This window comes from Fonsecaea monophora (assembly GCF_001642475.1).
Source record: "Fonsecaea monophora strain CBS 269.37 chromosome Unknown Scaff161, whole genome shotgun sequence".
Taxonomy (NCBI): domain Eukaryota; kingdom Fungi; phylum Ascomycota; class Eurotiomycetes; order Chaetothyriales; family Herpotrichiellaceae; genus Fonsecaea; species Fonsecaea monophora.
Window position 1 is genome coordinate 1 of NW_019174092.1, and position 52007 is coordinate 52007.

Below are 52007 nucleotides of genomic sequence, written 5' to 3' on the forward strand. Positions count from 1 at the left end.
CCCTCCTTCGCGGTATTCCTCTTCTCTCTTCTCTCACCACAGGGTGGGACTTGGTGAAAGGAACAATGGCAGAGCAAGTCTTGTGAACGATTCTTCAGTTCTGAACTGCTGCAGCCAGACAAAGTGGGTATCTTTGGAAGACCCGCCAGTCGAGTGTTCATTCACAGTGATAGGTGAACACCGGCAAAACATCCTGGATTGGGGGGAAAGGCTAAAAAGGGACCCTGATGCCCTATGCTGATCCCGAGCAGAACACCACAGCGTAGGGTGCGTATGTAGAGCGCGCGAAGGTGTCGGCCACTGCCACCCGAAAGGCTGCCGGTGACTAGACCACCTATCATGCAAAGGTCACTTGGGATCTCCCTCCGCGTAGGAGAGTTCCGATACATCCAAGGCTAGCAGTAGCCGCGCTGATTCCAGCTCCAATAGCGTATATTAAAGTTATTGCCGTTGAAAAGCTCGTAGTGGAACCTTAGACCTGGCCGATCTATCCTCCTCATCGAGCGTACGGATTCGGTCGGGTCTTGCCTTCTGGGGAGCCCCGAGTGAACTCTCAGAGTGTGAATTAAGTCTTCCTTGGTTGATACCCTCATGACCGATAGATAACCCAATGCCATCGCCGATAGCCCTGATGGTGGTGTCTGTAACTTTGCTGGTGTCAGGGTGCAATCTCAGGCTCGTACGGGTTTGAGTCTCCTTTGGCCATGCCATGGCCGATACTTGATACTCTGACGGATAGCCCATGGCTGATATCTCATGGCCAACACTTGATGCTTGATAGAGAGCCCCGTGCGGATCGCGCTCTCATCAAAGATGTTGGTCATGGAATTCTTCTCTTGCTCGTGACAGTCAGACACATCGCAGAGATTGTGACCTTTTTCTTTGAGCCTTCTATCCTAACGTACACAACCCAACGGTCCTGCTCAGAGCGAAAGGGTATCTCACAATGGAGCCGGAGTAGCCGTTGGGGTAGACAATGATTCTCCATCCGTGTGTCTCGAAAATGAGGGTAGTCACTCTTCTCCTGGTTGCTGTCAGGCGATGGGATGAATTTGATCAGTGAGCACGGTCTTCGCATCCGACGTGTTGTACAAGGCCCATACTTGATTGCGGAGACCATCGTAGCCGCCTTTGACTTGGAAGTATACTCCCATACAAGTAATTGCCCGGTTTTAGAGGAGCCAAAGGCCAACCATTGCGATCCTGGTGGATTGACAAGGGGTGCTCGCGCCGCCTCAGCCAGCTTTAGCTTGCGAATGGCATAGCCTCTAGGTTGAGCTTGCATTGCTTCTTTCCTCATCTCTCTCGACTATGTCCTTGTTGCCCTCAATCTTCGCCTGATCCCTTATACCATTGCTCTACTACGCGCAATGCCTTGATCTCATGCTCTGCGGCTTTTCGAGTTTGTGCAATGCTCGCTTGACTAAGACGAGATTGGATACCAGTATCATAGATGTGACGAATGCTAACTCTACTTCCAGCTCCAGCTTAAGAGAGCTCCTAATGGCAGGACTTAATTCCTGGAGGCTAAGCGGACAGGACTATTCGCAGAACAGTGCGCCGTCGGTTGCATCGGGCGTCTCAGGGCTGATCAGATAGCCCGTGGCCCGATGGCTGATACCTGATGGCTTACAATGGATAGCCCATGGCCGATACTTGATACCTGACAGCCCATAGCCCAAGACCCATTACTCGCTGGTGCTGTGATGCTGCTGTAATGCATTGAGCTCGCTCTGCAGCCCAGCAAACCTTTCCTGAAGTGCTTCCTTCTCTTTCTTTTCGACTGCAAGGCTTTCTATAAGGAACTCGACTTTCCTGTTGATACCGGCAACGATCTCTTCGGGCTTCAACGCTTTCATCGACATAGCTGGACTAGCGGAGGTGAGAGTGAGGGCGGCGGCGGGAGTCTACGACTCCTCGGCGGTAGAGGCGTTGAGGGAGGAGGGACGCCTCTGGGATGGAAAAATAGCAGCGGCCTGTGTCACTGCTGGTAGTAAGAGTAAAGTAGGTGTTGATTTCTTGAAGCGTGTAGTACACTAGTGAAGCGTAGTGGTCGTAGATAGGCGAAGGGAGTATCGTATTTGTGTTCTTCGTGGGTGCAAGGTCCAGCTTCTTATGGCGGGAAGTCTTGCCCGCGAAACAAAAGGCGTCCATTTGGATCCCTGGAAACAAGGCATCTACTGTGATGCTGCTGTGTTGGTGGTGTTGGTGGTTGTCTGCAAGCCTTGATTCCTTGCAATGCAGACATTGTGCTTGTTCCTCAACCCAGCGAACTACCTAGAGATCCATTGAACTGCTCCAGGTGGAAAAAGGACCTTCTCTCGCTCGTCATTAGCATCGACACGGCGTTGTTGGTGCTTGGGGCCTCGTAATCTCTTCCTGGGTTTGCGGAAATGGCCGAGGAGTGGCACATGTCCTGCAACACGCTCAACGGCGGACCTGGGAACGACGGGGGGGCGAAGGGGGATCGGTCCAGCGGAGTCGGGACTCGGGGTTAGGGAACAGACATGATTCGACCATCGCCGACGTTTTTGTTGCATGCATAGGCTACCTGATCAGCCATGGGCTATTAGAGCCTGGCCGTAGGTGGGAGGAAGAGTAGGATTGCAACCTGTAAACAACGCAAAGAGGCCTCCTCAGTAGGTCCGCCACAAGAAGAGAGAATGATGGTCACATGATGTATATCTCAGTCAAGGACTTGCCAAGGGGCGCTAATGCAAGAGGAGGTGCACGGACCACAAGATATCGTGAGTGACAGTTGTGGCCCGTACACCAGCTTCGTGCATTAGCGCCCCTTGCACCACGATCACTTTGTGGTCCGTGCACCTCCTCTTGCATTAGCGCTCCTTGCTTCGCCAATGGCATCTCGTGCTTCCTCACCCTGACCGAAAGGACGGTCGTCGACCGGTCATCCCAGGGTACTTCTCGCGAGATGCGATGGGGATCGCCGAGACCCGATAGTCCGCTGGCGAATACCTCGTCCTCAATCGCTCACGGCGTATTACTCGCTGCTGGTGGCGTTGTAGTATTGTGCTGCGGAGTCATGGTGAACCGAAACCAGTGGCTTGTATTGAGTCGCCCGTTTGACCACCTGGCGAAGCTGCCGGACTTTCCGTGGGCGGGAAAGGTCACAGAACGTCCGCTCTAGGTGCCATCAAGAAACACCCATGATCAAGAAACAACCAAACAATTCGCCAATGATGATGACGCGGATCGCATCGGACTGTTGGTAATTTATTCGCGGCCGTACTGAGAAGGCTCTTTGACACTAGAATGATGTTAATTCTGCGACGGATAGATCTTCGGAAGAAAGGCCTTCAAAGCGAGGACAGGCTCTGCAGTTTAGTTAGTGATGCACTCTCTGAACCTAGCTGGAGAGATATATATGAATATCAAAGACAAGGAACTATGTCCACCCTAAATTCTCTCAAGTGCATCCCTGAGCTGACGCGGTTCTCGGTGATAATGGCTCGATTATTAGCGAAGAAGGCTGCGTGTGTAACGCGAGGAAGACGGTGCCAAGGAAGAGAGAAGGCGTAGACGCCACGAAGAAACGGAAAGGCGAAGATCGGAGGCTGAAGGAGCATACGCCGCCATGAAGAGGAGGAGCAAACACTTACAGAAAGCACCGGAGTCACATTGGTCGGCCTTCAAGAGCCACCAGGCATGCTCCTATCATCCTTTACCGCACCATGACCGATAATCACAGAGGATGGGACTCGTGGGAGGCAGAGGGCGGGCGTGTGTGTTGAGACGGGGGGGCGTCGACAGGCATGACTTTTGCCGAAGATGAAGTGTTTACGGCCGGTCAGCCCATCGGCATGATCCTCGCAAACACTGCCCAACAAGCCGCTGTTGGTGCGCGGGCTGTGCTGATCCAGTATGAGGAAACGGAGTACCCGTACACACCATTGCTGTGCCGCGACCGGGATCACGAGATGAGGAGTTGTGCCTTCAAGGTCTTCAGAACGACATGTCTGAAAGGATGTGGTTGATCTGAGAAAGGTCCGCAGGGAGCTATAAGCCTAGTATAGAGGTTTGGCAAGAGTCTTGTGCGTATTTCAATTGCAGGGACCTCCGGTAGTGTATTGCCTTCGCCATGGCAGCGACCTCCTGTTGCGGCCAAAGGCAGTACAGAAATTTCGCCTCGGGGAAGAGCACTAGCAGGATTGATATCACTCAGATCCTATCCGGTAGTTCCATTCCTCGTTGCAGAAGTGACGATGTCTGCCAAAGTTCCAAATCCATTCGTGGCTTTGTATGCATCCTGGTAGAGACTGTTCATTCCCGGTCGGCGATCGGCAAGGTACTTTGGTTGTGGCATCCTCTCGGCCACGGCAACAGGCAGCTGAACCCATTTCTTGACTTGAAAATATCGTCCGTTGGAGCCAGAGATAGCTTTGCGGCGTTTGGGATCTGATGCTCGACCTCGGACGTCCATGAGATCGTCATTCATTGTCTTGGTCATTCTTGTCTTCACATCTCCAAAGCGACAGCTCCTTGTTTTTCGATTACTCTCTCGGTACCGAGTACTTGGCTTGGACATATCGATAGGGCATTGGATTGTGAAGTGCCGATATCATGGCAAACCTCCGAGATCAATCAATGACTGACAAGTCTTGGATTTCAAAAGTATGATCTGCTTTTCTCTGATGGAAGGCAATCTGCGACAGTTTCTTGAAGGCTTTGCGTTCTTGAGGAGCCATCGAGTCGGAATCCTTGCGGACCTCGATTTTATCGCAAGTAGAAGAAAAAGAAAAACAGACACTGCCGCTCCTGCCCCTTCTGTTGCTTCCGCTATCGCTTCTTCCTCATGAAGAGGCAGCAAAGAGCACAGTGATTCGGATCCCAATGATGATGGTTGGAAGGAGATCTATCCCGAACGGTTATCAAGAGGGTCAATGAAACGGTGGTTATCCCAAAGTCGGAGTATGAACTGGAAGACCTGCAGCTCGTCACCGTGTTTAGACTTTCTGGAGCTCGTCGACGAGAATTTCATGCGACGCCTTTGTCGATCACGTTCCTTGAAGAAGTTGTTGTCGTAAGGCTTGCTCATCCTTTTATCTTCTTGATTCCATGGTGCAAGTCTGACCCTGACGAGACGTAAAGGGACAAGCAGACAAGACACAACAGTAACCCAAAAGTTTGCTCCAAAACCGAGGCAAGTCATTCCCGCTGCTACTGATACCCATTTTCCGTTCACCGCAATGAGGCGAGGGCCGGATCTCAATCCGCCTACGTCACCATCTTCCTCATCGGCGTGGACAGATGCATCAGGTAGCCGCCGCTGGCGTCGTCTTCCTCGTCGTTGAATTTGTCGCTGAAGCCTTTGAAGACGGAGCATTCAAGTCCGTTTTGCTGAACCCGTCTGGTGAATCTCAAGTTCCGTTTGGATTCAAGCTCTTTCTTTGCGTTTCCGGTCGCCACATTCACTGGAATTTTCATCATCCAAGTCATAGAGGTAAAAGATCTAAATAGGGATTGTAATGGAGATTTTCCCCCCCTTGTCACTCGATCCCATGAGTATCCTGCCAGGACGCGCAGACAGAGTATGATCGGGATTCATGTCTGTCTGATACTCGAAAAACGACTGGATCAAGTGATTTCTACACATTCTACGCAGGACGTGACGCCGCCGACGAGGAAGAGGATTGACCCATCATTGACTGGGGAGCAGGAGGTCCTTGCGTGCGTGTTAATGGACGCTTGACTAACCTCGGCGCCGTTGAGGCACCTCAATTTTCGATTGTTGGATCGAGACAGCCTTCTCGAAGGCTTTCCCGGCTTCCAGATCTGTATAGAGGACATGAGGAGAGGACGGAGAGAATGTCTTTGCTGCCTTGCTTATTCTGCTTCTGTACCCGGAAGGCATTTGCGGCTTGTGTATGAGATCGGCAGCCGCGGGGTCAGTTAGATGGCAATTCGAAAGCTCCTTCTCCTCCGCGTTAAGGGATTGAATCGTGTATGCAAGCGAAAGGAGAGAGGGAGAAGATTCCTTTCCGGAATATGTGCGTGTGCGCCCCGATCCGGTAGTGGTGAGGTCGGGTCACAGAATTGAAAAAGGGCGCTGAGCAAACCTCACGTCTCAATTTGGGTCAGAGGGCAGAGAGAGGATAGAGGCTCGACGATGCTGCTCTCGAAAGAAGGGAGGTTCACCGCGATGGCCTCGCCGTCACTCCTCGTCGACCGATTCCTCATTGCCATCTCCCAGATGCTCTGCGGAGGCAACTCGGATGTGTTCGATTTGTGATACTACAAATATCCATTGTAACAGTCTTTGTAACAGTCTTTGTAACAGTCTTTGTAACAGTCTTTGTAACAGTCTTTCAGCTTCGAGAAATTATGGTCGGTGCCAGGAAAGACACTCGAGAGTAGTAAACTAGAACGCTTAGTTAGTACCTCCTTCGATATCGAATCGTTGTCTGCTCATCACCTACTCTAGAACCATTTGAAAGACCGAACCCCCAGAGACGAGGCATTGGGACCCGCGGACAATTAGCGCATATCCAGGCAAATACGTGTCGGCCTGGTGTGGAATTCGGTGAGATTGTGAAAGACAAAGCAACCGCCGCCGATCTCTTGAGGAGGTAGGGGTAGAGACTGGGATACGGTCCCTTGGTTGTCCAAGGCAGAGGCACCAAGCCCGTCTGGGATAGGGAAGGTGGTGGTCGTGGGCATGGTGACTGCTGTCATGGTCGGAACAAGAAGGGTGGGAAAGGCTGAGGGTCGGGTATAGTGGAGGTGGCGAGGGGACGGAGTTGGGTCAGGGTGTGTCTAAGCACATGAAGAGAGTTGCAACGACGCCCGTCGCGGACTCTAACCACGAGCTTTGGACCGAGGCCATCTGGGTCTTGATTCAACGGCCATGAGGCTCTGGTATAAGAAGTCAGATCAGTCTTGACAACGAGGATGGCTTCACTAGCCGACTTGTCGGCCTCCGCTGACTGGCTGCAGAGGAATGGCTGGTTGACATCCTCTTCCTCGGCGGAGGCGGTAACTTTGTGTCGTTCCGTCGGCCGTCATTGGAGACGAACCATGTTTGAGATGAGACCGATTATTGACTCTGCTTATGTTGAACCAGATGGGCCGTCTGCATGGACAAACGGAGCAGCTGTTACGAACAGGCCTTTGAGGCGGCCACCCCAGACCAAGAGGAAGGAAGGACAGCCGGGACGGTGACATAAGAGAGCTCACGTGTGGTGATCTGCTGTGCTCGGTCCTGCTCTGGATACAATAGAGCACAAGAGAGCGACACCAAAGTCTTTTCTCTATATAGTCATCCTTCGTAGTTAACTTCGTTTAAAGATAATCGACTTCCTTCGGTTATACGCTTTACGTATAGTCCCGTACACTATACTCTTGGTCTCGTCTCTGCTATACAGCTCCACTACTCTATTACCAAGTGAACCACCTCGGGTTCGCTGCTGGCACCTCACATGTAAAGCGACTCGTAACAGCAGCATCTATTCGAACCGCGCGGACAATGACTTGCGCAACTTCCGGTACAGAGGATGTAATCAGACGAGCCAACGCATAGAGACGACGGATTGCAATGTCTCAAAATCTTAACGAAGAGGTCCATGTCGAAAGAGGTCCGACTCGTGTTTCTTTCAGGTGGCCGCGAACCTGGACCCAGTCGAGTCGGTGGCAATTGTCCGGTTTTGCCATGCGCCAGACTCGGCGAGACTCGAGTAACTGGGAACTTGTCTTCTCCCGTGTAGGATACCTACGGGACTCCCTCGTTTGGATCTGACGGTTTTCAATCACGGGGACTGGAGGACAACCACCCAGATATTCCCGTCCTCTGTCTCCTGGTTTTCATGTCGGGAAGCTCACTTTCTTCCATCAAGCGTGAATAGTGCTCTGGTCATGGAAGCTCAACCAGTGATCCTCGGATTTGGGGATGCAAGAACTGTATCAAATCGAAACGCGAAGACGTAGTCGCGTATGTTAACCCGGTGCCCCGTGCGCGGCTGAGCGAGCGAGCGAGGGAGGGACGGGGATTTTTGGTCGAACAACTTCCCGAAGAGACTCAGATTCTGGCAACATAGTTTTGGGGATATGGAGGTGAGTCGCGTTGATATTTCCTTGTTCAGAAGAACGATGGCCACCTCGTCGTCGACGCAGGGAAGGGGGTGAAAGACCCCGCCCACCAACCCGAGCGAAGGGCGCGAGGGCACGATGCATGCTTTCCGTAGCAGATATCGACAATCTCGACGATTCTCAGCCTCTGGCCAGCGTGGATGGCAAGCATGTAATCACAAGGCCAATGCTCGTGGTCTGAGAGGTTTTCAGGCGCAGGTTGCGTATCACTCTCCCAAACCCCGCCCTTACCCGGTGCGATGTCTCTGGGGCTTCTCAGATAGGACTTTCAGCTTTGACAGCTGCGTTTCGAGTCGTGCGTGGCCCGGATTTCGGGGAGTTGTCAGTGGTCTTGAGATGACCATTCGCAAACAGCGCAACAACGGCAGGTCAACGCGCGTCTCACAGCTCTTCGTCTCCCTCATTGGCGCAGCGTGCTCTTCACATAGACTGCCCGCATTGGTGACCTTTCATCTAACCCGCATCCATGTTGGAAAGGGGCGCAGGTCGCCAACGCGGAAGCGGCATCGACGTCCTCGTCGTCGTACGAGGGGATATACCGAATATGTAGGATGTTATCTTCTTACATGGCTTCACAGCGCTTTTCTTTTGCTTCTGCTGGTGATGGGGCCGAAGATGGAGTATTGAGGCTCTTGGGAAGCTCCCCCTCGCCTTCTAGAAGACAACGGTTGCTTTGCTTTTCGCTTTCCCTCGTCCTCCTTCCCCCAGAAGATCGCGAGTCATCGTGGTATATAGCTCTGAGCAGCATTGATTGTTGTTTGCACCCGTAGGACAAGATGCTACTGCTGCACAGCTCTCAAACCTCTTGCCGACAAGACTTCCAGCCAACAGGGAAAAAGGCCTGCGTCCGGTAAAGATGGCGGAGCTGACAGCCAAGAGGGGAGGCGATTTGTCATTTCGTCAAAGTAGGAGACTATGTACGCCCTGGAAAAGGGCCGGCGCCAGCGGGGAATGGAACATCGGCATGTTGCAGCGGTCAATATCGGCCACTGTCTTCGCTCTTGTGGGGGGAAGTCCCATCCCGTCCCCGTGAGATGGATGAGGGCCGACTGAAGTCCATATGTGCATCGCTAGCCTGGCCGCCAAATGCTCGATATGATTGTGGCGACGAATCGGAAACTTTTCTAGCGCATGCACAGCGTTTCCGCCTGCGCCTCGCCGCGTCACAGCCCATCATGATGCACATCCCAGGTGCCCAAATATCGCCTCTTCCTGCGTTTTGCTCTCGAGGTTCTTGTCGACATACGGTTCCTCGGCGGCCTTTGGAGAGAGACTGGTCAGAAATTGATGGTAGATATTGCCCTGGTCAGAAAATTCGAGGAAACCGATTCACAAAGTCGACCAAAGCAACGTGAGACCCGGTTTTCAATTATGGAACATCAGCATGCATTGCTACTCGCCATCTGCTCGGGGGGTTTACTGCGTTAAAATTGGGACGCGTCGCGGCACCGCGCGGGCTCGTATCTGGAAAGTATTTTCTCGTCCAGACCACAGTCTCTGACCAAGTGATGGCGCCATTTTTCTACCTTGGAGGTCGTCAGACTCAGCGGGCGGAACGAGACGAGTCGGTCACTCAAGATGGGAAGACCGCTCCAGTCAGGGGTGTGGCGTTTTTCTGGACGTGGGACAATGAGAGTCGGCGAGTGCAGGGACAAGAAGCGCAGGCTAACGCGGCTGCTGCCGCTCGTCGAGGAAAAGGCGGAGGTGGACGAGGAGGACGTGGACGAGGGAGACATCGTTGGGGGGGACGTGTTAGAGGGAGCCGTAGTCAAGGGGGACATTGTCGAGGGGGACATCGTCGAGGGGACATCGTCGAGGGAGACATCATCGAGGGAGACATCATCGAGGGAGACACAGGGCCATGAGCATACCGTGAGTCGACCGTGAGTCCATGAAGCTATGGTCCGCAGCCGCGCATGCATACATAGCTCGTCAGCTCGTCAGCTCCAGCACTCGTTAGACACATGCTCGAACCGAGAGCATACCGACAGATACACGTACCGAGTCCACACCTCGCGTGTCTGTGTCTTTGTGTCTGTCTAGCGTATCTGCCAACCATGGCTCGTTCTTGCGCGCGGGCCCGCGGAAACCCCCGGCGGGTGATTCCCTCTCTGCGTCGATTTCCTCTCTGCGTCGATTTCCTCTCTGCGTCGATTTCCTCTCTGCGTCTGGTCTGGTCTGGGCTGGTCTGGTCTTGGGGGAGAAAATCGCCAAATCTCAAGTTGATCTCGACGACCGGTCTGAATAAGTTGAGGTTAGCATGCGCTCCCTTGGCACATATCTGCATGGTCCTTACCCAGTGATATCGACCTTTTCGGCTCCCAGCAGGTAGTCGCCTCTGCAGCCCTCGCCGTGACGAGGCCATTATGCTGTCCAGTTATTCAGCCTGTCCCTGGGCATTGGTAGGAAACAAACTCAGCTTTTGAGACGGGCTGTGAGCAACGAAGCCCAACCACAGAAGGGTCGCCGTAAGAACAACACAGAGCAAGCGTAGATATGGGGCTAGCGCTCTCCGTTCCATTTTCGTCTTACCTTGGATTGCGGATATCTGTGCAATTTACGACGGGAATTTGAGCCGGGCGGACGGGGAGTGATAACACGCTCTCGCCGATACATCGGCGCCCTTTTTCACTCAGTGCCACGTAGGACCACCCCATTGACTACCTCATCCGCCCATTTTTACCAACTTGCATTCCGGTGATGCTCTGCCGGTTTCACCTTCTGACCTATATCTTCTACCTTGGATTCATTTCGCTGGAAGAGACATTCGCATCGGGAGGATCTGAATTTGGCGATCCTTGGATCATCAAGCACTCTGCGCACCCTTGTAATCCGAAATATACGATTCTGATGTATTCATTCTGGCGGTATCCGGACGCCTTGACAAACCTGGAGCATCCCAGCCGCCAGAATCATTGAGATAAGGCGACTTCAGTGGCCGGGTGCCTGAAATATGTGCCTGGGGATCGCGTTTCCCAAGGCGCTATATCGTCATCGTCAGGAAGCTGGGTGTGTCCCGAGGAGCCATGTAATGAAGCGCCCGAGATTGCGAGAGCTGCTGACGGCTTGTAGTATTCATGGGACCTCCGGTGGTTCCAAAGATGGCCATGGCTTTCGGGGAGCATTGACTGCGGAGGCCTGGTGTCCCATGGCGCCACATCAGTGTTCGTACGGGCCATGGCGGGAAATAGGAAAGCAAGGACACGAGAGTTGAAGGGAATTTCTCGGTACACGTCAATCTTGGAGAGGTACTGGCGAAAGGAGGGGAGGGACGTTGATGGAATTCTGGCTGCAGAGGCGTCGTCCACCACCACGAAACGAAGATGATCTGAAAACAGTCAATTAGATGGCTACCATTACCCAGTAGAGCGTCCGGAATAGCATGAATAGCCTGATTTTTGTGCCCATCATACGGACTGGTAATCGGCTTGGAATAGACCATCCAGCTCGTTCTTGAACTTGAACCCATACGAGCAAGTCTGAATGACTGCCATCCTTGACATTACCCTTGACATTCTACGTCAATTTGGGGTTGCTGGAAGGGTATAATTCGCCGCCTGGGTCATAGGCTCGTCCGATGGAGCGTTCGCGGGCTGAAGTGTTGCCCCGTTTATGGCGTTCCCGCCCTCTGACCATTGAAAGCCTCGAGGGTGATACATCGTAGCGCCTGGGACCCCTTTCCCGCGAGAGACTGACAGGCTGGACAGGCTGATCGAGGCGATCGGCAGGGGCAAGGTCGTCGGTATCAAAAAGGAAGTTTGACATCGCATACGGCCGTGGTCCGAGATATTGCAAATCACGGCCTGAAGCAAGAGGATTGCGGCTCCTGCGCAGGAGTTGCCCGACTCATCATCAAGTCTGGGGGTCGTCGTTTTCGCCACAAGCATGCCGACAATGAGCACAGCCAGGACGTAAAAATGTCGAAACGCGAATAAAGACCCCCGCTGACAGGAATTCAGCTGGCACTCGTGTCTGGTAGTTGTCACGTGCGAGTTATCCTTGGCGGTTCGTGGCAAAAGTAGAGTAAAGTGAAATTTTCTGCCTCCCCTCTTGAATTTTCTAAATTCTCCCTTTTGTCTCACTCTCTCTCTTTATCTATCATCTTCTTAACTCTGTACTCTCTTCATCATCTTCCAACCACTAGTAAGTCATTCTTGCTCTCCTTCCTGTGATAGTTAATGTAACAAGCTCGTCAGATAACGCCTGGTAGTAGTCCTACTGGCCCGTTGTCACAAAAGTCGCCCACGCAACGGTAACAACAGAAATCATGCGCCCAGGCAGGAAATCTACGCGGCCCCGATTCAAAATACCATCTAAAAATGGTAAACACCGTCAAGGCGGAGGAGGTCTTGCTGATGCAGTCATGCATCGAGCGAAGACAGCGCGAAAGACGCCAGTTAAGCGGAAGAAGAGGCCCTATCGTTTCAAGGCAGGAAGTATGTCCAGGTGCTGTTACATCACACTTATCACATTGCCACTGACTATAATCATAGCCCGGGCCCTTCGAGAAATCAGGACATATCAACGAGAGTCGTTCTTGCTCATTCCAAGGCTTCCTTTTCAACGCCTAGTCAGGAAGATATGCGAGGTATCGGGGCGGTATATGCGATTCCAGGCCTCGGCGCTTGAGGCGTTGCAAGAAGCCTCCGAGGCATTCCTCTGCGGGCTCTTCGAAGGTACATCTCCTTGATGGTTACCTTATTTGTTACAATACTGATGTGTTATCTAAGATACAAATCTCTGCGCCATCCACGCTAAACGTGTCACTATCCAGTCCAAGGACATGCAGCTGGCTCTTCGAATTCGATATGGCCAGGCTGACAAGGAGTTCTTGTCCTCCAGATTTTTCATCAAATGAGAGGATGAAGAGAGAGTCCAAGGCCATCAGGCATGATGATGCTACTTACAGAACTGAGGAGCAGTATGATGGTCCCTGAACTAGGTAGTAATTAACGCCTTCGTGTGAATCACACAATCATCTTAATACTGTTACTGAGCTGGGGCGAGGCTCTCAGCCAGAGGCATCAACTCGTACGGCGGTGGGCATGATGTTAGGGGTAACGACTATCGTACAGTAACAATAAAACAGCAGCGAAGATCCTGATTAGATAGATTCCATTGCTTGCTTGATTGTCCGTCCAGTTATCTCTGTGTGTTGTGAAGGATCCTGTGAAGGATCAAAGAAAAAGAAAGGCACTCTCAGACCCAGTGTCTGAGATCCAGTCAATCAGGAGGTAGGAGTGTCATCCTGTGCATTATACAGGCAGATTCCACCAATCACGTTCCAGCCTGTAGACTCTCCCATTACAAGGGCTGTTACAAGGGCTGTTACAAGGGCTGTTACAACGACTGTTACAACGAGTATTACATGGGTTGTTACAACGACTGTTACAATGCTTGTTACAATGATTGTTACATTGGCTGCGCAGGCCGGTCGCCTGCTCTTGATCATTTCTTGTCTGGGGGGATTGGGGCTCGGCTGCTTCTTGCTTGGATTTTAGAAGGTGGAAACTAATGGGCCTGGGTCTTTCCGGCGTGCATTCTGGCTACGATTGGCATGCAACTCGACGATCGCAACCCCTAGCACGTAAAGGCTCCTCAACCAGGCGAGCCAAGCTGCAAGTGATCAGAACTGGGACGGCCCAAATGACCCGGGGAAAGCCATCAACTGGACGAAGAGGAAGAAATGGTCCAACGTGGCCATCGTATCTTCCGTCACCTTCCTGACACCTCTGGCCTCCTCGATGGTCGCTTCCCGAGACAAACATGTTTCAGGTAATGGCCGCCGAACGAGAAGCACAGCTCATTGCAGACAAACAAAGAGATTGCTGTGACGCATATGCACATTTCCCTCCTCCTCCGCTTACAGTGCGTACCACTACCGTGGACTACGCATCAATGACCAACATATCTCTACAGATCCATCGAAGTGAACCAAGATCCCAACCTTTTCCAACGACGTTTAAAGGTAGACAATTTTGTTGGTCTATTTGATCTATCTGATGTCCCATGAGCTCTGGGTTCTGAGGCCTTTCTTCCTGTAACACATGCCTATGGGTTCGACGGTTGGTTGGGATGAGACGGCTGGGTTGGTGGGTTGCCATTCTGGTATGGAGGCATGTCGTTCTGGCGCAGCATGTTCAAGCCTGCGGCTGCATCCAGGACAGTATTACCAGAACTGGTAGCACCAGGTGGCACTGCATCGGAAAAATAATGCGGAGGACGATCCCATGCCCAATTTCGACGAACAAGCGTGAAAATAGGGGTGAAGACGGCACTGTCGATCAACAGTTCGCTTGCAAAAATTCGCGCATTGTATGTCTTCTCGGACCGTGAGACAGGAACTGTCGATGGTCTTCCGGATTGGAGGATCATTCAGGGCACTCGCGAGTAGGGAGAGCGCTCGAAAACCGGCCGGACACCATCTTCACGTCTGGTCGGGGACAGTCCTCGAAAACCTACACCAGGGATTGACCCTCCTGTAGCCCTCACCCCTCCTCCGCTCCAATCCCGTACACTTAGCCGCGCCGACTCGATGTCTCCAAGGACTAAGCGAGTTACAGCCTCCGCCTTGGACTTCACTCGACCACTCCTACCTCCACCAACAAGCGATAAACCCTCCACGCCTAACTCGACTATGAATACCACTGCACTCTCTAGGAGCGGAACATTATCGTGGCAATAGCGACCTTCGTCTAGGGGAGTGGGTTCAAGATCACGGCCGCTCACTATCGTCTCGCGGTGGCAATGGAGGAAACTCCCGCGTGAAGAGGCAGTCTGAACAGCCTGCAGAACGAACAACAACAGGGACCACTCCAACATCGCCGCAACACCTCCCTTTTGACTCGGCCGGCCTCCCTTTCACTCCTCTTGCTCCATCCCTGTCTATCCCCAAACCAGATCAACGTTCCTGCCAAGAGAAAATGAGCTTCACTGTCCAAGAAGATTGTGTTTATCGCCTCCTTTGAGGAGGATGAGAACCTCGGCCATGAGAATGATGATGACAATGTCCCGCCCAAGGCATGTGCCGCCAGGGAAACAGAACAAGCAGAAGCAGATTCGCGAGGTCTCTGACGTCGGAAATATCTTCTAGCGAGAGAACACACTTCTCGATGGCGGCGCGTTTGCCATGGTCGAGGATGTCGGCCGTCAACTCGCGCCACTTGTGCACAACGTCGTCGTTGCTGAGTTGTATGTCAAACTAATCTCCGATTCATCTTCGACCTCGACGCCGTTTCCACGGTTCTCATCTCGCCTACCTCGCCAGCGATGTCGTTCTCTCCGTCCAGCCTTCTCTGAGCACTGATTCCGAGTTTTCATATCATTTCTCCCGGTTTATCGCCAACGGCTCGAAGAACTTCGTCTCCAAGTCCCTCCCCGAGATCGTTTCTGTGCGCCAAAAATGCAGATCCGCTGCAAAATCTGGTTTCTGTCGCTTAATCGGTCGTCAATGTAATTTCCATTTTTCCTTTTCTCTTTCAAGCCATGTCCCTCTCCCCCTTTTGGGCAATTTCGGCGGGGACGTTGCCTGATCCTGTCGACTTCAGCCGAGTTTTCTCTTTCGCCATCACCTCCCAAATGGAGTTTCGATCAGGCGAGAGAGATTCCGTAAAAAACGATAGCTTCTCAATACTAGGTTCTCCAAACAGCTGCTGAACCCAATATCGTCAGAGATTTCGGGAACTTCGACTATTCAACACGGTGACCCGACTTGTTGCGACGGTCGGGCTGGGCATCCAAACGAGCATTTGCATGGGTTCGAGTAAAATCGCGGCGAGTGAATCCTTGGACAGAGATTTGATGAGCGATTCAGTGCCTTGGACGTCGTTGTATGTGGCGCCGATGAAGCATGATAAGCCCTTTCTTGAGAAAGCAAAGCCGAGGACTTTGGCACTGGGGCACAGCTTCGGAGCTGACTCTCCTTGAATTGAGCAGGATTGACTTCGGGCCGTCGAGGAGCCAGAAGCGCAAGGCTAGCGGTCCGGTGGCCGCTTTACGCAGAAGCCGACGCCTCCGGAAAAAAGAGCAGTGTGAGATCAACGGATCCAAGACCATTCTCTCAGTAGGTCACTGAACCAAAAGAGATCCAAGTATCGAGAGTCGCCCAGTTCGCGACATCGGCAGTGTTTGTCATTCCAGAGTAACGCGTGCGGTGTGTTTGAACTTCAGCCAAGGGTTTGACATCTCTGTGCTCAACAAGATATTGCCGAACCGTAGTGGCTTCTTTGGAACCATTTGTAAACGGCGCAGCCCGGTCCACGTACGAGTTTCAGATATTGAAATCGTGTTTCAGCGTAGAGACGGCCAGAGCAAAACTGGGCTCGAAGTGCCTTGATCGAAACAATCGCCACGAGACCGGTCGCACTGGTTCCGAGAAAGTCCTCGCCATGATTCAAGTCTCTGAGATTGTCCAATCCAGAGCATACTGTTTCTTTGAGACCATCTGGTATCCCATAACCCCCACCCGACCTGCCCGCCAAACGCTGCTATTTTACGAAATACCTGTGCCATTCCTGACATGATTTGTGTTCTCAGCCCAGGATTGAGAGAGTGGACCGCGTCAATCGACCAAAGAAACAATGAGCGACTGGACTGTTGATGCACGAGGAATGCTACGGCTCTACAAACCCTCCACCATCACGATGGCAGCCCGACATCGCGGCAGCGGTCATACTGTACTTGTGCGGACGCAGCGCAGATTCCACGTTCGTCATTCAAGGATTTCCGCTTCGTTTTGCGATTTGAGCATGTCCCTGGAGCGATTGACATGAAAGGGATCACGGCGCCGGTCATGGAGACTCTAGGTTCCGAAAAGCAGAGTTCCTCCAGGTATTTTATACCAAAGACCACCTCTTTGCTGAGCGGGAGGTGTCGGGCTATGGCAACCAGATATTTCCCCAGAGTGGTGGTCCTTGTCGTTGAGACAACCACGTTTTCCAACTGCCACATCCTGCAGACGGCCAGAGAGAAAATGTACTGCGAGCCAGCACTCGTGCGGTATTTGCCGTATCAGGTATCTCGAAGACCAAATTCAAAATTGAATGCTCAATTTCAGTCCGGAAACTCATACTCGACCCTCCGACAAGGTCAGCTGTGAATGGAGCCCGCGCGTTCCGTTCATCGTCGCCTTGCCGATCAACGATTGCCAAGATTGCCACCCAGGAACTTGTAATCGTGCTGCAGTCAAAGAAGCGGCGTCCGCTGCTGCGTCCTCCGCGAACGACGACCGGCGGCGATATCAACACACGATGCGCACTCGAGATTCAGATTGCCACATCTTTGCCACGGAGTGCTTCCATCGCATTTTATTTTGCGCCTGCCTTGCGGTGGATCTTCTCGAGCTTCTCCGTTGACGAGGCCAGGAATGTCTTGGTGTTAACGGATAGACTCTAGAAAATAGACAGACAGACAACCAAAACTTGATAGGTTCCCAAGTCTTCTTCAATGATCCAGCTGTTGTCTTTTTTCTTCGTCGCGCCAACGTCAAGGCGGGTGACTGGGTTCTCGTGCATGCCGGCGCCGGAGGTGTCGGGCTGGCGGCAGTACAGATTGCGAAGGCGTACGGTGCCACCGTTATCGCCACAGCTCCAAAGTCGCCATTGTCGAGGCGTAGATTCAGAAGTACAAGCAAAGGAAGGGACGTCAGAATAACGAGGGCTGGGACGAGTGGGATCCTGTTTTGGGGGAAGGCGTTCTTTCCAGCCCGATCCGAGCGTCGTGGGATAGTAGCACGCTGTACGACTTCATCTGGGACATTCATCGCCCGTAGCCTAGGGCGCAAGTAGGCGGAATTGAGCTTGACGTCCTTGGCGACATAGTTGCAACGGGAAGCTTGTATCAGACCAGCAAGATCCTATGGCGCAACGAGATGAACTGACGATGCTGTCTGATTCATGTGAATGGTGTCTGCGACTCATGCGCACGCAAATTACCAACGGCAAGATCGCGGTGGGCGAATGAATCTCCAGGGAGGATTTGTCGGACTTCATGAGATACTCTGACTTGGGTGTGCCGCACCCGTTTGCTGGCGTTGCGGAATCTCTCGCCAAACTAGATCAAACAGCCAGAAGGGAGTAGAGTCAGCCTAAGCAGCAGAAGTCGACGTTCGAGGCATCTCTGCCTTCTCCTCGCTCCCGGAAACGTCCCTCACCGACATGGTCTCCGCCCGGGGCCCTACGTGTGCGATGGTTGAATCCATGATCATCTAGTCGAGGTACCCGTCTGGTTTTAGACCCGCATACACACCCGAATCATGCGAATCCCTCAGCCTCCTCCATGCGATTGCCCTTGAGATATCTGACCTCGAGACGTGCAAGGTCCTCGCCGACGCCAACACACGCAAATCATGAGGCATAGGGCAAACAGTAAATGAAACAAGATCAGTCCGAAGTACCGAAGACCCCGCCCTCGAACCGCAATGGAACGAAGTCCACGTTCGCGGTGTTGACGAAATGCACACAAGTCAAAAGCGTATAACCTGCAGGATTTGGGTAATGATGGTGAAGCAGATTGTCCGATGGCTAATAGCTGATATCTCATGGGTGCTGGCCCGCTGGTTATGGTGGTGCGTTGGGGTGGTGCGTTGCGGTGGTGTCACCCTTCATCCCTTCCAAGGGCACTCTGGCACGGTTTGCAGGATCAAGGAGATATTGGGCAGGAAAGGTATTGACAGCCTTTACCTTGACTAATCCCAACCGTCTTCTCCTCCTCTTTCTTCATGTCTCTTCATATATCTTGATCAGTCCGCCTAGTAGCTGGCACTGAAGCCTGTTACAAAGACTGTTACAAAGACTGTTACAACTGCTCGCCCAGAAATCACCTTAGTCAAATCTTAGTAAGCGGAGACCTTTGAAGGTGACTTACTATCACGGTCCCGCCAAGACCTAGTTGGCACGTGACTATTTCGCGCGCTGCCTGCGACCATTACCTCGTCACAGACAGGCCAACTCTCAGATAGACTCTCCTCGAGTTCGTATTCATGTTATTAGTGCTGTAACACTTTGTGCTGTGCTGGCGCCGTGACACTTACACAAGATCCACCTTTCTCTCTGATATTTCCCATCAATCATGGACCCAAATCAAAGTGACGGCGATATACATGAAGTACCAACTACAATGGATGTCGACACGGAGTAGGGCCTTTCTCTCCCTTTCGCATTCTTGAGGTCAAAGAGTAACTTACTGATGTAACAGGGATTGTAACAGCCATTGTAACAGCCACAATGATCTCTCTAGCTCGACTGGAGAAAACCACCCTCCCTTATCCACGAGAATCATGAGCAACCTTCTCCACAATGAGTCCATGGCTGACGAGTCCTCTGATATTGAAGGATCCGCTTATCCATCAAAGAAAATCAAGACTGAGCATGATACTGATGATATGGCCACGGATGAAGTCGAATCTGGTCACCGTCTCTCGGACCTACAGTAAATAAGTCTGTTATTGATTGTTACAATACCTATTACTAACCTCGGATAGGACACTATTCTCCAAGGGCAAGGGTGGCCGTAAGGTTGGGAGTGGTGCGGGCCAGAAGAGAAAGCAACCGAGCCAGTATTCACAGAACAAATCTACGGTGAAAGATATGGCACGCCGTGCTAGAATGAATGATGCTCAGAAAGAAGACTCCCGCGCCCATAATGCTGACCGTGTCGCGAAGAGCCGCGCGCTCAAGAAGCTACGCTAATCAGAGGAGTATCAGCAGATGACCTTGGAAGAAAGAACCATTGCGGAAAGCTTGGTGGCAGTAGAACTCAATGAGACTAGGTAAGTAACAACCATTGTAACAGCCATCATCCTACTAAACTACTCTTAGAACACAATCAGGCTACTCGCGAGAGTTCATCCGGGCGAAGCTGGCGGCTGAAAAGGCCATCTTGGAAGAGAAATCAGGTCGCCAGGCAGACTTTCTCGTAGCTCATAGTAAGCTTGCTCATGAGAAGCCTGAGCATGAGCTATTCTGGGACGATACTGATGGTGAAGATGAAGATCAAGCTCCGATCGATTCCGTCAAGAGAGGCATGATTGACGAGATTAAAGATGATACTACTAGTATTCAGCAGGCTATTAAGATGGCATATCTTGATGTACACTCTTGGGACTTTGACACTCCTGAGCGCCTTAAGGGCACTCAAGCACCTCTAGATATGGCCTCAGCGGCCGAGGCTGCTGAAAATCGACGAAGGTATGTGGATTGTTACAAAGATTGTTACAACGATTGTTACAAAGCTTATTACTAATCTCTCTTAGCCATGACCCGAGTAAAATGTCTCGCAGTTACCAGATGTGGATCATGTTCAAAGACGGATGTGAGCAAAACCTCGCGGACCTGGCGAACAAAACCAGACTGTGATAGGTTGAACCCAGAAGGAGGCTCGGTTCTGACGAACCAGCGCCAAGACTAACGACAGGACCAACGTCACCCCATGATTGGCTAAATTTACCTGTACATTGTACAGGCAAAATGCAGCCTCCTGATTGGACGAGGCACGTACCGTGCAAGGGATACCGAATCCTGGCAAACTGAGACACCGTACGCAAGGGAAGGTAAGGAAGAGAGACAAAAGGTAAGGGAAACGTAAAGCGTGTACGAAAGAGGAAGGACAAGGGAGAAAGGGGAAGACATTAAGTACCCCTTACGGAGGAGCGTACGATATAAGGAGAGAGGGAGGGGACGTTATTCCTCCTTCTCTCTCCTTAGATTTATCCTCCTTGTTACTAGGTTGGCTAGCTAGTTACAGAACTCTTTCCAAACCCTCACAATAGCGTACTAAGTATAGTATTATCGCGGAGAAAGTACTATTCGTAGGACTTTAACTCCGTAAGCCTACCAGTTTAAGTCTCTTATAGTAGATTACTTAAGCTCAGCTCTATGTTAGGGACGCTATCGAGTAGATAGGCAGAGCGCAACAGGACTAGTAATTAATGATAGTATTCCTAGACGCTAAGTCGATACATGACTCGAAGTATAAGAAGGAGGAAAGTCCTCCGCGGAGCGCAAGCGGCCTTACTAAGTTAGCAGCCTTGGCATCCGTGACAGTTACCCCCCCCCCCCCCCACCCGAGGCGCCTTGTCCTCAAGGTGCCCGCCAGGAGCAACTCCTGATATCGAGTCTTGGCAAAGCCTCGTCGGGTCGCCTATATATATCTGGCTTTCCCTGTAATTAATAGTTCCCTTCCTTTCTTTTCTTCCTTTAGTGACACCTGCGACCCGCAAGATGGAGAAGCAGCTGCCCGTTCCCGACTACGTCTTGAGACGCCGTCGACTCTCTGACGGTTCGATCACCGCAACCAGAGGCTCCATGGGAGAAGAAGCAAGTCGCAAGGCACTCGCAGCCCGTTATGATTCGGATCTCGAGCAACCCGCAGACGACAGTGATCAACCCGCAAGCGAGTCGGAAGTCGATCCCACTGACCCTCTCCCCTATCAGCGGTGTGTGCGTCAGCTGTGCGACTATCCCAGCACTCATGTCAAGTGCGAGTACGGTCCTGGTCGGTTGATATGCGATCGCTGCCGGGAGGGCAAGCGCCAGTCAGATGGCTGCCTTGCGGTATTTTCGCACCCATCCCGCAGAGTAAGTGTTGTTGCTGACCGTATGCTTAGATTCCAAAACACCTCCGCCGTGCCGCACGCGAACTCCTCATTTCCTCGCATGATTTCCGCCATCGTAACGGTCGCGTTTCGCGTGAGACTGTCCGTGAACTGGCGAAAGCTTTGAGTACCAACATGGCCAATGCGACTCGCATGTACAACAAGTCTGCGCGCGATGGCGACAATGAGCTGACCGACCTGAAACCGAGACCAAACGCACCCGCTCTTCAGTCGGGTAGCAAGCGTAAAGCACCGCCCATCGAAATCCCCTCTGACGATGAGGATGAGTCTCCCGTGCGTCCGCGCAAAACCGCAAAGACAACCGCAGCTCAACCCGCCAGCCCTGCCGCAGCTCTCACTCCCGCCACTGACCGCAAGCCAGCCGTCTCCGAGTCGGCCACAGTCGCAATCACCCAAATTCTCAGACAGACAAACCGCATGCTTACCATCCTGCAGGATGTTTCTGATCGCCTTGCGGCCGTCGAGGAACGCATGCCTGACGGTGAGGGCAATTCTGCGGTTCTCGAAGCTGTCGGCCACCAGGTGAATGAGATCTTCGAATACTTGCAACCCAACCACGTCCCGTCTGCTACTCCCGCCAGACCCGACTCCCCTGCGGCTCGCACTGCGCACGCAAGTGATGATGATGAAGAAGCAGACCAGCCAGACGTCGAAGACGACGCAGTGGAGGAGGATGCGAATACTGGTGGAAAAGGTGTCGACAATGCTGGTGTCAATGACCAGCTCACCGCAGGTTAGCCGCATCTGATTCGCGAACCGGGTGGATGGGTCTGGGCATGGAGGATGATATCTCCTTGCGGTTCGCGTGTGTTGAGTGTTTTCCTTTTCTCTTACTACCCGCACCCTTCATGGGTTGCCACAGGCATGTCGCACCACACCAGTGTGCGCCTCAATCCCGCCTAGCAGACCGCAGGCCAACTCTCAACCATTCCGCAAGACAAACCGCACAGGAAACGTGGGAGGCGCCTAGCATGCTTATGGGAAGGAGAGATGAGCTGGGTTCACCATTGGACAGAGTGCTTTTCGCACGCGGTTGAGTTAGCGTGGCGCAATCTCGCAGACAAAGTTTCTAGTAGATAGAGTGAGCTTCTCGCATGCGAGACAATTACAAGACTCTACTACTGACTTCTCTACTCCGTTATGGCCCTCAGCCTTCTCGCGTGCGTTACTCAAGGATGCACTTTAATCAGTCGCATAGAGTCAACGGGTTGCCCTGCGGGCAACCCGCCTACCAAAATCCGCCGCAGCGCTGTCGCAGCGCGAAGCGCGCATTGGATTCGATGGATCTCGCTTCGCGGGCGACCCATCTTAAGGCCCATGAGGGTAGTAGGAACTCTGGTTGTAGTACGCCTACGGTTCTCTATCAACCCTCTGTCGCCGCCTAAACTCTTCAATCAAGTCGCGCGCGTTTTAGCTAGGTTGCTCGCCGGCTCCCAGGAGTCGTCAGCCTCGCCATAGCCTTTCCGCCGCACATGAAATTGAGTCCTCCCTGACCGCACGCGTTCCGCAAGCACTTCTTCTACTTCCCATTCCTCCTCGCCGTCGATGTCGATAGGCTCCGGCCGCGGCTCTCCGGCTCGCGCACGATACGCCCGCAACAAGGATACGTGAAAGGTGTGGTGTAGTCGCCCGTACTTCTTCGGCAGCCTCAGTGTATACGCATTAAGACCGTGCTTGTCCACAACCTCAAAGGGTCCTATGAACTGGTCCGTAAGCTTCTTGCTTGCCCGCGCAAGGCGGATATGCTTTGATGACACGAGCACGAAGTCGCCAATGGCAAAGCTTCGTTCCGCCCGCTTCTTGTCGTAATGCTCTATCATGCGTTTCTCAGCTTCCTCGCGTGCTTCTTCAGCCGCAGCAAGGGACTCGAACAGCATCCTCGCTCGGTCCTCAGCCGCAACGCTCACTGGTCTAGCCGCGCGCTCCTCGCGGTCGACATTCATGTATAACGTGGGCGTTAGGGAGAGTACCCATTTAAACGGGCTCCTTCCGGTCGATGCGTTCTTCGTAGAGTTAATCGCATACTCCGCGCTAGGGAGTAGCTCTGCCCAGTCTGACTGCTGTTAGTTGATATAGCAACGGAGGTAGTACTCGAGGGTCTGGTTCATCCTCTCCGTCTGGCCATCGGTCTGTGGATGGAACGCGGTAGAGAATAGCCGACGAGTCGTAAGATACGAGCATAGCGTGCCCCAATACGCCGATGTGAAGGTCGTCCCACGATCCGACACGATAGACTTGGGCGCACTAAACTTCGACACGACCTTCTCAAGGATCATTTGTCCCATCTGAGGTGCGTCTGTAGTGCTTCGGCATGGGGTCAACACCACCATCTTTGAGAAGCGATCCACAATCACGAGTATCGAGTCACATGCGTTACGCCCGTGCAACGACGGGGCAGCCCTGTGATGAAGTCCATAGCGATATCCTGCCACGGCCCAACCGGCCCCGGGAGGGGTTCCAGTCGTCCGTATGGCTTATGCCGCGGGACCTTCATCCTCTGGCATATATCGCATTGATCTATATAATCCGTGATGTCTCGCCTCACATGCGGCCACCAATAGAATCGCATAACATTATCACTTGTGCGAGTCCGGCCAAAGTGTGCGCCTTGCCACGGGTCATCGTGATTCACGCGAAGAATCTCACCTCGTGTGGCTGGGTCACTGGGGGTGTAGACGGCGCTATCGTGCCGCACCAGGTTCGCATGGTCGACGCTCCATGTTCCTTTAAACATACCCCGGGGTACCACCACCTCGGGAAGCGTGCGCCACTCGCCCTCCTTACACCAGTCGTTCTGCGACTGAAGGTAGAGCAACCGGGAGGTGAGCGCCTCGCTGCCTTGAAGCATGCGGGCCTCCTGCGCCTCAGAGGGTCTCTCGGTCTGTTCACTAGGCTCCACGGGAAGCGAGCTGTGTGATAGTATTATACACGCTCTCAGCCGTTTCTCGGCTGTCCCGGGCTCTTGCCCTGGTCAGTACGCCAACAACAACGGCGTCCCCGACCCGCAGGTGATCCGCCTGCGTTTCAACATCGTCCGGCAGCCGCTTCTGCAGTAGCGCTGTCAAGATGTTTTCTTCTGGGGGTGGGTCCCTCTCCATGTGGTCCGGCCTTCGAGAGAGCCCATCCGCAGGATTGTCTTTACCCTTTCGCCACTGAATTTGGAAGTCGTATGCGGCTAGCACTTCGGCCCAGCGCATCTGGCGTCGGTTTAGGACCTTTATCTCCCTGAAGCTCTGAAGGGCCTCATGGTCGGTGAGGACTATCGTTCTTACCGCAGGCGATTCGAGGTAATGTCTCCATACCTTGAATGCCTCGACGATAGCTAGCATCTCACCGTCCCCCGTGTGATAACTCCGTTCCGCAGTGTTCATCTTCCGCGAGAAGAACGCCACCGGTCTCCATTGAGTGCGGCCACCCTGCGTTTCGTATGCTTGTGTGAGCACATCCCCCAATCGCCTCTCCCGAAGCGTCGACCTCCACTCGCGACTGGCGCTCTGGGTCGAAATGGGCTAGCATGCGAAACGCAGGCGAGACGCATGCGTGCCGCAGTGTTGCGGATTTAGCCATTCTCGCGCTCTTCCAATAATATGTGCTGCGGTGGCTGTTGCGGTCCGCGTGCTAACCGCTACAGTGTCTGCCGCCGTTAAAGTCTCTACTGCCCTCCTCGCCGAGTCAAACGGCGTTGCGGAACGCCTCAATCATGCACCGATGAGCAAGATGAGGTCGATGAGGAAGGACTCAGGATTACCTGAATATTTATGGGAGAATCTTTTTCAAATCGCCGCTTGTTTACTCAATCGTAGTCCGAACGGATCGATTGGTCGTTTTATTAAACCCTTTGGTGGAAGTTTGCAGACCGTTCTAAGCCGTGCATCATGCTTGGTTACGGCGCCTCGCCTCCAATCTACTGGGCGTTTGATCGAGGAACGCAGAGTGTTCCCGTTCCAAGGACATTAATGATCTTTGATGCAGATCAAAATAGGGGTTTTGCGCCTATTAAAGTTACGGAGGAATTCGACACGGATGAGGATATTCAGGATGCACCACTAGTTGATTACTCAGGGTTTATGCGGGAGAAACCGTTGGATTTATCGTAATTACATGTGGAACAAGAGCAACAGGTCATGGCTGAACCAAAAGCGGCAGTTTACTTGAGACAGTTCCTGCGCGGACGAGGCCGAGAACAGGTCACGCCGACGACGATTTACGGAGATAATCAGGATGCGTTGGTGCCCGCACAGACGCCGTCCGGACACAGCAGGACCAGGCACGTTGAGTTTCAGTACCGTTACACCAGAGGAAAGGTGGAAGACTCGACAGTGTCGTTCTCATTCGCCCCAACGACGGAAATGGCGCAGATGGGCCAACGAAACCGTTGAATCCTGTCCAGTTCAACAAGTTCAGAGAAATGATGGGGATGATCACACTGGAAAAATCAGGCTTTGACAGGAGCGATCGGTCAAAAGCCAGCTGGCGCAGTTGGTGACGAACGCCACATACAGGAGCGATGACATTGAATTGAGGGTTTCTGAAAGGACCAACCAGGTTGCGTTCAAACGGGACAGAAATATCTGTGAAAAAGGCGCATATTTAGACAGGTCAGAGGGTGAAAAGCTGTGTGTGTTTTCATGGATTCCTTCAAGTTTCCACTCACACATGGTCCATGGCGTATTATCGTACGGTATTGTGTTGTGTCCCGCTTCCATTAAAGGTACCAAGAGTATGCTCGCAGTGTGGGCAGAGTCTGTCTCCCCCTTGCCTGGTATTCTCATATCTCATGGCTAACGACCAGCAAGGGGGCCGACGACTGGTGATCGCGTCCGGTTGGGAATGACCGACCGACCTGCGAATCAAGGTCGAAAAGGATTTGACGGTCTACGGCGACGAGTGTAAGTTTGGTGGCGGCTTACCTTTTCATGGACTGTTACATGGACTGTTACTGTTACAATGTGTCACGGACCTCGTCCCTTGGCATTAGTTTAGTGTCACCTGGAACCTGATCTCTTGATCAACGTGCCATTTGAGATGTTGTTCACACAACAGAACCTGAACCTTTCAGATAGTCTTTCGTACTGCAATGTCAATTGACGTGTAGCGAGATGGACAAGTACATTGGTATGTCCGGACGGGCAATACACAAAGCATGGGGTGCAATATCGTTACTCGACTCCGTCTTGGATCGCTGACTCGGCACTCCAGAATTAAGGTTTGGGTGGCAAAACACCAAAAACACCCACAACTACACAACCAGTAGGTTATTTACTATAAAATCTTCGGGACTAGGTATCCGCGATCGTAGAATCATGTATCAAGTGTAAACGGTTAATTATCAGGTCTTAATCGTGGCTCAGGGGAAAGACACAAAATTCGAGGGCTGCGAAGGCCCACTGTCAGAAATTAAGGTTTACGGGAATTAAGGTTTACAGAAATTAAGGTTCACTGGAATTAAGGTTTACGGGAATTAAGGTTTACAGGAATTAAGGTTTACAGGAATTTAAGGTTTGGGTGGCAAGCTGGCAAAACGCCAGCACCATCAGCTAACCAAGGCATCATCGAAACGGGCATCATCGAAACGGGCATCATCGAAACGGGCATCATCGAAACGGGCATCATCGAAACGGGTACGTAGGGGGCAACAGTAGGAGGAAGGAATAGAAACCTACCAAGCAACAGTCCACGCAACATAAAAATACCAACCAATCAAAAGTTCCCAACAAAAATTTTTCGTTGAGGTGTAGCTAAGGAAAGTCCCCCCCCAAAATTCTTTTCGTCAAGGTGCAGCCAAGGAAGTCGACCACCTTCTGACGCTTGCAGAGCTCAGCGCATTCAAGGGCTGTCTTCCTGCAGGAATCCCTCCTCCGAGTATCGGCGCCCTTTTTGCCCATCGATATCGGACGACGTCTTCGAACGTCCCTCCAGCGAGGAGGCGGTACACAAACACTGCTTTGTTGTGGCCCAGATGGTATGCCCTGCCGATGACTTGTTCCTCCCACGAAGGTAGCTACCTAGCCTTGGTTTATTCATTCTATTGACCTATCTATCAGCCTCCGCGAGCTCTTCTTACATCCACCCCTAGGGACACCTGAACGGCCATGGCCACGCCGCAGTCCTTCGCCTGAGACCTCGTCGGAACTAGTCCTGCCAGCGTCAACGGCGCCGCCAGCGTTTTGCAGAGGCAAACGTGTCCCCAAGCGAACTATGAGGCCAGTTAAGGCCAAGAAACAAGGCTTTCTGCCTGATTCACAGGATGACTAGATCTCTGAGAGATCAACAAACCCGCGCTGTCGAGGGAGAGGCAGAGAAGCCCAAAAACACCTTCAACATGGCTTGGATGATACTTGACCACGGAAACAACCAGTACCGAATGTCGCCCAATCTTGGACCTCGAAGTATTGCAGACCTCGCCGGCGAAACACACCTTCAACATGGCCTGGATGTTACTTGACCACGGAAACAACCAGTACCGAAACACGCCTTCAACATGGCGTGGATGATACTTGGCCACGGGGGCGGCCAGTATCGAAACACACCTTCAACGTGGCCTGGATGACTTGACCACGGAAACAACCAGTACTTCGCGAATGTCGCCAATCTTGGACCTCAAAGTATTGCAGACCTCGCTGGAACAATGTCCTTGCTGTATAGTCTGTCGATGAGGGCTCAGATATGGGTGCCTCGTCCACCATGGGGGCATGGCACAAGATTTGATAGTTATTGAGACGTCCATATTCGTTCCGCCATCTGATCAACAGTAACAAGAAGAAACCACTGGGCATTGTCGAATGTCATCTCTGCTGATTGGATCGAGTGTGCTTTGAATTGGGCGTCTCGCACCGCCTGTCACGTCTGTCTCGGTCGGGGCCGCAGTACGACCCGGCTGGACTGGCCATGGGGGAATCAAGTTTGTCCTGGCGTTCGATCCTGTCACCGCCCTAAAACCCCCTCTGCCGTCGCTCAACAGACTCTCCTAGTCATCCTTTTCGTGCTATTCGCTAGCATGATCGCCTCGCCTATAGGTTCAATCGACAGACTCTCTACTCGAATATGCGCCGCTGATTAGAATAGCTCGCAGATTGGCGGCCAAACCTATCCTGATGCACCGCAACCCGGGCTGTTTGGTAGACACATTCGACGACCTGGACTGGATTCGCCGTCATCGAGGGTTGCAAGATTCGCGTTATATGTTACTTGAAGAGGAGGTTGCGATATTCCTGTTTATCAGCCGATTCGGTGCCACACAGACCGTTGCGTCAACAGTGTTCTCTCGAGGTCCTTGGGCGATATCACACTCGTTCAACGCGGTATTGAAGGCCTTGTTGCCTCTGTATTCGCATCGGCGTGTTAAACGCAGGTTTCGCATCCTCGGTGGCAGGAATGAGTACTCAATTGAGAAGCAAATCGATCTTGTTATTACCCTGGCGGCAGTTGTAAATTTCATTGCATGCGCGATCGGGACGACAAGGACTTGGATATCTCGCTGTCAGATATTGCCAACAGCGCAGAGATCGACGTTCCTGAGCCTCCTAGTCAATCGATTTGAGGCAGGACGAAGGGTTCGGAAAGAGATGGATGAGCTCAAACCACCATCGATAGAGGCCAGAAATTCCTCCTCTTCACTGTCACGCCGACGTTCGAGCAAGTCTGTGATTTCAAACGCTTTTGGCATCTTTGGGGCCCGAAAGCGCTCGAAAGCGCTCAGCCAAGTAGGCCCTAACACACCACAGCACACTATCGGGCTTTGGGTCAAGGGGTATCAGGGTGTAGCTGTCAGGTATCCACCAGCCAAAGAACACTCAACTCACACATCCAAGGAGCTCTGAGAAGACACCCTGAAAGAAACAAGGCTCGCGGCAGCCCATCTTGCCGTAATACCACCACACCATCGGGCCTTGGCCCGTAGGCTGTTAGGTATTCAGCCGGTATCAGGCACCATGAAGGTATCACCCATCGGGGCTATTAGCCACCATCGGGTATGGCCGCAGGCACATACAAGTCTGTCTATGGGCCTTTGCATGGACGACTGATCAGAAGCATCAAGTGAGGCTCGGGTTTGCCTGGTATATTCTCACAGCGGTCCAGCTGAGATTTTACTGTCAACAGGCCGGCTGGTATCAACCATAGCTCTTTTCTGCGGCACAAGAATGAAATGACCGGGCCTGCTCCGGAAAGCATTCCATCAGAAAGGATTGTGGTCGCTGGGAACGGCGGGGGGCGAAGGGGGATCGGTCCAGCGCAGTCGGGACTTGCGGTTGGGGGGAACAGACATGATTCGATCGTCGCCGACGTTTTTGTTGCACGCATGGGCTGTCTAGAGCCTGGCCGCAGGTGGGTGGAAGAGGGGATTGCATCGTCCAAACAACGCACAGAGGCCTCCTCAGCTGGTCCGCCACAAGAAGAGAGAACGAGGGTCATGTATATCTCAGCAAAGGGGTTGTTGACTTGCCAAGAGCCGCTAATGCAAGAGCAGGACATGATATCGTGGGTGTCAGTTGTGGCCCGTGCACCAACTTCGTGCATTAGCGGCTCTTGGCCAACGCGCACAAAACTTTTCTTCATGTCCAGCAAACTTGGTCCGATCGACAACTAACTCCCAGCATGGAAAATGTCCTCTACACAGTCAAGTCACTCTGCTGTCCCTACGACAAGCATTACAGTACAACACCACACCACACGGCACCGCCTAATAGGGCGTGAGGTATCAGTATCAGCCAAAGGTCCAATCACACCCTGCGTTGGCCACACCGGCATCTTCAGGCGGAGGAAATTCGATATGCCTGCAGTTTGCCAGCAGGGGATTGTAAGAACCACAGCCCACAGCTATATCTTCATCGTTGGCTAACAGACAGACTCTTCACGGATCGTTCCTCACTTCGGGCGTTGGGGCCACGAGCCTCTCTCTTCCTTTGGTCCGCCGAGTGTTGACGGATATCCATGAAAAGACACATGCCTCTTGGAAAGACCCGAGAGAGGGGGGAGGGGGTGGGCTAGCTAGCTAGCTGCAGAGATTTCACGATCTGGAACGAAGGCAGAACGAGAAGCATAGCCAGTCTCCAGACGAGCCGCTTTCAATAAGAATGAGGACACCGCGCCGCACCATCACACCACCGGGCTATCAGCAATCAGTGATCAGGCTGATATCAGGTATGACCCCATCGGACTATCATCCCTCAGCTAAAGGACATACAACTCACATCTCGCGAGGTGTACCGGGGCGCGCATAACGCCCCCAGGCCTGTCACCTTGCTATGTCCAGGAAGGTCTGTTCTTTTCCTGCGTTTGACCATGCCGTTGACTGATTTATATGCAGAGAAAGCCGCGAAGATTCGCTGGCCACGGATACCTCACAGAGCCAATTCAAGTGCCAGCCAGACCAGTCTGCTTTGCCCTGGCCGACTTCTGCGCTGTGCTCTTCTGTCCTGCCTGCCTGACTTTGTGTTCGAAGGGGTCGAGCTTCTCCTTCAGACTGTTGAAGGGGGGCAAATGCTGTAACACCACCGGAACGAGAGGAGGGAGCGAGGATGGTGTGAACCAGCTGACATAGTCGACCGCCACCGAGCCAGGCTTTGGAAAGCCCGATTCAGAGCTTCTGGAGCCGCACGGGTGGGTTGGCGTTGTGCGCAGGAAGACCTTTGATCAACAGAAAGACCTACTCGAAATGGAGGCCGCGGGTCTCGAGACTATGGGCCTCTTCGCTGGAGACCTCGCTCTCGACTATCAGGTTTGATCAAAATCGCCTTGCTAACGTCAAACTAACGAGGAAACCTGGCCCTGTCAAAGGCACAGCAGGAGAGCGATAGCGAGGTCCGACAGGATCAACAGATTGGCAACCTGCTGATTATAGGCAGTGGGTGGCAGAATGCCTAGTAACAGAGAACAGGACAGTGACCAGATACAGCGTAAATGGCCCTCAGGCTGTTCAACAGCCTCGAAAGTCCCAGGCCATCTGGACCACCCGGCAACGATCAATGAGGCCCTTGGGATGCTCCCAATCGACATCTCGCGAGTGAACAGTGTCTCACCGAGGAAACAGCGCCATCGAGATGGAGGAATCGCTCGTGTGGGCGCCAGGAGGTGGAATTACCCTTTTGGGCGATTTGGGTGACTCGTTCCAAAGTGTCCGTCACGACACCGTTTTGTCCATTGGAGCGCAATTCAAACACGACCCCGAATCAACTGCCTGTTCAACCATTTTGGTTGATGGGCCTTGAGGAGATGGCAGAACTCGTCCCTCTGCGATGAAATGGTCGACAGCAGTCGTGGCGGTGGGATGGATCACCCTGATTGCTTTTTCCCAATCGGGACTTGCCGCAATTGGAAGACTTCCGCTTTGGGTTGACGAGAATTGCCCTACCACCAAGCAGATCTCGCGCCATGGCCTGCGACTTGATCGATGGGCCTGAAGACACCAATTCCGCAGTGACCTCTCCTGGCGCCGTCCCAGGGTCGTTTCGTGACAGGTAATCCTGTAATGGCCACTGCATTGCCTATCACGCCAGAGATGCGGGATCTTCAGGTACTTCTTGAGCTTCGTGGCGGATTCTCACCACCATGAGTGCTTCGCCACTTAGAGAGTGCGTGACGCTCCAAAGCGACCTCGAACCTCTTGACCTTGGGTGGCCTCATCTCCAACTGCTTGCCAAAGTAGATAAGGCGATCTCCAGATGCTCAACGGTGTCGTAGACTCCCCTTGTTCTATCTTGGCCCAACGCAAGCTTGGCGATGAAGAGCGCCAGCCACAAGCTCGGTCTTGTTGGAAAATGGTTTGGATTTGTCGACGTCAGTACAGCAGTCGCGCAATAGTCGGACGTGATACTCCATGAAGGGTAAGCCACAGAGGAGGAGGGAGAAGAGGAAGAAGAAGACGATGGCATTCTGGGCGATGAATTGGACGAGCCAACTGCGAATGAAGGCGACAATCCGGAGGCCCAGCAGGCGGTGGAAGACATGGTCGGACCTCACCTGATACTTCCGTTATTGAGTCATCTGCGGAACTTCTGTATGGTCTGATACACGCCCGGTCGTCACGCTCTTCGCTGAAGACTTCGTGGGGTCCCCGAGAGATATCGGGGCGGATTCGCAAGCAAAGCTGATTGTGAAATTGGCATCGAGGTCGGCATCAATACCCTCTCGCGGCCTCCTGGAAGGCATGCGCCTCAGTTGTTCCACCGAGGGCCACTCGGCCTATAGCAACGCCAACGGCCTGTCTCCAGAGGACACTCTGGTGCCACCGGAGTCTGTTTACCTGTCATGGTGGCGAGAATCCGTTTCAACCCAGCCCGGGCAGCACGCGCCGCGGCATTCCGAGGACTGATGAGAGAATCAGTGGAGCAGGAAATGATGGAGAGAACATTGATGAAGAAGTGGTTGCTCAAGATTCGCCAACTCGGCATGCCTTCCCTTGTTGGTATTTACTCGCTGGTGCTGTGGTGGTGGTCTGCACCTTGATTCCTGTCAGAGTGCCTCTCGCGGAATGTGAGTTTTATATCCTTTGGCTGAGGGATGATTCAGACCTGATAAACTGATATTCGACAGTTGATAACCCATATTCCATGGCCGATGGTGTGGTTGTGCTGGGGGTGATCCGCAAACCTCAATTCCCTCTAAGTCCTCTCAAGATTCGAGTCAAGCTTGTCTCCGCTTGCTGATACCTACTGTGATACACGATCCTCGATGCCTGATAGTCGATAACCCACAGTCCACGGCCTGATGGTTCGGTGCTTTGGTGTTTTGGTGAAAAACCTTAATTCTTTCCGAGTGCACTCACGCACCACGATTTGAGGCTCTCTTGGCTAACAATTGATACCAGATACATAATCCACGACACTCCAATAGCTACTACACAAAATCTCATCGCTGACAGCCCTCTGGTTGCAGTGGTAGCTGCTGGCGCTGGTGTTTTGCCACCCAAACCTTAAATTCCCGCAAACCTTAAATCCTGTCAGACTGCCTTTGCACCCCTCGAGTTTTGTACCTTTTCGCTGGGGCCTCACCGACGCCAGATAATTGATTTTTTACGTCTGATACACGATTCTACGATCACGAATACCCTCCTCCTCCAATCTCACAGTAAATACCGTGCTGGTTGTGTAGTTGTGGTGTTTTGCCACTCAAACCTTAAATTCTCGCCAAACCTTAATTTCTGGCAGAGTGCCCTTTGCACCGTATGGATTCAACGCCCTTTGGCTGCAGCACTACTGAGACCTGCCAACTAGTAACTAACACATCATACGTGATTCTACGATAGAGAATACCTCCCCCGTCAAATCTCAGAGTAAATTACCCCCTGGTGCTGGAGTTGTGGGTGTTTTCGGTTTTTTGCCACCCAAACCTTAATTGTGCTGAGTCAGCGATACCGATATTGCACCCCCATGCTTTGTGTATTGCCCGTCCATCCCGATGTGCTGTCGATCTCGGTACACTTCAATCTCGGTACACGTCAATTTCGGTACTCGTCGATCTTGATGCTTGTCGATCTTTCGTCAATCTCGGTACTTGTCGCCCCCACGTCGATCCCTCTCCAATCTCGGTACTCGCCAATTTCGTTACTTGTCGATCCTTCGTCGATCTCTCGTCGGTTTCGGTACTTGTCAGTCTCGGTACTCGTTGATCCCTGCCGATCCCCTGTCGATCACCCATCGATCCCCCGTCGATTTCGGTACTCATCCATCTCGGTACTCGTCGATCTCTTGTCGATCCCTCGTCCATCTCTCCATCTCGTTGCTCGTCCTTGACATACTCCTCTCTCCCCTCTCCACCGCTGTTCAAGCCCCCAACAGGAAGAGCCGTATCACATCCGCGGCCTGGAGCAGGGAATCTCCACCATTGGGGCGCAGTCACGACACGAACCTACCGCCATTGTGCCGCCGGTAGAAAGACACACACACTCCGCCTCGTGCGGGTTACCCAGGAAGAAGTTACAGATCACGGCGAAGCCTGGAATAGGAGGAACATCTACTGTCAAGGTGCAATCACGACATGAACCTACCCAGCGAAGAGGCCATTGTGCCGCCGCACCGGTAGAAAGGCACACGCCCAGCCCCGTGCGAGTCTCCAGGAAGAAGTTACAGATCACGGCGCAGCCTGGAATAGGAGGAATATCTACTGTCAAGGTGCAATCACGATATGAACCTAGGTACCCAGCGAAGAGGCCTTTGTGCCGCCGCAGCTCCGCCTCGTGAGGAGAAGTAAGCCTCGTACGTTACCCTGCCTCGTGCGGAGTTCCACCGCCTCATATCTCAGCCGAAACAAGACGTCGAGGCTGCGGTCGATAATTCACACACAGAAGCGAGCCCGACGCGCAGTCAACGTCAACGATATGATTCCTGGGCAGAGACATGATATTGGATCCCATGTGTGTGTATTACGCATCTATCTCTGTTTGCTCGCCCTTGTTTTGGGGGAGTTTTGCTAGCTAATTACTGTCCAGTGTGATCACCCTTGATCATTCCACTGGGCCATCCATCCATGCCATGCCGTCCCATGCTCACCACTGAGTAATCAGTACAATTAGTAGGATGTGCCATGATCCCAGTCCCGTCCAGTCCAGTTCAATCCCCTTGAATCCAGTCCATTCCATTCCGGTCCAGGTCAATCCAGTCCCCAGCTCACTGTGCTGACAGTTCAACACGCGGTGAGTCTTTTGTAATATCCTGCGTACCATGTAATTCCAATTCCGGCTTCAGTGTCGGTTCGAGTTCTGGCTTGTGCTCTGATTCTGACAAGGGGTATGGGTGCTCTGGCTCCGGCAAACCCAAACCCTTCCACAGAGCAACCAGCCCAACCGGGCCGACGACATCCATCTCCAGTCCAGTCGATCAACAGTGAGCAGCTCATTGTGTTGTTTTTGGTGTTTTGTAAAATGTGTTTGAATGGACTTGGCGAATAAAGAAACCCCATCTATGAAAAGGAAATCCAGCTTTTTTTTTGGTGATTGGCTTGCTCAGCCAGCAAGGCCGGCAAGACTTTTCAATTGTTTTTGGTGTTTGGGTGTTGTTGGGGAGTGGTGATGGGTGATGGGTGATGTGTTGCTGTGCTGGCCAACCCAGGCTCTCAAGGCACGTGTCTGTCTGCCCTGCCTGCGCCCAGCACTTGGCTGCGCCACCACCGATGCTGCCTGCGGTCTGCTGGCATGTCAAAGTCGATTCCATGTGTTCGTATGCTGTATCTCGATTGCAAACCCGTGGCATGGTCCGGTGTCAATGTCAGGACCTGCCAACAAACCCGTACAGTCTGGTGTCCATGGCATTTCACTCCAACATCCACAGGATGCGGTCGAGCTCTTTCTGGAATCTGGCTCGCTCCGCCTTGCTGTCAAAGTGCAGAGTCTCGAGCTCTTCGGGAGTCGGACTGATCGAGTCGTGCACCAGCTTGACGTCTTCTCTGATGCCGTCCCAGTCGACCAGCGCATTCATAAAATCCTCCGATGCCAGCGACGACCAGGTCTGGCGCATCCAGGGACCGTCGCTGTACACCGAATTGACGTCTCTTCCAAACTGGTCTGCCTCGCTGAGGTCCTTGAACTTGGACATCTTGATGGTGTAGTCGCGTTCGACCTCGTCATGGCCTGCAGGCAGAACCACAGACATGGAGCCTTGGTTCCCGTGGCGGACGCGACTGGGGAAGTGCGTGCGCTCTTGGCCCAAGAACTGGGAAACACAGATTTTTCCCTTGGATTGATCCTCTGTAGCTTCGTTGGTCTTGCTACCAGTCTCGCCCACTGCCATGCTCTCGTCATCTTCAATTAATTGTGTGGGGACGCCGAAGTCGCAGTTCTTCGAACTTGGTGGGTGGATGCCAGGATCGAATGGATATCATGGGAAAGACCCTCGGAGGGTTCTGAGGCGCTGGCAAGGCTCCCATAATACCGGCTTCCAAACGACCGATGGTGGGGACATAATCTTCCAATCGCTCGGGGCCGTGACTTGAGACATCGTACCGGAGAGTCGGGTCCTCTCTGTATGGATTCGGCTGAAAGGTCATACTGTAACTTTGCTGGCTGAGCATTAAGCTCGGATTTGGCTGTTGCTCATCTGGATTGTCAAAGTCAAGCAGTTTCGTTGTCGCCGCCGGAGCCGTGCTCACAGGGAGAGGAGTTTCTGAGATCCATCTTTCAAGCGCTTCTTCCTCACGATGGGCATCCCCGATGATTCTTATTCCACCAATCGGAATGACTTGGTAAGAAGACTTTGGTATAGTCTCCGTACGATTGAGCCCGATTGGTGTACCAGGTGCCATGTTGAGTAAGAAGTTCTCCCACCCCTTGCTGCCATGCTGATACATGGGCCGGGCGCAGGCAAGGTAAAAAGAGTTGACGTCTCTAGCTATATCCCGCACCAAGAGCTCCTTCACTGCCTGCACGAATTGCAGATTGGCATCCAGAGCTAGGATTGCAGCGAATCTAGCCCTACTTCCCGCAGAGGGAAACAAGTCGGGGGCGCGGAGAAGTCTCAGAACCTCTTTGCTCGAAAACTTGAGACGCCGGATTTGCTCATCCACATCGAGGGGACGGACGAGCTTCACAAGTGGAAACGCCTTAGCGCGGAGGATCTCAAGGCTAAGAGTGACGAGATACTCTTCGCTGCACACTTGCACCACCTGGCCCTCACCTATTGTAGCAGAATCAGAGACTGTTCACCACTAAATGGAAAGGCCACTCACTGTTCAGGATACCTCGATGTTTCTTCTTCTCTTCCAAATATCTGCCATTGAAATACGCAAGAATTTGCTCAGCCATGATGGAAAGCTGGGTGCTGTTGAGGGGTTGCGCATGTACAGTTTTCGATGATGAAGCCACGAATCTGTAGCTTGAAATAGAAGATGAACAACTCGAGGAAGCCGCATAATGAAGGCAGTTTACGACGCGGGGACGGAATTCACTTGTTTCAAATGAAGGAGGCTTGGCAAGATAAAAATGTGATGATACAACAATATCAGTGGCGAAGGTGAGGCAAAAAGTGAATACATGGTGAAGTGCAACCAGGGTGACTTGAGAATAAATTTTCAATCACTTCAAATCCTTTTGATTTTCTTCTCATTCAACCATTCTCCAATTTTCGTTTCATTCACGCCACAGAATTGAGTCATCAACGCCACAGAATTAGATCATCAACGCCACATTCCAAGTTCTTTGTTTCTTTGTTTAAAAGGTCCGAGCGTCATGCCTACTCAAAGCAAGATGGTTGCAGACGACAATTCAATCCCAGCTGCGCTTCATGACTTCTTTCGTTCACTTGCACCAGAGCAACTGAGCTCAATCACCGAAGCTATTGCAGCTGTCATCCCTGTGCGCTCGACAAGCGAGAGGCGCAGGTCCTTCGTAGCGTGCAACAGACGGGCTATGACTACCAAGCGTCCTCTGAATGGCTTTATCGCATATCGAGGTGAGTACAACCATCTCCTCTCCTGGTCTCCGCTAATAACGTGATAGCATACTACAGCCCGGTGTTCAAGGGTGCAACCCAAAAAGTGAAAAGTGGCTTCATCAGGACTATGTGGGGAGAAGACAAGAAGAGATCGATGTGGACTTTGTTGGGAAAAGCATACTCCGACTTGAGAGACCATCATATGGAGGCCATCACAGTGGACAGGTTTCTGGCAGTTGCTGTTCCATTGCTTCCGATCGTCCCCATCGATCTGTACCTCACCAAGATGGGCTGGATACTCACCGTCGACGCCAGTGGTGAATCAGTCCTGATGCGATCTGCAAAATTCAATCCGGAACTGTTGGCTGCAGAGTATCCTCATCACACCAACTTGTCAGAACAAGATATCGTGGAACACTGTTACCGCCGCGGCCTGGTTGACCGTGGCCGTCGTCAGCGAACACGCCAACACCCATTGCGTGATGCGCTGGTTCAAAATGGCATGATGACAGACACAGACGTTGGTGCGATGGGCGGCAATGCTGTTTCTCACGACACACCTCCCGGCTGTGGTGCCTTGGCTCTTGCAGTTGTTCCTCAGACGGTATGTCATCAGTCCGGATTCTCAGTTCAGTTTCAATCGTCCAACCCATACTTGAGTCTAAAGCTGACTGACTTTATCAAATCAGGTTACTTCACCTTCCTCGGCCGAAAGCGTGAGCAGCAGCCCAGTCAGCCATACTCAAGAGCAGCAGTTGCCGACCCCTACTAGCAGTTCTGCCACCACTCCCAGTCTTGTTGTCGACAATGAAAATGAATATCATCATACAAATCTCGACTACCTTACAATTGAGGCTGTTACTGCCGACCAGCAATCTGCATATGCTCGAACCAACGGAGCTGGTCTTGCTGCGCTTCACTTCCATCCTCAGATTTCCCCCCCAATCTTAGGGTTTGATCCCCGGATCGTCCAAGATGACTTTGACCCCTTCAATCTGGACGTCTTCGGGTTCGACTTGAACGATAATGTGAAGAACATGTGAGAGCATATGCTGCGCGTCAAGGGACTTGATACATTGAAAAGAACAGAGGCAAACATTGTCCGGAATATCCACGCCAACAGAGCACGGAGGCAGAAATTGGGGGGCCTGTCTCCAGGGCTGGGAGCTACAGGGAAATACATTGGGTGCGGTTGGGCTGGAGACGGGGTGATGGCAAGGCCACCGGCTTGAGCCCAGGAAGGAAAGCTCCAGCGTGGAATGTCTACGGTCACTGTTTCAACAGAAACAGAAATTAATTGCACCATGGATGCGTGTGTTGGGGGTGACCAAATGTTTCAAGCATGTTGCATACATGCAGACGTGGCAAGGCCACGCAGATACATAGCTGTTTTCCATAGAGCTGATAGCCAACAAGGAGAAACATTGAAATCCAGCCATCCTCCCTGCTTCCTTGATTCGTGAAGGTGTTGTGGTACCATCCAAACAAGGGTCTCACGTCGAAATGCCCATCCAGCAGAGCAGTCCTGGCCCACGGTGAGATGGTAAACGCGCCCAAAGGGCGCAGGCAGCACAGTGATTCCCGCTCGACGCCAGTTCCGATGTAGGCCAAGAGATGTCCCAGTACCCGTCCGTGCCGGGGTCAGAAAAAACAAGTATGGATCCTGGCCCTTCATCAATCCTGGCTCTTCATGAATCCTGGCTCTTCATGTATCCTGGCTCTTTACCAACCCATGGACACTCGTAGATGTGGTCTGTAGGTTTGACGGTTGGAAATTCCTTGTGGCTGTACATGTTTCCCCGGAACAAAGGACGGCAAGAAATCTCTGGCGAGAGAAGTGAGGAGGGGTCTCAGGCGGTATTTCTCGAAGCCTGATCCACAGCATGTTAGCCAGCAAACATTCGAAGGTGCAGAGACTGATTGACACGAGGGGAGAGCTGGGAGTTGCTCACTTGGAGAGACTTGCGGGGAATCCAGGCCGGAACTGTGCTTGTCCAGAAGCTGGAGGATGAGATGGCGGACGATGGTTTGGACATTCAAACTCGGCAAGATTGCAAGCCCCCAAAGCTAGCGCAGCCAGGGCAGTCAGCAACTTGTACGATCTTCTTGGGCACCAACATACCTTGTTCTTGAACTCGCATTGCATGATTCATCCCGACAGCCTGGATTCCACAGCTGTCAACAACATTGTAATTTCATGCCTTGGACTTTGTAGCTGAACTGTGATCCTTCTCGGGTTTCGTAACTCGTCACGTTGCCCTTTGAAACTGCGCGCTGCTGCACGCTGCATGTTGACGCTCCAAGCCAACTCAGCACCTTGAGCCATGCAAGTTGCTTTTTGAAACCGCAAGACATTGAAACCCCATTCTTCCCTCGCTATCCGCGCCGCAGACCGCCAATCAACCCTGCAGTTCAGGATCAATCGTTGTAGCTGCATCTTGATCGAGATCCATGGAGGCAGAAGGATTCAATCTTCCACGCAAACTCGATGTATTTTGCCGGATGTCAGCTGAAGTCGAGACAGCTGAGTGAGAAATAAGTGAGAAAGAAGTGACAAGATTTTTGAAATCCATGAGATCTGACTGAGAAACAGTTGACAGCATGATTGAACCCCTCGAGCGGTTGCGTCATGGACATTTCCTGGTGCTTTGAACTGTATTTGATCCTGCTTGCTTATTCCCTTTGCCTGTTGAAACTCCGGCAGCAAGCCACCCACGCCAATTTGAGGGGGATAGTGCTGGAAGCTCGACAGAGAAGGATTCTGTTGGAATGCTGACAGGGAGCCTTGAGCGACTTGTTCAAGTTTTCTGCTTCTTCTCCTGCTTTGAACGAGTCGATTCTTCGTTCGCCCTCTTCAGCTGGCGGAGTTCCTCCTCTCACGTCGACCTTCTCTTGTAATTCGGTCAATCTGGGGACGTTGGGCTTGGGATACCTCAGCTGGCAGCACTCTGCGATGTCGTTGATGTTTTCTATCGCTCCTTGGACTCGTAAGGAGCCCAAAGGCGTCGCTAGATCGATCGTGTTTGGACACGCAGTCTGTTGGAATGTGAAAAGAGAGCCGTCCTGGCATGTTCAAAGGACTGCTGGAATTGCTGACAGGATAGACATAGGCCCCAAGTTCCAAGAAGCCTGTTGGGAGATCGACAGAGACGGATCTAGTTGGAAAGTTGATAGGCAAGCTGTCTGTTGGAAGTTGAAGTAGAGGGATCTTCCCAGGTTCCAAAGATCCTGTTGAATTGTCGACAAGAGCCGCCATCGGATGTCGTCCAGGATGATATATGTCTTTGTTAGGTGCTTAACTGGTGAACGACAGACACCGTGCACTGCTTTTCGACTGCCATGAGACACATGCAGTGCGAATCTCTTTCAGGCGGATGGAATAATGCCACAATTCCGATCTCATTGTCATGCCCAACAGATCCGTCACATCTGAATCTGGACCACACCACATCCATGAACGCTCAAGTCAACGTCAATATCTCCATTACGATGGGACAGTCCACGCATCGGCAAGATCCATGGCAAAGGAGTTCGGATGAGAAGAGCAGACAATGAAATCCAGTCATCCACCATGTGACGTAATGCGTGACGTAATGTGTGACGTAATGGAGGTCAAGAATTCTGTCCGTGTGGTTACAAAAGGCCGTGTCCCTCGGCCGTCGACAGTTCTCTTCCTTCATCTGAAATGCAACTTGCCACGCGGCCCCGCCTTCGCTATCACTTGCCCCCTGCTGCCACCCGTTCTCCATTACTTGCCATCTGCGGCCGCCCGCTCTCTAGCACTGGCCACAGACGTCCCCCAGGGTGATGCATTTGTTGAGTTTTTGATTAGTGGACGATGACATCCTGGGCGACGCCCGTGGTAGGGCTCCGCTCTGTGGCGCCAGGATTCATCCAGTCGCTGCTATATTCGTACTGTTGTGACCTGATGTTTGAATTCATCATTGAAGGATCGTAACGCCCAGTGTTGTCGAGTGTAGTGAAGCTCGGGAAGGACTCGTATTGTTTGAGCGGGGGCAACGATGGATCGTTTGACCACTCCTTCATGCTTAGCATGTTGAGATGCTTGTTGTTGGAAATGCCTCGTAGGTCTGGTCGTATCTCTGGGAAGTATCAGTACTGGTAAATAATGCAGGTATGGTGGGATTCTGACTCACACTCGGAGAACATGTTGCCCGCAGGCAGTCACCCGCGGTGTATCAGTCGGTGAGTATACTTGGTTGATAAGCATGAATAACTGATGGTACCAAAGTACTGTAGGAGTTCGACAGGGGATCCGTCCGTTGGAGGACGTGAAGGTTGGCTGGAGGACGTGAAAGTCAGTTAGATGTAGATAAAGAGGTGACTGGTAGACGCTGTGCACTTACTGTATATCATAGGTGTCGCCCAACAAGACAAAGGGTTTGGCGTCTGCTGGGTATTTGCTCTAGTCTTGATTGTGATGGAAGGGCCATCGCAAATATCGTTGTTACCACCACCCTCCCGTACTGAAGGGGTATTTGCTGCGCATCTGCGCTAGTCTTGATTGTGATGGAAGGACCATTGTAAATGTCATCGTCACCACCACCCCGAGCTAGAGGAATCTTAGCTTCGAAACGTTTTGTCAATCAGGGAAAGTAAGGCGTACCCAACACTTGGGTGGCGGGAATGATGAATCTAGGGAAGTCATGGCGTTTAAGACCAGCGGATAGCTGTTGAGGTCAGCATACGATGTGACAGACAGAAAGGATTGCTTGAGGTGAAGCAGAGGTGTGAGGGTGAGGGTAAGTACGACGTCGTCCACAACGACACACAAGACAGAAAGAAAAAAAAAGGACAGAGGGCGTGGATGGTAACGACACTGACCTGCAATGCAACATTAAAAGAGGATAGAAGGCGTGATGTCGGCCCGGGGCCGACCCCTTGGTCAATCTTGCTGACGTTTCGGAACGCCAGGTAACATTGTTCAGGTAAGGATGGTTAAAATATTGGTCGTTAAGATATGCGTTGGTAATGATGAAGGGATTGTTATTAATATTCATGCTCCCAACAGCGGACTCTGCGAGTCCCGCAGGTAGAACGCACCATTGGCGTAAGGAGAGGGAACGAGGATAGAAGGTGTGTGAAGGTAAATGTGGGATTGATTGTCTCATTAAGTACTATGGAAGTGCTGAAGCCACGTAATGGCCACGTAATGGCCGCGTGATAGGCCACGTAAAAGCTATGGAAGGCAAGTGCCACAGGTACTGATGCAATCGCATGCGGTATTGAGGTGTTGCAGGCACCTGCCATGGAGAATCCACAACCAGGTGTCTGGCTTGGGGCGACAGTGCAGGAGACCATGAACCCAGCCACGCTGGAAAGAGAAGGCTTGTCAATCTTGCTGACGTTCGGAACGTCAGCTTGGTAGCATTGAGAGACTTCGTACATTATGAGGCAGGGGTTGTTATTGATATTCATGCTCCATACAGCTGAATCTATGACTCCGCAGGTAGCTAACGTGATGGGTATTCCCTTTGGCCTTCAGGAATTCCTGAATGGTGTCACCAGTGGCGTTTGGGAGTGCTTGCTCAGGAGCCATTTTCTCCCACTGGCTCCTCCTTGAGGGCATCTCGAGACCAACCATTCGTTTCCCCTTCTTGTGACTCCCCCTTGAGAGCGTCTGCAAGATCAACGGTTCGTTTCTTCTTGTGACTCGTTGAATGGCAGGGTAATGCGGTAAACGACGTATGCGTACATGCGGTGGAATATTTGGCGCGACGTCTTCAGGGCGTCAATGATGGCCGATAGACCAGGTGCGAGGGAAACAATGTCTGCTGCTGATCGAGCTGCATCACGCTCCTTGTAGACCATGTCTAACAAGATGTGGATGGGTGAGAACCTTCTTGCGCTTGATACCAACTGGGCTGGAAGTGCTCCGGGGCGGTGGAATTACCGTACTAGTTGGACAAGTTATGCTCCAGCTGGTCAACGAGTGGACGAGGGTCAATGATCTAGGCGTACGCCTACTAGCACTGATGTGTGGCTCGGACTCGAGGCGTTCAGACTTCATGACACGCTCGAGTTCGACTTGGTGGGCTTGAAGCCGGTATGGCTCAATCTTTGGCTTAAGCTGGTCCGTGGTAATCTTGAGGTTCCGGATGAATGCAGCCAGCTTAAATAAGATCTTGCTGTCCATGGGAGAGTCTAGCTTTATCCGCAGGCCGTCTTTACCCGTCTTTACCCACAAGCCTTTGAGGGACTGTTTGTCGGAGGATGTGCATCTTCACATTCGGTCCTGACGTCAGTCAGTCCCAGACATTCTGCGTAGAGATATCTATCTTTATGTCTTTGCTTCTTTTTTTATTTTGACCAATCTAAGGCACGAAGCTGTCGCGAGACCTGGCTGCTTCCAGGTCGGCCATTTTGTCATTCAGTGCCTCGCGAAGGTGTTTGGCATCATCGCTGGTCTTCCAGGTTGGAAATGCTCCGAGGTGGTAAGTTCAGTGTACTAGTTGGATAAGTTATACTCCAACTGGTCAACGAGTAGACGATGGTCAATGACCTGGGCGTACGCCCAACTGGGACTGATGTGCCACCCGGTGCGCTCGCAACCGGCACAGCTCTATCTTTGGCTTCAGCTGGTCCCACTCGGTCTGTGGGTTCCGTCGCAATCTTGAGATTGCGGACGAATGCAGCCATCTTCCATAAGATTCTGCTGTCTGTGGGAGAGTTCAGTTCTGCGGTACGTGCTTGATCTTAAGTAGTCGATTCTCTTTTGTCGCCAAGCTTTACCCGCAGGCCGTCTTTACCCGTCTTTATCCGCGCCGTTGATGGGCTGTTTGTTGGAGGATGTGCATCTTCGCACTGGGTCCTGATGTCATTCAGTTCTGACGTCATTCAGTCCCAGACATTCTAGGGTGCAGAGATATCTGTCTTTGTGTCTTTATTTCTTTGTTTCTTTTGACCAATCTGAGGCACGAAGCTGTCGCGAGATCTGGCTGCTTCCAGGTTGACCATTTGTCATTCAGTCCCTCGCGAAGGTGTTTGCATCGCTGGTCTTCCAGGTTGGAAATGCTCCGAGACAGGAGCAAGGGAGGTGGGATAGGCAGTATCAGGGGATGTGCACCAGCAGGTGAATGAACAAGGCGTGCTCGCGGAGACTGTAGCCTCTAAGAGGCAATGGGCAACGCCAGTGGCAAAGGCTTTATTGGTGGGGGCGATGTCTTGTTCAATGACATCCAGGAGGGAAGAGATGCTAATGGATCTTTGTTTCTGTTGAGAACGAGTACATTGGAGGACGCCCCCGACACGTCTCCCTCCGTTATGCAACTCTTGAATAATTCCTGCAAGCATGCGATTTCGTGCTCGCCGTCTTTGATGCGATGCTTGTCTAGCGAGTAGATCACCTTTTGACTTGTGATGAGTATACAGCCCTCCTTTAGTCGGTGATTCGCCAGTTACCTCTGGGCTGAGACTCAGCCAGCGTCGACAATCTTCTGACCTTGAACCTCGTTTGTGGTGGATCCAAGTCAATGTCGGCCATATCGCCAGAAGTTCATGGACATTTGGTGTTGGATCGGGTATATTTGGTCGACTCTGAGGTCAAGAGTCGGCTGGTTGACTGTGGTAGGTCTGTCAAGAGAAGATGAGGCGCGAAGCTGCTGCCCCCTTTCCCCCCCAAGCCGGTGGCGACTCGTAAAAAACTTTTGAGTAGTACAGTGCTTCTTGGCCTTCTTCGCCTTCGATCCCGTCGTCATTCAGTCCTAGACACTCAATATGTCTATCGAGAAGAGCCGGTTTTCCCTGGTCAGGTACATAACTGTCAGAAATTTCCAGAATGCGACTGAATCGCTTCATACTCTGCGACGACGTTAAAATTGAACGAAGGTAATTAATTCCCACTGAGAGTGAGCCCGTTGAACGCCACGCAATGCTGGTTGGTAGTTTTCGTCACAATGCGGATCTCCATATTCCATCAATCCAGATATGGAAGGCTTGTGGTCAAATACAGGCGAATGGACTCGGGCAGCAAGAGTTGATCACGCGGGCTTCGGCTTGTGTTTGGAAAGAACGCACCCGAGTGACTTGAGCCACACGTTCGACGTGAGGTGGTCGACGTCTGAGAATTATCTTTTTCGTCTTTCGATCGTCGATCGAGGTGGTCCTGCTCGGAAGGAGGAGGTCTCTCAATCACCTAGTGGCTCCAAGGAGTAAGTCGCTCCTCAACGGCGTCCAGCGCCTTGAGTAAATGTAGGTCCGGGTGTCTGCTGCGTCCAGCGCCTTGAGTAATTATAGGTTTGAGTATCGATGGCGTTCCAGCGCCTCGAGTAATTGTAAGTATGGGTGTCGGCGGCGTCCAGCGCCTCAAGGGACTTGAAGTCCGGATGCTCTTCAACGGTATCCAGCCGAGAGAAGTGCAGATCGATGTCGACACCTTCAACAAATCCCAATACTTTTCCTCGATAGCGAGGATCATGAGGATAGGTGAAGGTCGGGGGGTAGAAGTGAGTTGTAGTAGGAGGCCGGGAACGATCCCAGCCTCCAAGGAATCTGGGGACCAGGGACAATATCCCCTCGGGCGATACAGCGGGCTCTGCCGCCGCCTCGGCCACCTTCTGTGGATCGGGTATGTAACCTGTGGAAGATTCGAAGACGGTGACGTTGAAGAATGACTCCTCCTCGCCGGCACCTGTGGGCCGATCAATCACCGCGCGGGTGTTGATTCCGGTTGTCGAGGTACGGCAGTTGTAGCAACCACGGTATGTGGTGAAAAGTGAATTGTCCCTCGGGTCGACCACGAAGACGACATTTCCCGATGCCGACGATAGCCTGAACTTTACTCTCACGATCGAACCAGATAAAAGGCATGTACAAGAGTGGTAGCTTCGTTCAACTTTGCCATCAACCAGAACTTCCGGCACGATCCGCCAAAGGTCAAATGTACCCAGAAGATCTATCATCTAATCCTCCTGTTCAGCTCCGACGGTCTCCTGCTCTTGAATTTCGTTTGTGGTGGGTCCGAGTCAACATTAGCAATTCGCCAGTTGTCTCTGGCGCCACCTCACTAGGTGTTGACCCCCGTTGTCGACAGGCGGTATTTGGTGCAAAGGGTCGCCGCAGTTGTAGCAACCACCGTCCATGATGTTGACTGACGTTGTCAACGACGTTGTCAGAGGGCGGTACCGCAGTTGTAACAGCGGCGGCCCATGGCGTTGACCCGCTTTGTCGGCCGGCGGTGCCTGATGCGATGAATCCCGCAGGTATAGCAGCCTCTGTCCATGATGTTGGACGGTGGATGTGAGGGTGTGTTCAAGGATGGAGAGAACCAAGGCCATGGTTTTGAGTCAAAGGACCTAGTAGTGCACAGTGAAGCATTAGTTTATGTGAAGTGCAGCAGCTAGTGACGGTGAGACTGAGAGAGGTGCAGAGGAGGAAAAGGACTCACTTTGTCGATGGGCATTGAAACATTTTGCTGTCTGGACAATGACATGAAGCATCCAGAGGGAGATGTACACAAAGGAAAAGGATACACAAAGGGAGGCCGAATGTGCTGAGGCATGCAGAGATGCAGCGGTGCGGAAAAGAGGGAGAGTGGGAGAGATGCAGCAGAGAGAGAAGTGCAGAGGTGCAGCAGGAAAGAAAAAGACTCGCTTTGTTGACAAACAACCTGGAAGAACCACTGTTGATGCAACCACGACAACAAACACTGACGTATGTTGGTCGTTGCTTGTGCATTCACAGCCTGATGCAAACAAGCTTTCTTGTGCAGACTCCGGATAGGTGGATGAGTGGGTGGGTGGGTCCGCGGGTCAAGCTTTCTCCGACCCCTAAATCACGTGCGGGGAACGACATGTTCGGAGATAGTCGGGGCATCCAGAGCTGCTCGGGGTTACCCGGAGTTACTCCGCATTAACTCCGTGGCTCCGGATTTAACTCCGGAACCATGCGCGGGGACACGCGGGTCGAGCTCTGTCAGACATGGTCGAGTCAGCACCTGCGACAAGAACGCGACACGGATTCACGTGAAGTCGTACCAAACGTCGTACCAAAGTGGCGTTCTTTGTGTAACCCTGTACAACGTCGTCGCTGTGAGGAAGCTGGAGACACAAAGCCAAAGAGACGGACACCCAGATGCAGAGATTGGGAAAGAGACAGACAAAGAAATGCAGGCGCAGAGACGCGTCAGAAGGCCAGGAGTTCACGTCAAGATACGCAGACATACAGACATTGTCTTTGACCCTCGCAACTTTCTTCAGTGTTGTCATCATGGTAGATGACACGAATGCAGATACGCAAATGCAGACGTGGAAACACCGACACGGAGATACAGACACAGTTGCAGACACAGATGCGGAGACATAGGAGAAACAGAGACAGAGACAGAGACAGACGCAGGCAAACAGACATCAGGAGGTGAGGAGTTGAGGAGTTCAGGATCTCAGGGAAAGGCGTACAGATGTGACATATATGATGTCTGTTTCGCAACGTCCTCCAACATGGTCCTGATTCTGTGTTTTCCTTCATCCCCGTCGTTGTGAGGATTTTCAGAAGCAGAATCAACAATGCACACAAAAATGTGGAGATATGAGTCCATTGTTTTGGTCCTCGCAACATCCTTCAACATCACCGTCGCGAGGAGATGGAGATACAGAGGCACTTACCCCCTTTTGCCTGCAGTGTGGCCTCATCTTTGCTGCCGCCTGACATCACCGTGGTGAAAGGTCGCAGAGACACAGACAGCTGTGCCCTTTTTTCGACAGAGTCCGGGAACCCAGGGAAAAGGTACAGATAGGATAGAATGTCTTGACGATGCAATTTCCTTGATCATCATCTTTTGACATGGTCGTCGTGAAACTTTGTAGATGTCGGCGAACTAGCTCCGGTGTTGCAGATGACTCCCCCACCTTCTGGCAGCGGACTCGACTCTCGGGCAACAAGGACGGGTCAACACCCCATACCAAGTCGTGCATCTATGACGTACACGGCATTGACCTAGCAACCATTGTTTCCTTGGCCGTTCTCGTGGTGAAAAGTTGTAGATATCGAGGCAATCACCTCGTCTTCTGCAGAAAATTCTTCTCTTTTCTCTACGGAGTTCTCTATCGGTGCCTCGTTATCTACGCAGCGGCCGGGGCGCGTCCGCGATTGGTGTTTAGCTACGACCTGCACTACTTTGACGGCTTCAACCTCATTATTGTTCTCGTGAGGGTGTTGCTGGTACAGAGGCATTTACCACCCTTTTCCTCCAGCGAACCTTTTCCTTTTCTTGCAGAATACGCGCTCTTTGTTGTAGAATCTTCTCCTTTTATTTGTCGAAGACTCTCCTTTTCTCTGTCGAAGACTCCTTTTCTCTGTCGAAGACTCTCCTTTTCTCTGCAAAGTCTTTTTTTCTACGCGGCAACAAGGCATTCCATGGGATTGCCTGAAGACGAGTGTGTGTGTGGCGTGCCATCTTGGATATATCTTCATTTACAACATCGTGGTGCAAGATTATATACAGAGGCAGCTGGATCCTTTTCTGCAAGTGTATTCTCCTTTTTCTACAAAAGAATCTTCTCTTTTCTGCAGAAAACTCTCCCTCTTCTACATCCTTTTGATACGGAGTCTTCTACTTTTGTCTGCGGATGTCTCTACTTCTGTAGATTATTCCCCTTTTGATACAGAGTCTTCTACCTTTGTCTGCGGATGTCTCTACTTCTGTAGAGTATTCCCCTTTTGGATTGGCAGAGTACTCGAGGAGTTTTTCTTGTTTCTACTCCTCCATTATCTACATGGTATATATCTTCCTGTTTCTACTCCTCCATTATCTACATGGTATATATCTTCTTGTTTCTACTCCTCCATTATCTACATGGTATATATCTTCTGCGTTCTACAGGTTCGCCTTCTCTTTTCGGAGCATATCCCCCCCCTTTTGCTACAGAATGCTCTTCCTTTCTACAGACTTACCACTCTGCGCGACAGGGACCCGTCATGGACCACCCGCAGTGACCCCGGGCAGACGTGACGGGGACGGTCCTGACTTTTGAACCCGGTTGTGAGCACGGTGCAGAGCAGGGGAAGCCGCCTCCCACCGTTCTCTGCGCGCTCCTCGGTCAAATGGTCTCTTCTCTGGTTTCCTTTCCCCCTTTTCTCTCTCTCTCTCAGGGACGCACCAGTTGAACTTTACAGACACGAGTGTTTTCTGAATTCCTTGTCTTGTGTTTTGAGAACTCTATACTCAGAATTGAGTGAGTTTCTTTGCTTTGTTCACGTTGTTAAATCATCTCTCCAGAGTTGTTAGCCCGAAGTCATTGCTCTTCTAGCAAGCATTCAGATCTCGGCAGGACAAGTGAACATCTCTCCACCCACCAGGCCGTAAGTACTGCTCCTCGTGCACCTCGTCTTACTCTAACCTTCATTTAGGACAGTTCGACACTATTGTCCTTTTGCTTTCCGTCAACCTACAACCTCTACACATCTTTCATCACCACAATGGCCTCGAGTGATCACCAAATGTTCCCTGTAACCCTCGAGAGAACCCCCACATCGATCGACAAACCATTCACCCTTCGCCGGCTATACGAGACCGGTAACCTGAGGAGATCCGGGCTCTTGGAGCAGCCTGAACCAAGCCAATACCTGAACAAAAAGATTTGCGCCATACGGGGCAACGTTGTCCAGCTCCTCGTCGATGGAGTTATCACCGCTGCCAACACGGAGCTCTCCGGCAGTCATTTTGCCAACAACGTCGATAGTGGCGTTCACGAAGCTGGCGGCCAGCGACTACGCCAGGCGTGCCGTGCCTTGGGAGGTTGCGCGGTCGGTGGCGCAAAGGCCACCAACGGCCACGGCCTTGCGGCCAGGTGGCTGATCCACGCGGTGGCTCCGGTCTTCAGCAGCGCCATGCAAGGTGAGCGTGGACTCCAGCTCAGGTCCGCATATCTCAATGGAATGCGATGCGCCGTCCAAAATCGGTGCCGCACGATTGCCATTTCGTGTTTGTCCATCGGGCCGTATGGCTTCCCAACCGGGACGTCGGCAATGATTGCTCTTGAAGCAGTCAAAGAGTTCCTGCAAGGCCCCAGTGGGCATGTCCTCAGAAAGGTTATCCTTGTCGTTACCACCCTCCATGAAGCCGAGGTCTATGCGATGTGCTTGCCGTACGTGTCCCCTTGCATCCCTCTCGTTGCTGTACTGTGCTAACTTTGTACTTGATCTAGGCGATACTTTCCTCCGACGCGTTCTGACCTCGGTCTCCCGCCGACCGAGCCCCTCCTGCCCACACTTACCTTTCAGCCTTGGGGCCCATCGGGCTACAGGAATTCTGGCCCGTATGGGCAGATCTTTTGCCACCCAGCTGTAGGAAATGCAGACAACGCGGTGGAACCAGAGGAGAGGAGAGCGCCAATTGAGACACTGGCAGTCGACGATCGCGCCGAGGACCCGGCCAGCCTCCTCGCAGCCATGAAGGACACCTTTCGTGGTTGGTTTGCCTGTTTTTGATTCGTTGTTTACAACATCTCACAACCGCACGATCACATGGCGAACGTTTTCACTTTGAACCCTTGGTCCTTTGACCGAGAGACAGGCCGTGGGGCCAATTTCGACTGGTGTATGGGGGGAGAAGTGCTCTGCAAAGGCAGGCACAGTATGGATACTGGAAGAATGATGGGAATCCCACACACACTACATTTTTATTCATTGTGTGTTGACCCCCATGATCATGACCATCCACCGGTCGTGTTGGTCGTCTGTGCAAAAACCTCGATTTCTATCCGAGTGTACTTCTATCCTTGCTTTACAAGTGTTACTGCTCGCGAAATGGCGACATTGGTATGATTTAGCTGAGGCAGGATTGAGAACTGATAATCGATATCTGATAGTACAATGGCGAATACTTACCCCCTGATTTCTCCTGGTAAACAGCCCGCCCGCTGGCAGTTGCGTGGACCAGAAAACATTTTGGAGGGTTTGAGGAGGGGGGGGGG

General features: G+C 52.2%; 15 protein-coding genes across 15 annotated transcripts; 7 read left to right on the top strand and 8 right to left on the bottom strand.

The window, feature by feature from the left end:
- Window positions 1-1688: 1688 nt before the first annotated feature.
- On the bottom strand, window positions 1689-2154 carry AYO21_11459 (hypothetical protein; the record flags this gene model as incomplete). Its single annotated transcript, XM_022661351.1, has 2 exons — window positions 1689-1872; window positions 1949-2154. 2 exons carry the CDS (start codon window positions 2152-2154, stop codon window positions 1689-1691), a joined length of 390 nt encoding a protein of 129 aa, XP_022506325.1.
- A 2032-nt stretch (window positions 2155-4186) lies between these two features.
- On the bottom strand, window positions 4187-4706 carry AYO21_11460 (hypothetical protein; the record flags this gene model as incomplete). Its single annotated transcript, XM_022661352.1, has 2 exons — window positions 4187-4499; window positions 4615-4706. 2 exons carry the CDS (start codon window positions 4704-4706, stop codon window positions 4187-4189), a joined length of 405 nt encoding a protein of 134 aa, XP_022506326.1.
- A 529-nt stretch (window positions 4707-5235) lies between these two features.
- Window positions 5236-6678, bottom strand: AYO21_11461 (hypothetical protein; the record flags this gene model as incomplete). Its single annotated transcript, XM_022661353.1, has 2 exons — window positions 5236-5432; window positions 6519-6678. 2 exons carry the CDS (start codon window positions 6676-6678, stop codon window positions 5236-5238), a joined length of 357 nt encoding a protein of 118 aa, XP_022506327.1.
- Window positions 6679-9732: 3054 nt separating this feature from the next.
- AYO21_11462 (hypothetical protein) lies at window positions 9733-10351 on the top strand (the record flags this gene model as incomplete). Its single annotated transcript, XM_022661354.1, has 2 exons — window positions 9733-9986; window positions 10147-10351. The coding sequence occupies 2 exons, from the start codon at window positions 9733-9735 to the stop codon at window positions 10349-10351; spliced, it is 459 nt and encodes a 152-aa protein (XP_022506328.1).
- A 2115-nt stretch (window positions 10352-12466) lies between these two features.
- Window positions 12467-12961, top strand: AYO21_11463 (histone H3; the record flags this gene model as incomplete). The annotated part of the gene is made up of 3 exons (XM_022661355.1): window positions 12467-12539; window positions 12597-12779; window positions 12834-12961. 3 exons carry the CDS (start codon window positions 12467-12469, stop codon window positions 12959-12961), a joined length of 384 nt encoding a protein of 127 aa, XP_022506329.1.
- Window positions 12962-14154: 1193 nt separating this feature from the next.
- AYO21_11464 (hypothetical protein) lies at window positions 14155-14478 on the bottom strand (the record flags this gene model as incomplete). The annotated part of the gene is made up of 1 exon (XM_022661356.1): window positions 14155-14478. One exon carries the CDS (start codon window positions 14476-14478, stop codon window positions 14155-14157), a length of 324 nt encoding a protein of 107 aa, XP_022506330.1.
- A 4900-nt stretch (window positions 14479-19378) lies between these two features.
- On the top strand, window positions 19379-20456 carry AYO21_11465 (hypothetical protein; the record flags this gene model as incomplete). The annotated part of the gene is made up of 5 exons (XM_022661357.1): window positions 19379-19530; window positions 19583-19679; window positions 19797-19870; window positions 19920-20288; window positions 20354-20456. The coding sequence occupies 5 exons, from the start codon at window positions 19379-19381 to the stop codon at window positions 20454-20456; spliced, it is 795 nt and encodes a 264-aa protein (XP_022506331.1).
- An 864-nt stretch (window positions 20457-21320) lies between these two features.
- AYO21_11466 (hypothetical protein) lies at window positions 21321-22453 on the top strand (the record flags this gene model as incomplete). Its single annotated transcript, XM_022661358.1, has 2 exons — window positions 21321-21653; window positions 21707-22453. 2 exons carry the CDS (start codon window positions 21321-21323, stop codon window positions 22451-22453), a joined length of 1080 nt encoding a protein of 359 aa, XP_022506332.1.
- Window positions 22454-23109: 656 nt separating this feature from the next.
- Window positions 23110-25282, bottom strand: AYO21_11467 (hypothetical protein; the record flags this gene model as incomplete). Its single annotated transcript, XM_022661359.1, has 4 exons — window positions 23110-23775; window positions 24261-24588; window positions 24644-25131; window positions 25190-25282. The coding sequence occupies 4 exons, from the start codon at window positions 25280-25282 to the stop codon at window positions 23110-23112; spliced, it is 1575 nt and encodes a 524-aa protein (XP_022506333.1).
- A 7152-nt stretch (window positions 25283-32434) lies between these two features.
- AYO21_11468 (hypothetical protein) lies at window positions 32435-33026 on the top strand (the record flags this gene model as incomplete). Its single annotated transcript, XM_022661360.1, has 3 exons — window positions 32435-32495; window positions 32550-32711; window positions 32755-33026. The coding sequence occupies 3 exons, from the start codon at window positions 32435-32437 to the stop codon at window positions 33024-33026; spliced, it is 495 nt and encodes a 164-aa protein (XP_022506334.1).
- A 2935-nt stretch (window positions 33027-35961) lies between these two features.
- AYO21_11469 (hypothetical protein) lies at window positions 35962-37448 on the bottom strand (the record flags this gene model as incomplete). Its single annotated transcript, XM_022661361.1, has 3 exons — window positions 35962-36486; window positions 36539-37320; window positions 37373-37448. The coding sequence occupies 3 exons, from the start codon at window positions 37446-37448 to the stop codon at window positions 35962-35964; spliced, it is 1383 nt and encodes a 460-aa protein (XP_022506335.1).
- A 423-nt stretch (window positions 37449-37871) lies between these two features.
- On the top strand, window positions 37872-39119 carry AYO21_11470 (hypothetical protein; the record flags this gene model as incomplete). The annotated part of the gene is made up of 3 exons (XM_022661362.1): window positions 37872-38094; window positions 38142-38680; window positions 38766-39119. 3 exons carry the CDS (start codon window positions 37872-37874, stop codon window positions 39117-39119), a joined length of 1116 nt encoding a protein of 371 aa, XP_022506336.1.
- A 4606-nt stretch (window positions 39120-43725) lies between these two features.
- Window positions 43726-44233, bottom strand: AYO21_11471 (hypothetical protein; the record flags this gene model as incomplete). The annotated part of the gene is made up of 2 exons (XM_022661363.1): window positions 43726-43910; window positions 44059-44233. The coding sequence occupies 2 exons, from the start codon at window positions 44231-44233 to the stop codon at window positions 43726-43728; spliced, it is 360 nt and encodes a 119-aa protein (XP_022506337.1).
- Window positions 44234-46259: 2026 nt separating this feature from the next.
- Window positions 46260-47372, bottom strand: AYO21_11472 (hypothetical protein; the record flags this gene model as incomplete). The annotated part of the gene is made up of 2 exons (XM_022661364.1): window positions 46260-46997; window positions 47103-47372. The coding sequence occupies 2 exons, from the start codon at window positions 47370-47372 to the stop codon at window positions 46260-46262; spliced, it is 1008 nt and encodes a 335-aa protein (XP_022506338.1).
- Window positions 47373-50511: 3139 nt separating this feature from the next.
- On the top strand, window positions 50512-51522 carry AYO21_11473 (hypothetical protein; the record flags this gene model as incomplete). Its single annotated transcript, XM_022661365.1, has 2 exons — window positions 50512-51179; window positions 51240-51522. 2 exons carry the CDS (start codon window positions 50512-50514, stop codon window positions 51520-51522), a joined length of 951 nt encoding a protein of 316 aa, XP_022506339.1.
- Window positions 51523-52007: the final 485 nt, after the last annotated feature.